The 70,676-nt window shown below is 52.6% G+C and overlaps 1 protein-coding gene and 1 pseudogene across 2 annotated transcripts; both read right to left on the reverse strand.

Moving 5' to 3' along the window:
* Positions 1–42,038: 42,038 nt before the first annotated feature.
* LOC309967003 (ras-related C3 botulinum toxin substrate 1-like) lies at positions 42,039–44,919 on the reverse strand (annotated as a pseudogene). Its single transcript has 2 exons — positions 44,305–44,919; positions 42,039–42,181 (listed from the first exon to the last, which is right to left on the reverse strand). The product of its transcript is annotated as a ras-related C3 botulinum toxin substrate 1-like (transcript).
* A 7,403-nt stretch (positions 44,920–52,322) lies between these two features.
* On the reverse strand, positions 52,323–57,962 carry PRR20G (proline rich 20G; the record flags this gene model as incomplete). Its single annotated transcript, XM_082847442.1, has 4 exons — positions 52,323–52,921; positions 54,449–54,507; positions 54,924–55,018; positions 57,897–57,962. The coding sequence occupies 4 exons, from the start codon at positions 57,960–57,962 to the stop codon at positions 52,323–52,325; spliced, it is 819 nt and encodes a 272-aa protein (XP_082703568.1).
* Between the last annotated feature and the right edge of the window lie 12,714 nt (positions 57,963–70,676).

A 70,676-nucleotide genomic window follows, 5' to 3' on the forward strand; every position in this document is an offset into this window, starting at 1 on the left:
TGGGAGGGTGGGCAGCTGGTCCCCATCCGGCACCTTGGCCGGGTCCGCCTCGCCCTGGTCCTTGCTGGCATCCATGACACACCAATGCACAGTGCATTTTATGAGATATGTGATAGTGAGTGTGTGGTGTGCATTTGAATAAATGATGCTGTTCTGTCAATTGTATTTCTGTTTCATTCATTCGTATTATTTTAAGGCCCAGCCTCACTTGTATATGTATACAGTTCCTTCACGTCTTCAGATTCGTTAGCAAAAAGGTCTTCATGCTGTTCTTTCCTACTACTTTTATTATCTTCGGTATCCCACTTCTCTTTCCTAATACTGCATGTGTTAAAAGAAGAAGAAATCTTACCATGGGTCTCTTGGTTTTACTGAACGCGCTGTTCACTCATTGATTCTCTCGTGTCTTCTGAAGACTCTCCTTGTCCATTTATTGTGAGCTTATCGTGCTTTTGTAACATCTTACAGATGGCCCTCAGTCAGTTCATTTTTAGCATTTATTCTTTTCTAATATAATTTTTAATGCTATAAAATTTCCTCTGAATATACCATTTGAGATGCATTCCATAGTAATAGTAAGACAACACATGCTGTTTTTATTTTTGTGTCTTTTTAAGCAGTTCTTATTAAGGAGGAAATCAAGTTAATTTCCAGTGTCTTTTTTTTTTTGCGGTACACGGGCCTCTCACTGTTGTGGCCTCTCCCGTTGCGGAGCACAGGCTCCGGACGCGCAGGCCCAGCGGCCATGGCTCACGGGCCCAGCCGCTGTGCGGCACGTGGGATCCTCCCGGACCGGGGCACGAACCCGTGCCCCCCGCATCGGCAGGCGGACCCCCAACCACTGCGCCACCAGGGAAGCCCTCCAGTGTCTTCTTATTGTTGCAGACAAACCGGAATCTTCTTTGTGCTTTTAAGAGTCTCTGTAGATCTCTCTATAATCATCCAGTTACTGTTCTGTTCACTATTGGGGTTATAATAGAGTACTAATTGAAATGAAAATATTTATATAATATAGCTTGAATGTTAAAACAGACGTTATTCACTTAGAATATTCAAGTACCAATCGTATGCGCACTACCCTGAGAACTACAGTTTCTCAAGCAGCGCTTTGCACAAGCTCTCTGAAGCAGAAGTATTTTCTTATACTGATTCTGAGAGAAGTCATTAAAAATACATTTTGAAGGGAGTAAAAAGAAAATGCTCGGTTTCTTGGTATAGTTTTGGAATTTGAAATAATCGATCGGTTAGAAGGTTGAGTTAACCTTGAGGAGCCCACGTCCGTGCCCGGCATCTGAAGGTGATGGGTTCCAGCCCTCGACCTGGAAGCGGTTTCGTCCTACAGAGTGGAGACCAGCCCCGTCCGTTCCTTGCATCTTCCCTCCAGGCCCCGTGCTCTGGGTGATACTTCTTCAAAGAGGGTGCACGTGCCTCTCAGCTGAGGCTTCTCTTGGGTAGTGAAGATGCCTTCCTCTTTTTGCACTGATTGCAAGAGTCTGGACAAATCTGAGACTGCTGGGGACAGGTGCCCACGTGACTGGCCCCTAGAGGTCACGGAGGGTGGGCACGGCCTCCGGTGGCTGGGCTGCTAGGCCAGGCCTCCCACAGTGTCCCAGGGAGCAGCCCAGACCAGGTTGGGGAGCCCCGCCGTGTCGCCAGCTTCCACCCCAGGCACGAGAGTGCACAAGAACGGCAAATGTCACCTCCCAGCTGGGACAGGACCCTTGGTAGGCCTGCTTGGCAGGGAGGCTGAGGGCCATCCTGCTCCCTGTTTGCATTTGAAGAATTTCAACGGTAGGAGTAACAGGAAGAATGGATACCCATATACCCTCCAACTAGGTGGATCGTTACTATATTGCAGTTTTTGTTTCATGTCTCTCCCTAGTCAGCAGATATTCTTACAAGTGATGTAACCTGTATCTCTGTTAATCTGTCCACCTATCAGTCTATCATCTCCCTCTCAATCTGTTACACGATTTCAAAGTAAATTGCAGATGCCTGACACTTGCTCGTGTATCCCCATAAAATAAGGCATTTTCCTGCGTTACTGCTGTCATTATCATTCCTGACAGTATCGAGTGTTCAGAACCCATGCAAACATTCCCAGCTGCCCTAACAGTATATTTTATACCTGGCTTTTTTTTGGGGGGTGGGGGTGGGTAGGATAGATCGTATGGTGAATTTAAAAAAAAACAAACTTTATTTATTTATTTAGGCTGCGCCTGGTCTTAGTTGCAGCATGTGGGATCTTCCTTTTAGTTGCGTCATGCGTGCGGGATCTCATTCCGTGACCAGGGACAAAACCAGGCCCCCTGCATTGGGAGCGCAGAGTCTTAGCCCCTGGACTGCCAGGGAGGTCCCAATCATACGGTGGTTTGCCTGTCCTATTTGGGGAAGTGAGAGTTCCCGACCTATCACCACTATTTCCTTGGGTTGGGGCTGTGTTCTGGGAGTGTGTGTGTTTATAAAAAGTTCCTTACGTATTCTATAGGAAAGTCTTTTGTCAGATACAAGTATTGATTAAATAGTCTTTGTGGCTTTTTAAACGGTATCTGTTGATGAGCAGAAGTTCTTAACGCTATAGAAGTCTGATTTGTCAATATATTTTTCTTTATGATTAGTGCTCTGGAAACCTGTTTAATAATTCTTTGTCTGGTTCAGAGTCACGAACACATTCTCCTAAGTTTTCTCTTGGAGTTTTATTGAGTTACCTTTCACGTTTCCAACTCAAATTAATTTTGGAAACATGCTGAGTCAGCCTTTGGCACAGCACAGAGTGCGAGTTAGTACGTTTTTGTGTACTTAAAAATTCTTCAGTTGTTTGGTGTAGCACACTGCATATGTCAATTAGGGCAAGTTAGATAATCATTTTGTTCACATCTATTTTTTTATGTCTCTTGTTCTATTACTGAGAGAATTAAAATCTCTAATTACAATTTTGCATTTTTCTCTTTAGTTCTGTCAGTCTTTGCTTTATATTTTAAAGATAAGTTATTAAGTGTATACAAATTTAGGATTGTTATACTGTCTGGACTATTTGTCCCCTTTATTCTTTTTTTAAAATTTATCTGTTTATTTATTTTTGGCTGCATTGTGTCTTCGTTGCTGCACGTGGACTTTCTCTAGTTGCAGCGAGCGGGGGCTACTCTTCGTTGCGGTGTGCGGGCTTCTCGTTGCGGTGGCTTCTCTTGTTGCAGAGCATGGGCTCTAGGCCTGCGGGCTCAGTAGTTGTGGCACATGGGCTCAGTAGTTGTGGCTCGCGGGCTCTAGAGCGCAGGTGCAGTAGTTGTGGCGCACAGGCTTAGTTGCTCCGCGGCATCTTCCCGGACCAGGGCTCGAACCCGTGTCCCCTGCATTGGCAGGTGGATTCTTAACCACTGTGCCACCAGGGAAGTCCCAACCCTCATCTTCTTTATCCATTCATCTGTCGATGGACATTTAGGTTGTTTCTAAGTCCTGGCGACACAGAGGGGGAAGGGGAGAGTGGGACAAATTGGTAGATTAGGTTTGACATAAATACACTACCATGTGTGAAATAGATAGCTAGTGGGAACCTGCTGTATAGCACAGGGAGCTCAGCTCGGTGCTCTGTGACGACCTAGATGAGTGGGATGGGGGGGGAGGAGGGAGGTCCACGAGGGAGGGGATGTGGGTATGCATATGGCTGATTCACTTTGCTGTGTGGCGGAAACTCACACAACATTGTAAAGCCATTATAGTCCAATAAAGAAATTAAAAATACATACCCTCCGTTGATTATAGCCCACTAGATGCAAGGTTTTGTATCAGTTTCCAAACCATGAAGTTTAACTTCATTCTTCCCCTTCCGCCTTACGGGCTGTTGTCGTGATGTACTCTGTGTCTGTGTTGTAAACTTCTTAAGACATTGTTAATGTTTTAGTCTTCAATAGTCATTGCTTCTACATTTGTCCATACTCTCCCCTTTCCAGCGTTCTTTCCTTCCTGAATTGCCACGCCTGCAACTGGAATCCTTTTCTCTTCTTTCTGTGCTGCTTTTCCTTCAGGTTCTTGTGAGTTATTCTCTCAGCTTATGTTTTCCTGAAAAGTGTCTTTTTTGGTCTTTCATTTTTAAGGGGTATTTTGCTAACTTCTTGTTAGGTTGGCAGGTTTTTTTTCTGTTTGTTTTGTTTGTTCGTTGTGTTTTTAGAAAGTAAAGCGTCATTCCATTTCGCTTTTTAGTGGGCATCTAGGTCAGAAGGAAGACTACACACGTCGGACAGCTTTGAGAGCGGGGAGGATGTTCACAGGTTGGGCACCCACGCCGACGTCCTCACTGCTGTCCATTTTTATCTCATTGGAACCTGATTCCCCTGCTGGAGAATGTGGGCTGTATTAAACCAGTTCTTCAAAATGTATGGATGTTGTAAACCCAGTGAGTTTTGTTGATTTCCTCTCATGCGTACATGGTGATTGCAGAGTTCCACGTGTGTCCGTCGGATCACACCTGCTGAGTGTGTGGTTCAGCTCTTTCGCATCCGTAGCTAATTTTCAGTTCGCCTGGACTGTCGTTTCCTTAGAGGGGTGTGTTGGCTGTAGCGGCTTCATCAAGTTCAGCGCTCTTCCCTGTACTCCTCTTTTTCTGGGAGTTTTAAAACTTACGAATGCGTTGAAATTTTATCAGCTGCTTTTTCTGCATCTACTAAGTATCATTTTGTATTAAAATAATCGTTAGGATAGTCACTTTTTATCTTCTGTAGCCTGACAGCGAGGTGAATTATTTCCTGTTGAATCATCCTTGCGATGCCGGGGTGAACTACATCTGGTCGTAGTTTTTATCTTGAAAGACATTCTGCAGTTGGTTTGTTCACGTGCTATTTAAGATATTTTACATACGGGGGGAAGAACCTATATGTGTTTTCTTGCGTTGACTTTACCAGTACTGAATTTAAGGTAATAACAGCTTGAAAATATTGAATTTCAAAATTTTCCTCTTCAAAAAAATATTCTGGAGTGTACTTATGAGAAAGTTTGGAAAATTCATCTGTAAAGTTGTCTGTGCCCGGGACTTTTTAGTAGGAAGGGTACCGTCATTTTGCGTCTCACATTTACTTGCATAATTTGCAGTTCATAAATTTCTGTTGTATTTTTGCATGTTGCTTACATACACCTCTCGTCTTTCTTAAGCAGTGTTCCCAAGGTTTTGTCTCTTTTTTTAAACCAATAGTGTTTTGGTTTTTTTAACTTTTTTATTATTTCATTTCCTGTGTTTGATGATTTTTTTTTAATATTTATTTATGTGTTTGGCTGCACGGGGTCTCAGTTGCGGCACACGGGATCTTCGTTGCCACGTGCGGGGTCTTCAGTTGCGGCGTGCAGGATCTAGTCCCCTGAGGGACTGAACCCGGGCCCCCTGCATTGGGAGCGTGGAGTCATAAGCCCCGGACCACCAGGGAAGTCCCTATGTTCGTGGGTTTTGTCTTTGTATTCTTTTTCTTTCGTTTTCTTTCCATGGATTTTTTCTGTTGCTGTTTCTCTGACTTGCGTTGACTCGGTCTCTCTCCTCTCTCTCTCTGTCCCCTTTATGATAAACCTAAAGTGACTCACTATATGGCAGGTGCTCTGTTTGCTCTCACCTCTTCTACAGGGTTGGGGGCTCCTCTTAGCTGGCTGGGGGTCAGCTTCCGCAGCTCAGCCCCTCCCATGGGGCGATGTCTAGATAGACATTTAGACACGCAGTTCTAAACTCTGGTTGGTCCAGTGCCAACCTTGCAGCTTTCCCACGTTCCTGTACTTTGTATCTTATTTTAAATTAGCTTTTGTTACTTCACCTGTTGTATTTTCGATGGAAGTGTCACGTATGAAGTATAATCACTAGAGTACTTGGGAATTCAGTGTCTCTCGCCATACATAGAAAATAAACTAGGTGTAATGAGATAGAACGCTGTGATAAAACGGGCCCGATGTCGTTGTCTCTGAAGGCCTCCCCTGCCTGGCTTTGTGAATGAGAGACATTGCAGCATGGGAGTTGGGGCCGACGGCCCGGGCCCCTGGCCGTCTCTGCGGTGTCACAAGGACACTGGTGTGCCAGACCCCTCCAGCTGCAGAGCCTGAGCCGGCGGAGGCTGCGTCTAGGATGTCGGACGTAGCAAACCCGCTTCTGCCCGCCCCAGGCTCCCCACGTGCAGTTTCTGTTCCGTCGGGTGCACAGAGCAGAGCTGGACACGAAGCTGTGCTGCGTCCCTGGCTGAGGGACCCGGCCTGTCGGACGGCCGGGAGCCGCCCCCACGCCCCTTTCTGGCGGGCTTCTGACGCGGGTTCCCCGCACTCCTCTTCCATCTCCTGCCAGGGCCCACACCGTGAGACGCAGCGTGGGGACAACTCTGGGGGGTCCCGTGTCTTTCCCCCTCTGCGCTGCACCAGCGAACTGCGCCTCCCGGCTCTCCCACCTTCCCGCTCCCTGGCAGGTTCAGCGATGGGCGGCGCTGGGGAGATCAGAGGGCGGGAAAGCGGGGAGAAGCCGGCCCGTTCCCGCTCTGCCTGTCCCCCACCCCCCCGCCCCGGGCCCCGGCTCCCCTGTACGGCCCTGCCGAATCACGGGGCCCGCGGCGTCCTCTCCTCCTCCTGACCCAGCCCTGAGACCACTCCTCCTGCCGGTGCCCCCCGTCCCCTCAGCTTCTCAGCTCCTCCCTCACCCGAGTGACCAGCGCTCTGAGATCGGTCCCTCGGACTGTAGGTCACAGGACGTGCAGGGCTCGTCTCCTGCGGGATGGGCTGAGGGTGGCAGGACGGCATCCCTGAGGACAGGCACAGAGGCGACTTGGGAGGACGGGGGCGGGAACTCCAGAGCCCCCTGCTCTCCCCTTGGCCACCGCAATGCCGGTCGCCGTGCATTGCGATGTGGGGTGTCGGGGGAAAAGGTTCTGCAAGGAAGGGGCATCGGGGCACTGGGTCCAGCTGCACAGGCAGCCTCTGGAGTGTGCCCTGCTCACAGGCTGGCTCACCACTCGTCTCCAGCCCGGAGAGCACGCGGCGTCTAGGGCAGGGTGTCGGAAGGAGACCAAGCCTGGGTTTGGGCTTTGATGGGGCAGTATGGGGGAGCATGTAAGCAGGTGGGGTTCACTCTGCATGGTTATTGCCAAAAAGCAGAGACAACTCCACAGTGGGTTTCTGGGTCATCTTATCTGTACAGACGAGCCGGGATGGGTGGAGAAGCGGCAGAAACTCATTTTAGCCGAGAGAAGGGCGCTGGCGTGAGCCGTCTGGGCTGAGACACACTGTGACGGGGCCTCTGTCGTGGTCTCCGAGGCCCTGGGACGGTTTAAGCCCCGCAGAGAAGAGCTGGGAGCCAGGCCAGCCTCCGGATGGAGGGGCTGCTCCTTTTTCTTCCTCGTGAGGCACCGTGTAAGCACTTCTGAGCGTGGCCTTCCCCGGTCAAGCCCCAGAAGGCCCCGCACGGCCAGCGGGACGCAGGCTCACAGGCAGACGCCAGCAGGGAGGCCAGGGCTGGAGCCGTCAGGCGCAGATGATACACACGTACCCGTCGCTGTAACCTCAGGGCAGCCCTGCAGCCTGGCTGGTACTGGGACGCCCAAGTCCCGAGGGACAGACTGAGGCACAAAGAGGCGAAGGCTGCGCTCCCCGGGCCTCCGTGCTCTCGACCGTGGTGCCCCACCAGCCCCGGGCTCGGCCCTGCCCCTCCCCGCCCCGGGCTTCCCTCTTCCTGGAAGGACCCCACAGTCTTCCTGGGCTCTGTGCTCCGCACGGAGCGCCCGCCACCCGCCACGCCTTCCCCAGCTCACCTTCCCAGCGGTAACGTGCCGCAGATATTCATGACAACCTGCCGACGTTAACGAGCGCCCGCTTGGGGCAGAGGGATGCCGACGGGCGAGGGTGGGCCACGCGAGGAGGGAACCGGCCGTCTGTCTTGCGGAGGCCACGGATGCAGGCAGGGAAGGAGTGAAGGCTGTGAGCGGGACCTGGAGCCCAAAGGTGGCCGCTCTGAGCTGGACAGCCAGGCGGAGAACCCAGTCTCGCTGCCTGGCACCCGGTGGGGCTGGAGCGCCAGAGCAGCAGGCAGAGCGACCCCGACGCAGGGGCCGTCGTGGCTGCCATCGGCATCTGGCCCTGTGTCCCCGGGAGCTTTGTGTGACGCCAGGGGCACGTGGCCTCACCCGCATCTTGTAAGAAAAGCCCCGCTGCAGAGTGGCTGCCACGCCGCCACGTCTGCTCGGCTCCCCGTGAACCCAGGGCCGTGGCCAGTCGGCCTCGTGATGGGTAGGGTGAGTTTCCAGCAGTGGGAGGGGGCTCGTTCACCTGCATGACGGGCTGAAAGCGGGGTCTCCCCGGGAAATCACTGGAGGTCTGCCGAGTGGCCGGAATATCGGGGAGATGTTTCTCCCCTTTGACCCCTAAGCCGCCTCTGTCCGGCCCTCGGCTGGGAGGTGCTGGCAGGTCAGCATCTGCCTTTATGGGAGGGGAGGCTGGGGCGGCAGGGCTGCATCTCAGCGACAGACGCGTGGGAGCTGCCTTGCTTGAGAATATTGTCGTGCTGCGCTCCGGGCGCAGGGAGGGCTCTGTGCAGACCGGAGCCCTGCTCTCAGGACCCCGGTGACGCGGCGGGACCTTCGGCCGGCCGCTGCTGGTCCCCACAAAGCACCGAGCGCTGGCGGGACCTGGCTGAGGGGGGCGCAGGGCGGGGGTCCCTCGCGCTGGCTCCCTGAGGGCGCCCGGCCTTCCGTCCAGAGCAGGGGACAGGCTGAGAGCTGACGGGGAAGCAGCCAGCGGAGCTCGGCCTGCCCGTCAGCCCGCCCCCAGCCGGGAGGGCCTCTCGGAGCTGGGACAGGCGCGAGGTGGCTGCTGGCCGAGCGCATCCAGGCCCCTGAGCCCCAGAGGCTGGGCGGCGGGCGGCGGGGCTGTGGCTGCATGAGGGGCCGGGCAGACTGGGGGCCAGACTGCCCTGCCCCCGGGGTCGACCCTGGTCCCTGAGAAGCTTCCCGTTCCTGAACCGCTTCGGGCCGTGGGGCTGGCGGTGGGGATTTTGAGAACTTGGACGTGACCCTCACCTGAGGGGCCCAGTCTGGATACGCCTCCCAGGTGGGCCGCTCGCCAGCCCCTCCCCACCGCCCCCGCCGAACGCTCAGGCCCGCAGGCCTCCTGGCAGACACGACTTTGGACCAGGCTCTGGTGGGGCGCGCGGTGCCCCCAGCTGGCTGCTCACGTGTGTGTCCAGTTCTCACCTGGCGTCCCGTCCTCACCTGCAGGAAGCAGGGAGGTCACCTGCTCGGGGGAGGCCAGGCGGGGGGGCTGCTGGTCTGACTCCAGGCCCTTCATCACTGCTGTGTGGCTCAGCCCCAGCACCACCTCCCCTGCCCGTGGTCCCTCAGTGGTCACGGACAGGCGTCGCAGGAGGCTTAACCGGGTTGCCGTGGGCTCGGGGCCCGGACACCGCGACGCGCGTCTGTGCCGAGCTCTTCGTGGGGTTGCCGCAGCCTGGCTGGCGCAGGTGACAGGACTCCACGGGGTGGACGGCGCAAGGCCTTCTGCTGAGGGGTCGATGCTTCCGGCGGCCTGACTGTGCCCTGGGCTTCCTGGGTCGTGGCCGGGACAGGCTCCGGGGGAACGTGAGGATCGCAGCTAACTTTGATGGGCACCCACGGCGGAGCTTTTTGTGGGTCATAAAGTCAGGTGAGAAACCGAGGCCCAGGAGCGTCAGGACCTGCTCGTGCACACGGCCAGGGAGCGCCAGAGCCAGGCTTGAAAGCACGGTCGCCATCCCAGCCCGGGGCTCTGGGTCTGAGAGGGGACGTTTTCGTGGTCCAGGCAGGACTACGTCTTTGGCAGAAGAGCTTTCACCCTGGATTTAACGAGACTGTTTCCAGTGTATTTACTTCTACAGCTACCTTCTGTCTAGGAAAAGTGATGCTGGGTCTCCATTCCCCCAAATGCCCTAAGTCACACCTTTAAAGAGCACGTTAAGCAAACAACGTGACTGTCACTACAGGGGACACGTGACCGTGGAAGGAGACCCCCAGCCCCACGATCGTGAGGTCTGTGAGCTCGTGGTCCGTGAGGAGAAGGCAGGGAGGCCGAGGGCAGGGGAGGTCGGGGAGGATGGCCTGAGCGCCGGGCCCGTGCCCTGCGCCCCCAGCCAGGCATCCAGTAACTTGTATTTCAGGTTTCGGTTTCGTGGCAGCGGCTGGGCCGAGGCTGGAGCTGGTCTGGAGGGCGCTGCCTTCCCCCAGGCACCCACGAGGCCAGGTGGATCCTGCACGAGCCGTGGAGCTGACCCCCGAGGCCAGACAGACGCAAACATGCCTCCCCTGTGTCGATGCGACCTGATGCGAGTCCCGCCATCCACCCGAGGGCGCGGCTCGGCACGGCGCACAGGCCGGCTGCTCTCCCGCTGGTTCCTCTCAGTGATCTTATTCCTGCTGTGGAGGCCGCAGGGCTGGGGGAAGCTGCAACGCCCTGGCCACTCAGCATCACCTCAGGACTCCAGGGGCCCCTCTGCTGGGAGCAGCAGTGACACCACAGAGCCGCGCCTCCAAAGAGGCCAGAGCCCCTCAGGGCCGGACACTCGTGGTTCCAGGTGTGGAGTGACTTCCACCCTGAGGGACAGGACGGCACTCGGCATAGTGACGCCCCCAGGTCCAGGTTGGGGGAGGCCACATGGGAAGGGCACAGCTAGTACCTGGGCCGCCACGAAGACGGCTGCCGTCCCTGGGGGCAGAGAGCCGCCGTCCAGGGGTGGAGCCCGAAAAGCGGGGCAGGTAACCAGCGCAGACGGAGCAGCCCCGTCAGGAATGTGAAGGAGCCGTGAGGAAGATCCCCGCGGGGATGGGAGGGTGGGTGTCAGGAGCAGGAACTGGCAATGGAAGGAAAATGCCAGGGAGACGGAAGGAACGAAAGCATGAAGACCTTGCAGGAGGGACCTGGGAGCCGGGGCCAGGTGAGCAGTGGGGTCAGAGGGCACGGGACGGAGGCAGGATGCTGCAGGACACATCTCGGGATCCCAGGAGAACAGAGCTGATGAGGCGGAGGAGTATTTGAAGACACCGTGACCCAACTCCTCCAGAATTAAACTTTAAAGATTGAAAAACACCAGAAAGAACAGAAGGAAAACCCCTGCCCTCCAGACGCACGATGAAATTGATTATCCTTGATAGAAAGAAACCTCTGAACCGCTCAGGAAATCGGCATCTCTGAAATAAAGGGTTAGCTTTACGCTCCTGGAAATGAAATCACAGACTTCTAAATAACCCTTTGGATTAAGGCAAATCACGAAATCCTTAGAATTAACGATAATACTCCACATACAAGGTTTACAGGATACGGCAAAAGGGTGTCCAGAGGGTGAGACATTGATCAGATGCGAGGAGTATTGGGAGGAAAACGGGCTCAGCGTTCCAGTCTGGAAACGGGGGCAACCGAAGAAGGTGAGCCCGGAGAAGCGAGGAAGAGGACGCCACGGTCAAAGCAGAAACGGATGCTGTCGACGCGTGTTTCCTTCTTCATCTCAGCAGTATGAGAAGCCGCCTCTTGGAAGAGACCGTTCGGACAGCTTCTGATGCGGAGGATCAAGGAGACGGCGTATTTCTAATCAAACTGTGAACAGGAAGGAAGCCGCTGCGCTGTCGAGTCCACGCCGTCCCGAGGCGCTCACCGAATAGAAGTCCCCGCGGGAGGGGCCGCCGAGGGGGTCCCACCGCCAGCTGCTCCACCCTGAGGATCTCAGCACACCGCCCGCCACCCCCCGACACCCCTCGGCACCGTCCCAAGGCTCCTGTCTCAGGATGACAGGAGGCCGGAGCCCCCGCCAGGCCAGGGCTCCCCCGCAAGTGCTCTGACCCCTGGGCTGTGCGGGTCACGCGTGTCCTCAGCAAGTCCCTACGCCCTCGGCCCCTTCTCTGAATCCTGCTGTCACCCTCTTGCTGTGGAACGAGCTGGCCAAACCTTATCAGGCCCGACGCTGCTTTTCCGTGCCAGTTATTTAATAGCACTGTCGGCATTATTTTGAAAAAAATTCATAGGTCGTGAGGCTTTCAGGCCAGACGAAGGTGGGATCCACTCACTTCTCCCTGTTCACCCCACTAAGCGCAGCTGGGTGCTCTGGGTGCCACACGCAGACAGACAGGACGAGAAACCTGGGGAGAAGGCACGTGGGCCAGGGCCTGGGGCTGAGGACCGCACAGTGGGGAGCTCCCCTGCTGGACCCCAGACCCGCTGCGAGAAGCCAGCCCCCCAGAGACGCCGAGGGAGCGGACACACAGACAAGCAGGCTCTAAGAAAAGCCGCCCGGCTTCAGGCAAAGGCCCGGGAAAGGGGCCACCTGGGAAGACAGGAAGCCTGACAGCAGGAAGGGCCCTGGCCCAGCACCACGGGAAACACCACGACCCCCTTCCCTCAGCAAAGGCAGGGAGACCCCCGACTTCCACTCCTGTTGCACTACAAGGGGGCAGCCCTCCCCTTCCCCTCACTCATCCCCACGTCCACTGCAGGTGCGAGGAAGGCCGAGAGGGGCGCCCGGACGTCCATCCCTGCCTGGCGGGAACAAGGCCCCCAGCCTCACGGTGTCTGGAAGCTACGTGCGAAGTCTGACCTGCACCGCCCTGGCCTCTCTGTACTGTGTTTGCAGCTTCCTGGGAATCTGTGATTTCAGAACTTCTTAAAATCACAAATTATAACTTAAATACACACTTTTAGGAGCTCGATGCACTTGTATACCAAGGAGAAGTGATATTTCACTGTGTCGATGCTTGGGTGTGACGTCCCAGAAGACGTGACGTCATGAGATGTCACACACTATGAAGAAGTTAGGACGTGAGAGATAAGACCAGAGCCATTTCCATTAGAAACACAGGAAATGGAAGGATGAGGTCGCACCCGCTAGTATTCAGTGCACTTAAAATGTGCGAACGCACTTTCTATGTAGAATGAGTTCCCGTCTAGGCTTCAGTAACGATCAACCGATTTCTACCCCCACAAGCCCCGGGCGGGTGCGTGAGGCCGGGAGAGTCAGGGCGGCTTCCTGTAGGGAGGGGCCGCAGGGTGCTGGTCACTCAGCTTTGCAGCCCCGCCCGTTGGAAGCCAGCTGCACTCTCCCAACCCCGTGTCCATCAGAAAAGCCCCAGGACGTCCCTGGTCTCTGAGATGTCCTCCAGGAACGCGCATCAACTCTGTGAAGCGTCCCCTCCGGAAAGGACCCCCGGCCCCGGGGACACCGCTGTCCGAGGTCCTCTCCAGCGATGGCCGTCTCCCTTCCCGGGTCTCCTGGTCCCCCCGCCCCTCTCCGCTACTTCCTTGGACGGTTCCGTCAGACTAGCCCCAGTTACTCCCTCTGGCCCTGTCCTCTCCCCCCGTTTCTCACCATCTTGCAGCTGGGCCGGCTGTGTCTTCACCACCTCTCCTGCCCTGTTCCTTGTAGCCTCCACGCCCACCTGGACGGATCTCCCAGCAGCTGCTTCTGTCCCTTTACCTTGTCACTGCCAATCGCCGTGTTCTCTGACCCCAGCGCCCCCGCGCCCCCCTCCCATGGCCGATCCCAGGCCTGGTCACCTCGGAACTGCACCCGTTCCTACATGAAGCTGCAGCCCATCCTCTGCAGCCTGTACCTGCTACCTTCCCTGCCCACTGGCTCAGCCGGGGGTGGTGGCCGCACTGTGACCTGCAGAGCGGTTTGGAGCCGAGAACTAAACGGACACCAGCTTGGTGGGCGGATCTTAAACGGAGTGACAACTCTAAGAGCAAGGAGTAGCGTCACTAGAGTACGTCGTTATGGAATCTAAAAGCACAGGCTACACCCGTCGTACGAGGTTGCAGGTATACGAGGTGCTGGCCCGCGATACGGGCTGGAGAGGCGGCAGGGTGCAGGCAGCAGGGCTGAAGGGCAGAGGGAAGAAGGCACCTGAGGACAGATGACAAGTCGAGGGGCCTTACGTGGGCTGGTGGGAGCGTGCTGTGCACGGAACAATAGTGAACAACGTGACGTCTGAGACCCTTTAAAAAATTAAAAACCGAACCTAAGCGTCCAGCAGACCACAGCTCATGGGTACCACGCCGTGTCTCCCCTGGTTGGGGAGGGTGATCGGGGATTGATCAGAGCTGGAAGAGGCGGTGGCGGGCCCTGGGGGGTGCCCGGTGGGGGGCGGGGGCAGTGGGGTTTGGGCTGAGGGTCATGTGGGGGGAAGGGGGGCAGAGGGCAGAGTTCTGGGCTGCAGAACAGTTTGGGGGCCCAAACGCCGAATCTGGACGCCTGTTCTGACGGAAGGACTTGGCATGTCTACGTGTGGGAAGCGTCTCTGGATGGCCCCTGCACTGCAGCCCGGGGGCTGAGCTGCCCGGAGTCTGCCACCCGACCTGGGCACAGGGGCTGGGGGCGTCCCCACTCAGAGCTGGAGGGACGGAGGAGTATGGGGCTGGGGGTCCCCCGGGGTAAGGAAATACTCCAGAGGCCAGGGGGGCCGAGCGCTGGCTTCCCGCGGGGGGTCCAAGCTGGAGACGCCCCAGGCCCAGATTGAAGGCACTGAGGCAGCTGGAGCGGGGGCCCATCCAGAGACGTCAGACGAAGGGCGCCCAGGTGTACCTCCAGGGGTGGGGTACCCCACCCAGGAGGGGCCGGCACAGGGGGTCCCCATGTCGGGCCAGCAGGCGGGGTCCGTTAGAGGTCCGTTCCCTGCACAGGCATGGAAGCCACAGACAGACCCCGCGTCTGCCCCGGGGGCAGCTGGAGGCATGTGGATTTCCTTCAGGGGCTGGTCAGGGGTCTTGAGTGTCTGCTCTGACGGCTCCTTCCTGGGAGGCGGCTGCCCCCGTCGTGGCTGTGGCCAGCTCGCCGTCCTGGCTCCCGCCTGTGGAGAGGACAGAGGCTGGAGGCGGAGGGAGGGGGTTCGGGAAGGGGGTGAGCGGCAAACCTGGGGTCGGGGGCAGCAGCACAGCTGCAGTTCAGGGTCAGGGGGCTGGGGGTGTGCGGTGTTCCTTTGAGGCAAAGTCTCGGGTCAACTTGAGCTGCTCTCTCCTGTCCTTGCGAGCCCCCAGCCCGCTCCCCAGTGTGGAGAACAGAAGCTGGGAGGACTAACACGTGGGCTCCATAGGGACCCAGAGGCGTAAGGAAGAAAAAAATGAAGCAAATCCCAAAAGGAGTGGGGTCCTCCCAGCCAGAGTCAGAAACATAACTGGGACAGGCAGAAGGAGGGGCTCTCCTTGGGGTGTGAGACGCACGCCCTCCAGGCAGGGTGGCCCGCTTCCCTAGGAGGTCAGCGAGGGCTGAGCAGTGCACCAAGGTCAGGGCCGTGTTTCAGAAATGCACCTCGACGGAGAGGTAGAGATCGGACCGGACGGGCTCAGAGGAGGGAGCGTCAGGGGCCGTAGCGGCAAAACCAGGGGGAGAAGGCGGTGGGCTCCAGGTGTGATTAGGAGGCCAGCCTAGAGCCCCAGAGCGCAGGTGCTGGAGGAAGAGCTCAGAGCACAGCCCAGGCAGACGCGGACCTGCAGGTGCACCTTGGGCACCGGGTGGGTGGGAAGTTCTCGGGAAGCCAGCCACGTCGGAGCCCGTCTCCTGCAGCACTTCCTGGGCAGGTGGATGGCATTAAAGGCCTCAACTCTTCCCTCTCCCCGTGGCCACGTCCCAGGTCACATGAGCCACTCCAGCCGGGCTCAGGGCACGTCGGCAGGTGTAAGGCCAGCAGGTCTCAGGGGGGCTCGTCCAGTCTGGCTGGTGCCTCTGCGTCTGCCTTGAGAGCCTGGCCACGTGTGAGAAACCACGCAGAGCTGGGGCACAGCAGACGCGCACCAGCCCAGGAGACGCGGACGCAGGCCCCCCAAACCTTGGGGGGTGTAGCCGGGGGCCTGGGCGCTGACTGCTGAGGAGCACCGGCCTCGGTGGCCTGCAGCTGCCTCCCAGACCCCAGCTGGGACCGGAACCGAGAGCTGAGCCCGGTCCGGGTCAGCAGGGCAGGGAGCGAAGCCGTTTGAGAGCTTCACCGGAGGGTTAAGCGTGAGGGCTGAGCCGTGTCTGCTGTGCGCTACTGAGGATCTTGTGTTGTTACTACAGCATCGTTTTGCAATAGATGTCTGGTACACTCCCCCACACACCTACCGTCCTAAGAGTAGACAGATTTTAAAGGCGAAGCGAGAAAAAGTCGGGGGGCAAAAAGGGACTGGGCCCTCCTTCCTGTCCCTTCCTTTCAGGACACATTCTGAGGGGAGACGGGAGCTGTGCTCGTCCCTGCCCCCTTGCTGGGTGGGACAGCAACTGCGTGGAGGCAGCTGTGGGGGGCCCTGGCAGGGGCCCTGGTGGAGCGAGCAGTCAGCTGCCCTTTGCGGTGGCCGAGGAGCAGGTGTGCTGTGACGGGGCACACACGCCTGGAGGCACGAGGTCAGGGTGCAGAGGCTTTCGCGGGATGCAGGTGGGAACGCAGATGTTTAAATGGATGCGTGCACGGACGCCAGAAGCAACAGAGGCTGGTGACAGGAGGGCACAGGGCAGGGGCCCCCATAGGTCGTGCACCAGGTGGACCCACAGAACACTTTGCACGTGTGACCCGCCTGGAGCAGGACACGGCTTCTGTGCCCAGAGCTGGGGGGAAACCTCTGCTGCAGGAGGATGGGGGAGCACTGAATGAGCTCGAATCACCTAAGAACATTTTCCCCAACAAGCAAATGGCGGCAGGTAGAGATTACGTTCAGTTGGGGGAGGGGAATAAAAGTTGTTAGTATTGAAATAATGAGACAATAGACAGGTCCACTGAGAAATGGCAGAAGGACCTTTAAAAAAGCCACAGAGGGCTTCCCTGGTGGCGCAGTGGTTGAGAGTCCGCCTGCCGATGCAGGGGACACGGGTTCGTGCCTCGGTCCGGGAAGATCCCACATGCCGCGGAGCGGCTGGGCCCGTGAGCCGTGGCCGCTGAGCCTGCGCGTTCGGGGCCTGTGCTCCACAACGGGAGAGGCCACAACAGTGAGAGGCCCGCGTACCGCAAAAAAAAAAAAAGCCACAGAAAGTGCGGGTGGGAGACTAGAGGCCAGTAAATGCCTGAGAAGATGCTCAAACTTGTAAATAAAGATTGAGCATAGGAGTTTGCCGGTGCAAACTCCCCTCCCCGCACGCCCTGAGATAACGACCAAGGCAGCGGACAGGAAGAGCAGCCAGGCGAGCAGAAACAGGGCAGGATGTCGGGAGGCGGTGGCCACACACTCGCTGACCTGCAGAGGGAGGGAGGGGACTGACCCCTGAGCCCCTCCTCACGCTCAGCAGAGCATCACCTCCTCCCTCCCCACCCCCGGCAGAGGGGACTAGACTTTCCTTCTCTGTCTGGAAACGGAGGCATGGGTGGGAGTGGGCAGACCTCTGCCTTCTGCTGAGACCCCAGGTCCCACCCTCGAGGCGCCCAGCATGCCGCCCTGGTCCCTTCAGGGGTGTGGACGTGCCTCCTCTTGGGAGTTCAGCTGAGAGGCTGCAGCTTTGGAGATTCCCCAGGGCGAGGCCCAGCCATGTCCCCAGGCTCTTTAGCTCCCACTCTTAGTGAGAAGCCCGCAGCCAAGCTCGCCAGGCCTTGGGGAAAGCCTGTGGCTACATGATAGAGACTGAACCGCCACTGAGCAAACAGAGACGCTGTTATGTCAGGTGCCGCAAAGACAGAGAGTGAAGTAAAACTGAGAAAACGAAGCCTGGAGGACAGAGACAGTGTATACAGGGAGAAAGTCAGAGGACTGTTACCATCCTCAGAGAGAGAAGATTGTATCCTTGAAACATAAACAACATGCTTTTTTTTTTTTAATAAAAAACGCACTTAGAGCAAAGAGCTGGCAAATTAAATGGCTAAAATGAGAAACATATGGGTTGGAAGGTAAAGTTGAAGAAATCCCCCCAGAGAATAGAAAAATGGGAGAGAAAATAAGAGAACAAAAGGATTGCTAGACATCTTCTATCTGAATAATAAGAATTCTGGAAATACACTAGAAATTGGAGGAGAGTTAATCAAAGACATGATTTAGGAAAATTTCCCAGAACCTGAAGTATATGTCTGGAGTGAACGGGGCCCAACAAGGGGCCGGCAGATCATTGAAAACAGGCCTGCACAAAGTATTGTGAAATTTTAGAACTAAGGGCAGAGGAAATCCTACATTCCCCAGATAAAGCAGAGACAAAGGCTTCAGAACTGTAACAGCTTCAGACTTCATCCCCATGTTGAACCCTGGAAGGAATGGGGCAACGCCTTCAAAATTTTAAAGGAAAGTGATTTTCCGGCTTAGAATTCTAAGCCCAGGCAAGTTATAAATTAAGGGTGAGGACAGAGTAAATGTGCTTTAAGACATGCGAGATGTCAAAGTTTTCCTCTTATGTATCTTTCCTCAGAAAACTACTGGAGGATGCGCTCCATTGAGATGAGGGCATCGGTGGAGAAAGAGGAGGCCAGGAATACAGGTACACGGTTCATCGTGCTCACTTTATCGCACTTCGAAGGGATTGCATTGTTTGCAAATTGAAGGTTTGTGGCAACCCTGCGTCGAGCTAGTCTATTGGTGACACTTTTCCAACAGCAGTCGCTCACTTTGTGTCTCTGTGTCACATTTTGGAATTTCTCCTGGTGTTTCAAGCTTTTGCATGGTGATTACATTTGTTACGGTGATCGGTAATCAGTGAACTTTGATGAACGCGCTGAAGGCTTAAATGATGGTTAGCAGGTTCAGTAGTTAAGTATTTTTAAGGTATGTACATTGCTTATTTAGGTGTAATGCTATTGCACACTTAACCGACTACAGTAGAGTGTAAATATAAGCTTTAGGAGCACCAGGAAACCAAAACATTCACGTGGCTGTTTACTGTGGTATTTGCTTTGCTGCGGAGTCTGGAGCTGATCCCACAGTGTCTCCGAGGCCAGGCTGGCCTGGACCCGGCAGGCTGGACAGATCCTGAGTTGTCTGAACACGTGGAGGGGATGTAGGGGGAGGCAGGGCTGTGAACTGAACCCCATCTCACACCTGGTGCTGAAAACCAAGGGTGGTGTCTGGAGACGCGGAAGTGGGCACCAAAATCATTAGCTACAGGGGTCGCAGGAGGTGCCCTGGGAGAGGGGGGTGGCGGGGCAGGGGAAACGACCCGTCTTGCAATCAGCTCTCTGACACTGTTTATTCCTAAGTTGTGTGTAAGAGCTGAGGCTCTCAGTTTGCACCATCACATGGGCCCGGGTTTAAAAGACTGACAGCGCTCGTGTCTCCAGAGGACAGTCCGGCAGCTGTGGGTGGAAGGGGGCCCTTAAAGGCACCCCTGGGGTTCGGGTGGGACGGACTTGGGGGCTGGCATCTGCAGGCGGGGCTGGGACACGCATCTCAGGCTCCCAACCTCCCTCCTGATGGGAAACCACGGACTCCTCCTGCGGGGGAGGGGTTCCTAGCCTGCGGGAGGGGTGGGCAGGCTGACAGCCGGGGAGGGGTGAAGAGTTTTGCTCATTTAGGGAATGAGGGAGATAAAGAGTCACTAGGAGGCGAGGGAGGAGAGGGTGTTGGAACCGGAAGGAGGGACCAGAGGACCCAGATGCTGAGGAAGCGGGTAGAAGACCTGGGTTAACTTTGACCAGGAGACGGGACACCCCTTCTGAGTAAAGCAGAAAAGGACCCACCCCAAGCAGACAAAAGCCGCTTCCTCTCCCACACACACCGGACTCTCTGGAAGGTTCTTCTTCGGTGCTGAAACGCTGTGCTCGCAGGAGGAGCCCATGGTCCTGGGAGTCCCCAGGTCAGCACTGCTTTCTGGCCGTGATGCCCCAGCTCACGCAGGCTCCAGGAAGGAGCGGCGGCCACACTGGCCTGCCTCGCGCTGTTTCCTCGCGGCCCGTGTGCTGGCCCTGCCCGTGGTGCTTTTCTGTGAGGACGGAGAGCCGGCGTCTGCAGGTGAGGAGGGCGGGGCTAGGCCTCCAGGTGTGACTCTGAAGGAGAGTGTAGGACCTGCCGTCCTCCCCTCCCCGTGACTGCATAGTAGGTGAGAAGCTGGTTGGATTGATCCAGTTATCGGTTTATCCCAGAAACAAAGGCTCGGAGGAGCTGTGTTGAGTGCTGGCGAGGAGAGGGGCCGGGTGTGCAGCTGGCCTGGTGATCAGAGGAGGGAAAGATGACGGAGGGGCTTGGAGCTGGTCTGGAGGGGGGAGCTGTTGCCGAAACTCGGCCTCTGTGCCCCGGTGCCGAATGGAAACACAGAGACAGAGTTTTGGGTGAAGGAGCAAAGAAATAGCTTCATTGCTTTGCCAGGCAAAGGGGGCCACAGCGGGCTAATGCCCTCAAGACTGTGTGTCCCCCCTGGAGGGGGCAGTGAGGAGTTGTATAGTGTTCAAGGAGCGGGGCGTGGTCAGCTCGTGGACATCCTTCTGATTGGCTGGTGGTGAGGTAACCGGAAGTCGGCCTCATCAAGCTTCTGGTTCCAGCCGGTCTGGGGTCTACATGCTTGTGGGCAGCAGTTAGTTAACTTCTCCCACCTGGTGGGGACTTGGGTATCTGCAAAACAGCCCAAGGGACACGGCTCAGAGTAGGGTCTGTAGCCCTTGAGGAGGAGCTAAAGGTCCTTCACTTTGTTTAATGGCTAAAGTATTATTTTGTCTTGCTTGGCTGTCTTCCTTTCTTTCTGCATTTTCTCACTTCTCTGATTAAATTTCTTCTTTGACTAAAGTTTTTCTAGAGACAGGAGGCAGGTGGAGAACATGGGTGGGGTCTATTCTGAGAAGGCCTCGTAGGGTCCTGCCGGGTTACAGAGAGAGTCAGCGCCGCTGGGAGAAGGGTCGGGGAGCGGGGGCCTTGTGGGCAGAGAAAGCCCAGCTCCAGGGCCCCCAGAGGAGGAGACCCCTCCAGGCGCCCACAGGGCCAGAGGCAGAGCCGGAAGCCAGGGGGCTGGGGAGGCCGGGCAGCCAGCTGTCCCCACCTTCCAGGGACCGGTGGGCCGGAGTGAGGGAGCTGTGGTGGAGTTCGCGTTGGAAGGGGCAGGCGGGCACGGGTCTGAGTGTCAGAGCAGCGCGCCCTGCTGCAGCCCCAGGGACCGGGCGGACGTGGGCACGGCAGCCGGGAGGCTGTGCGGCATCCCCTGGATGAAGCAGGGGACGGGGTGTGGAGGAGAAAAGCTCGGGGTTGGGACACGGCCTGGCGAGAAGGCAGCCGTGCGGGGGCCGCTGACATACCCACGGACATTATTCCCATCCCCATAGCTTCCCCTGTTTTTGTGAACTTGATCTGTAGTTTTCCAAGAAGCGAGTGTTAAAAATCTAACTTTATGATTGAGGATTTGCCAATTTCTCCTGTATTCTTGTGGCTTTTTAACACATTTGAAATTATTTATATAACGCTTACCATGTGCCAGACACTGTCCTAAATACTTTCCAAATATGAACTCATCTAATCAATTCCAACAATAGAAGATTAGCTCAGAACATTATACAGTAGGCCTTGGCGAAAACTGTAACGAAATTTATTGATTAACAAGGAAAATTGTCCATGATACATTATGAAATAAAAAAGGCAAGTTACAGTGCAGTTTATACACGTTGAACACTTTTTTGGTGAGTAAAAGAAAAGTATCTATGCATAAGAGAACGGTCTGGAAGTGTGATACCAAACGGTGACAGATTATCTGTGGGAGATAGAATTATGGGTAATCATAATTTTCTCGTTTCTGCGTGTATGCATTTTCTGTTTTGATAATGGGGATCTATTCGTTTAGTAATTTTAAAATGAAATAAATCATTTGATAAAGGTCCTGTTATTCACAATATGAACTTGAGAAACTGTAGGTAAACGGATTGAAAATTCTCGTTAATTGAGTGTAAGGCGCCCCATCTAAAGATCAAAGAACTGGACGCACAGCTGTGTGACTTCTGAACAAAGAGTCACAAAATATTTTTGGAGAACTCTTAATAGATTGCTCGTCATCTTTTCCAAATTTTTATTGCGATAAAAAAATGAACATAAATTTTATGACTTTTAACATAAAATTTATCATCTGAATCATTTTAAGCGTCCAGTTAAATGACATTAAGTCCATTCGTAATGTGCCGCCATCACCACTGTCATCTCTAGAGCGTTTTCATCTGGCAAAACTGAAGCTCTGTCTCCATTAAACACTCACTCCCCACCCTCCCTCCCCAGCCCCTGGCACCCACAGTCCTCCTTCCTGTCTGTGGACTTGACTCCTCTAGGGGCCTCGTATACGTGGGATCATACAGTACTTGTCCCTTTGAGCCTGGCTGGTTTCATCGAGCACAGTGTCCTCAAGGCTCTTTGTGTTGTAGCTGGTGTCAGAACGTCCTGCGTTTTTAAGGCTGAATCATATTCCATGGCATGTGTGGACTGCACTTTGTTTATCCATCCACCTGTCGATGGGCATGGGGTGCTTCCGTGTTTTATCTGTTGTGAACAGTGCTGCTGTGAGCATGGGGTACAAATATCTCTTTGCGACCCTGCTTCCAGTTCTTTGGGGTAAATACCCAGCAGTGGAATTGCTGGATCGTGTGGTTCTAAGTTCTGAGGAGCCGCCATACCGTTTTCCACAGTGGCTGCACCGTTTTACGCTCCCACCGCCAGTGCACGAGGGCTCCGATTCCTCTACCTCCTCACCAACACGTATCATTTTCTGTGTTTTGCTGTTTTGTAGCAGCCGTCGCGGTGGGTGTGAAGTCCTAGTTCTTTGTGGTTTTCATTTGCGTTCTCTCTCATGGTGAGTGATGTTGAGTATCTTTTCATTTGCTTCTTGGCCATCCGTATGTCTTCTTTGGAAGAAGACATACAGTCCCTTGCCCATTTAAAAATAGTTTTCATTGTGGTAGGGTTTTAGGGGTTCTCTGTACATCCCGGGCGCCAACCCCTTATTAGATACACGTTTTGCAGATATTTTCTCCCATTCCTTAGGTTGCCTGTCCACCCTTTTGATTGTGTCCTTTGATTCACAGAAGTTTTTAATTTTCATTCAGTCCAATTTATCTCTTTTTACTTCTGTCACCCATGCTTTGGTGTCATTCCAAGAAATCATTGCCAAATCCAGTGTTATGAAGCTTTTCTCTGTGTTTTCTTCTAAGATTTGTAGTTTTGGGTCTTGCATTTAGGTCTTTGACGCATTTTGAGTTCACTCTTGTTTGTGGCATAAGGTAAGGGTCCAGCTTCCTTCTTTGATCCATTTTGAGTTCACTCTTGTTCGTGGCATAAGGTAAGGGTCCAGCTTCCTTCTTTTGCACGTGGATGTGGGTTTTCCCAGCGCCATTTCTGAGGGAGTAAAGAGACGAATCCAGGATGTGAGACAGTCTCAAGAACCACCGCTTGGTTTCTGCAGCGCGTCAGCACTGTGACGAGGAGCTCGCAGAGATCTTCCCAGACAAGAGGCAGAACTACCACCTGTAACCACCCATAGGAGCTGGTTCAGGTCCAAACAACGGCTTATGATAAGGCGCTTCTGAGACAGTACGGGAAGTTTCATTCTGGGTTAGATTCTCCCAAGGACCGATTGCAACTCTTGTCAGGTGAGGTGACAGCAGCGTTGTGACCACGTAGACACAAAGCAGGAGGCTCTTAATCCAGGCGGGAGACGGATGAGCGGGGACAGTGCATTCGGAGAGAAGCGGGTAGTTCTGAGATGTGCTTTGGAAGGATGTGCTTTGGAAGGCCTTCTGATGGGTCAGGGGTAGAGGGTGAGCAGTGCGGGTGCCCACAAGCAGTGGACAGCTCAGCAGCTCCCAGGATCTCAGAGGTGCTTGGAACATGTGTGAAGCCAGCATCGAGGTGGTCCCCTTGCACCTGTTCTGCTCCAGCGTTCCTGACGTCAGGGAAGGCCCCACTCTCCCCGACTCATGCAAGCCAGAAGTTGGGGACACTGTTCTCCCTGGGGACACCTGGTGGGCCGGGCTGGGTCAGAGCTGCCCTGGAGGAAGACGGCCCCTCAGGGCTCTGCAGAGTGGACCCTGTTTTCAGGCCAAGCATGATGAACATCTCAAATATTTCAAATTGGAGGAAAAATCCTCTGCTGCTTCTCATATGATGCAGTAACAAGTGAATCACTGCATTCCCAGGAAGCAGACACCATAGCCCATCCTGTGGTTCAGGACCCTGGAAAGCAGAGAAGGTGTAAAAGCCAGTTTGGCTTCAGTGGCGGAAAGCGGGCCAGAGGTCGCCTGGGGCTGGGTGGGGAGGGGTCTCCTGCAGGGGCCCGAGGACGCTTCTCGAGGTGATGGAAATATTTCGCATGTCCGTTAGGTGCTGTGTGACTACCTGTGCGTCAGCACTCAGACTTCACACTTAACACAGATGGACTTCATCGCACATAAATTACATCTCAAAGCTAATTTTTTAAAAGCCAGTTGGGTAGGGATGGGGGAGGGCCTCCCAGGGCGGCCGTAAGGAGGAGAGAAAGGAGCAGTTTAGCAACTGAGGGCCTGGCATGTACCGGCCAGGAGGTGCAGAGAAACCTTCTTTGCAGGTTTTGGAGACTTCACTTTCTTCGTGAGGGCCTTGGCCCCAGGTACACGCGACATACTGCCGACAGCAAGTCAGCCGTGGGCCCTGGATTTGGGGCTCTGTGCTCCGCTCAGGAGAGACCCCCAAACGGCCCACAGCAGGAGAGGGCAGCACACGTGCCGACGGGGAAGCAGGGGGCCCGAGGCCCTGGTCTGGCCCAGAGGTTAGAGAAGGTGTCTGGGCAGCGGTGGACGCAGGTGGGGGCCTTGGGGGTGGCGAGCCCTTTGTGACAGCCAGCGTCTGGGGACTGAGGGCAGCTCCTCAGGCTGTGGGCTGGGGGGTGGGGGCGAGGGGCCGCTGCGAGCTGGCTGAGCCGTGAAAGTTTCAGTCGATCCTGACGGCAACAGGGAGCGATGAAACCTGCTTAATCTAGGAGCGGCAGTCAGATCTGGCTTTTAGGAAGAGGGCTCTGAAGGGTGGACAAGGTCAAGTGGCCCCGGAAGCACCCCTTACGAGGAGGCGGGAATCTGGCAGGGATGTGTGTGCAGTGGACGGGGGTGGCGGGCGGGTTCAGAGCTCTTTGGGGGAGGAGAGGAGCGAGGACGGAGCCCTGCGGACGCTCAGGTGCGTCAGCAAGGGCCTGTGGACCCCCTGTGGCTCGGGGCTTCCATCACGAAGCGCCTCAGATGTAGACTCTGGGTATCCAGCCAGCCTCGCGTGCAGCCGTTAGAGGCGGAATGTGTGTGCACCGCTAATGCGCTACGTTTCAATATGTAAGTGCCTCTAACTGTGCTGTCCCAGTCTTGACGCGTGGTCCCCTTGGGGGCACACGTGAAACTTCCAAGCGGAGGTGGCTGGGCTCTCTCGGCCTGGGGGTGGGGAGTGGAGTGGAGAGCCTCAGAGCAAGCTCGGTGATGTCACGTTTCCGACCAGCTCTCCGGGGACACGGGTGCTGCTGGCCCGGGGACCTCGTGTGAAGAGCGAGACTGAAGAGGGACGTGTGGGTCTGGAGCTCCACAGGGCTCCCGGCTGAGTTAGATGAAGGTGTCATGATATTCAGATGCTCTTGGGAGCAGGTGCGATGCACGGGTCACAAAGCAGAATTCCCAGGGGTCCAGGTGAGTAAAGGAAGGTGTGAAGTGGGCAGAGGGTGGAGGAGCCGCAGACTTGGGAAGGTCTCTGCGAGGCCCAGACCCGAGGGCCTGCGATCAGAACTGGGGAGGACTCTACGTATCAGTGAAAAGGACAGAAAACCTAAGACAGAAACACGAAAGAGGTTTGCAGACACTTCACAAGAGGATACAAATGCCAATAAGCCTGTGAAAAGGCGATTGTGGAAATGCAAAGTGACGTCACAGTGAAATCACCACATGGCCACCAGCGTGGCTAAAATTAGAGTCTGACAATGCCAAGAGCAGACAAGGGCCCAGGGCAACCGAGTGCTGACGCGTGACTAGGAGTGCAGCCAGGTGCAGTCACCTGGCGGAGTGCTTGGTGATGATAGTGAAGTAGAAGCCGTGACGTCCCACGGTCTGGCAACTCCGCCCCCAGTGACACGCCTTCTGGTTCTTTGCTTTCAAGCCCCTGGGACCCTGGGACTGTGGTAAATAGGAAAGCAGGGAATCGAATCCTGTCAGTTTCCTGGGGGGAAATAACTTTTGCAAGAGTGGGATATTATTTTTCAGTCATCAGATTGTCAAACACTAAACCTACGGGTGATCCGCCGTGTCAGGTGGGAGTGGCCATCCTATGTTAGCACCGTCGAGAATCCCGACGTACCGTCTGGAGGGCGTCGGGCCCTGGGGGCGGGATCTGGCGAGGGGGTGGCACACGTCAGCTCTTACACTTGTCCGACTCGGGCTTGCCCGCAGGAGGGGAAGCAGCCCACTTATGCAGGTGCCTCCGGGCCCTCTTGCCCTGTCCTCACAGCCGGTTTTAGGGTATCCGTGGGTTTTCACTCTCCCACGTACATCTGAGAAGGAGCCACTAAGTCCAGGGAAAATCTGTACAGAATGTGGGGTCGCACTGAACTCCTGAGGGCATGTTTCCTGCCCCCCAGGCGCCTGTCCAAGCCGTTGTCCCTTCCTGGAATCTGGTCATCCGCTGCCTAAGCTGCATCTCTGGTTAGGGTCGTTTCTAGGTGCGTCAGAGGATTGGTTGCTCTTGTGAAGGCAAGTTTTTACATGTTTTGCCTTTTTTTTCTTTTGGTCTGCGTTGGGTCTTCGTTGCTGCACGCTGGCTTTCTCTAGTTGCGGTGAGCGGGGGTACTCTTCGTTGTGGTGTGCGGGCTTCTCATTGCAGTGGCTTCTCTTGTTGTGGAGCTGTAGGCACACGGGCTCAGTAGTTGTGGCACATGGGCTCAGTAGTTGTGGTTCGTGGGCTCTAGAGTGCAGGCTCAGTAGTTGTGGCGCACTGGCTTAGTTGCCTCGCAGCATGTGGGATCTTCCTGGATCAGGGCTCGAACCCGTGTCCCCTGCATTGGCAGGCGGATTCTTAACCACTGTGCCACCAGGGAAGCGCCTGTTTTCCATTTCTGATTGGTAATTACTGGCCTATAGAAATGTTATTGATTTTTATATGTTGATCTACTTACCACTGTGTTCAGGCACCAGCCTAAGATCCTTACATGCATGAAATTAGTTAATAGTGTTAACAAGCCCATGGGGTACATGCTAATCGCATCTCTATTTTATAGCTGTGAAAAGGAGGCCACAGAAAGGTGTTTCTTTGTAGACTCTCTTAGATTTTTTAATAGATGACTTTGCCTATAAATAATGACAGTTATTTCTCTCTCTTCCCGAAATGTATGCTTATTCTGTTTTTCCTGTTTATTTGCATTGGCTATAATGAGAATTCTCCTATTTTTCCTAGTAAGATGTTTGCTACAGATTTTTGATAAAATTTCTGTTCAATTGGAGAAGATGGCATCTACACCTGGTTCACTAAGAATGTTTACTATGAATGAGTTTTGAATTTCATCAAATGTTTTTTTTTAGCATCTATTGAGACGAACGTGTAACTTGTCTCCTTTAGTCTGTTAATGGAGTGAATAACACTGATGACTTTCCTAATGTTAAATTATCCTTAAATTCCTGGACTAAACCCTACTTGGCGTTTTATTTTAATGCACTGCTGGCTTTGACTTGCTAGTATTTTATTTGAGATGAGTTCCGTCTGTTTATATATGAGATTGGCTGTAACTTTCTTAGGGTGTCTTTAACCGGGTTTTAAGTCAGGTTTGTGCTTATTTTAGAGAAGCTCAGTCATAGTAATAAGTAAGACCTTTCGACGGTGTCTGTGAGAAGAAAGCACAGAGGTAGGTGGCCGCTGCTGTGCCTCTGCGTCCCCTTGGCCATCCACCCTTGGGTGCAGCTGGCCACCACAGCTCCAGGCACCCGGGCCCTGGCCAGGACAGGGGAGGAAGCGCCGGATGACTGTCCGCGTTGACTGAGAAAATAAACACTTCCCCTAGGGCTCCCAGAAAATTTCTGCTTGTGTTTCCTGGGCCAGAAGGTCCTACGGGAACCTCCAACTGCAAGGAAGAAGGGCAAGTGAGTAGTTCATCTTCCCAGCCTGTCTCGGTAGTTAGATGGGGATGGAGGGGGCTTGGGACCGCGTCCAGCTCGTCGGCCAGCAGACTCGGGGAGCTGCCCTGATGCTTCAGTAGAATCCAGCCCCAAAACCAGCCCCTCCTAGTGATGTTTCACACATAGGTCTCCGGTTCCACTTTCAGTTTATATTAAGCTTATCGAGTACTTCAGATTATCTGCTTTTTTGGGGCTGATTTTTATTATTTACATTTTCCTAGGAAGTTGTCCGTTTCATTAATCATCTAAAATGTAGGGATAGCAACTGTACAAGACATGCTCTTACGTTTTTTGAAAATCTCCTCTTTACCTGAAGTTAAATTCCATTTCGTCCTGAAATGAATTTGCATCTCCTGCCCCATATTCCCTCTTGCTTACAAAGATTGGCCAATTTTGTGAGTCTCTTGAAAACTTTGGTTTTATTGATAAATACTAATGAAATTTAAAAATACAAAAGTAATTCCTCTTTTATCAATTTTTTTCTCCCCTGTTTGGCTCTTTGCTGTTGCTGTTCATTTTCTAGAGTTTGGGGTTCATGACTTAGTGCATCTATTTTCTCTTTTATTACGAAATATCTCAAAACACTGAAAAGTGAAGAGAACAAGATAGCGAGTATCCATGTATTTACCACTATAATTTGGCAAATTTAACGAACTGTAATATTATGCCACAGTTTTATTGGAGATTTTTAAAGGCTATTACACTTAATCTCTCTTTTTCCTCTTGAACCTGTTTCCTCCGTGTCTCCTTCACTGTTCTAACCGCCCTTCAGTTTCTCCTTTCTTTTCTTACTGTGGTAAAATGCACATAACATAAAATTTACCACCTTAACCATTTTTAAGTGTACAGTTCGGTGGTAGCAAGCGCATTCACGTCGTTGTGTGACCATCGCCGCCACCCATCCCCATAACTCTTTCTACCTTGTGAAACTGAAACCCTGTCCCCGTCAACACTCACTTCCCATCTTCCCCCAGCCCCCGGCCCCGCCGTCTACTTTCTTTCCCTACGGATTTGACTCCTGTAGGGACCTCATGTAAATGGAATCATACAGTATTTGTCTTTCTCTGTTGGACTTATTTCACTAAGCGTGATACCCCCCAGGTCCATGGATGGACCACACTTTGTTTATCCGTCATCCATCCGTGGACACGGGTTGCTTCCATGTTTTATCTATTGTAAATAATGCGTCTGTGGACTTCCCAGGTGGTGCAGTGGTTAAGAATCCACCTGCCAGTGCAGGGGACACGGGTTCGACCCCTGGTCTGGGAAGATCCCACATGCCATGGAGCAACTAAGCCCGTGCACCACAACTACTGAGCCTGCACTCTAGAGCCCGTGAGCCACAACTACTGAGCCCACGTGCCACAACTACTGAAGCCCATGTGCCACAACCACTGAAGCCTGTGCACCTAGAGCCCGTGCTCCGCAACAAAGAGAAGCCCCCGCTCGCTGCAACTAGAGAAAGCCCACATACAGCAACAAAGACCCAACGCAGCCCAAAATAAATTAATTAATAATTTTTTTAAAAATGATGCTGCTATGAATGTGGGTTGTACACATATCTCAAGACGTTGCTTTCAGTTCTTTGGGTTATATACCCAGAAGTGGCATTTCTGAGTCATAGGGTATTTCTGTTTCATTTTCGAGGAAACCCCATACTGTTTTCCACAGTGGCTGCGTCATTTCGCATTCCCACCAGCAGTGCACTGGGGTACCAGTTTCTTCACGTCCTCGCCAACACCTGTTATTTTCTGTTGTTACGATAGTATCCGTGCGAATGGGTGTGAGGTGATACCTCATTGTGGTCTTGATGTGCATTTCCCTAACGTTAGCATCTTTTCGTGTGCTTTTTAACCATCTGTGTATTTCTTTGGAGAAACGGCTATTCAAGTCCTTCGCCTAGTTGTGAATCAGGCTTTTTCGTTGTTGAGTTTTAGGAGTTCTCTATACATCCTGGATGTTACCCTCTAATCAGAAAGTGATTTGCAAATGTTTTCTCTCGTTCTGTGAGTCACTCAGCTTTATACTTTTACCAGATGCGTATGTGTCTTGCAAACAGCGTATAGAACTGTTTTGCAACGTTGAAACTTTATGTTATCAGGCTGCAGGTCTTGTTTTCTCGCCCGCTGTTCTTCACGGTATGGGGATGGTGATACAGCATCCGTTGTCTCTGCCGCGTGAAAGTGCACAGCTTGTGACATGCGTATGCGCTTTCCTGTTGGTGAGCATTTAGCTGGCTTCCGTTTTCTAACTGTTATTTTTTGCCATTACAAAGGGCGACCATCCTTGTCTGTCTGTTCTTCTACACATGCGCGAGGGCTTCTCTGGGCTGATACCCAGCAGTGGGATGTCTGGGTCATGGGACGTGTGCACATCCTTGACCCTGCGAGGCAACACCAGCTGTTCTCAGTGCCTCTGTGCCAGCTTACGCTCCCCCCACGGTGCATGGGAGTCCCCGTTACTCCACACTGCCACCAACAATGATTTATTGTCACACTTCATATTTGCCACTAAGGTGATGGCTGTGGCAGGGCATCTTATAATTGTTTTAATGTGCATTTCCTGAGTTTTCATGAGCTGTATTGTGTTTTTTTGTTTGGTTGGTTGGTTTTTTGTTTTTTGTGGTACGCGGGCCTCTCACTGTTATGGCCTCTCCCATTGCGGAGTACAGGCTCCGGACGTGCAGGCTCAGCGGCCATGGCTCACGGGCCCAGCCGCTCCGCGACATGTGGGATCTTCCAGGACCGAGGCACGAACCTGCGTCCCCCGCATCAGCAGGCGGACTCTCAACCACTGCGCCACCAGGGAAGCCCTGTATTATGTTTTCATGTTTATTTATTTAGGTTTATTCTCCTCTGAGTTGCCTGTTCATATTCGTTGCCCATGTTCTATTCAGAGTTTTGTCCTTTTCCCACTGATTTGTGGGAGTTCTTTTTAAAGCCAGATATGAATCCTCCAGTAGTTATGTGCTTTGCACAAATCTTCTCCCTTCTATTTGCTTTGATGATGGTGTCTTTTATCATCTAAAACCTTCATTTATTTCAGTAAAATTCATCAATCTTATCCTTCATGCCTTGTTCAAGCAGCTCTTCCCTTCCCCAAACAATTAAAGATATTTCCTTATTTCTTCCCTAATGTTAAGGGTGCTTCTTTTCAGATTTAGGCATTTCGTCATTTGGAATTTATCCTTGCACATGGCATGACATAGCGAATTCACTGAAAATTCCCGTGTGAATCACCAATTTCCCAGCTCCATTTATGTCCTAGTCTGTTGTTTCACTAGCAATTTATTATGGCTTCTCTGTGGGGTATGAGTTTTCCCTTCGAGGTTCAGGGCCCTTTTTGCACTGCCTATTCTATTTCATTGTGTTTTGAAAAACTACTACTCTGATGACAAACTGTCTTTAATTACTCTAGTTTCCTAATAGGTCTACATGTTTGCCAGAGAAAAAGGTCTGGTTCGCTTTTGTGGACGTCCAGGTGAACTTTAGGGTTTGTTATATCCTCTCCGGCATTTTTTTGTTTTTGTGGTTGGAGGCCCATCTGTGATACTTCCTTTCTTTTTGCTGCTGGTGTTTAGAAAAGCTTTGGATTTTTGCCTATTGATTTTGCAACTGGTCACCTTAGTAAAAATATTTTAAGGCTTTTTAATCTCTTCTCTTGGGTTGTTAATAATTAGTGTGAGCTAAGGACGGCTGGGAACCTTCCCTTTAGTCTCGCAGGAACTCCAAGGCAGGGCCCACCACGCTCCCATTTTACAGATGAGGACACAGAGGCAGAACACAGCTGAAGGACTTCCCAAGGTCACCAGTTAGCAGAACAGTGGCGATGGAAATCAGTTCTAGGCTTAATAATCAGACCACACTGTCTCTTCAAAGTTGGGGATTTAACGTTTTACTCAACATTTACGTCTTTCTTTTTAGATTATTGAACCATGTTTTCTCTCAGTAAATGACTTTATCTCTTACTCTGCAGAGAAAACACAAGCCTTTATAAGTCCTTGAAGGGTTTTTCCCTAATACTGGCTCTGGTTTTCTGACACCAGCTGGGTGTCCAACAACCAGTTCTGACGCTAAAGACCAGAGTTGCTGTCAGGCCCCAGGGTTAAGGGTCGGTCACATAAGATGAGCCCCCCCGACACCACTCTTCAAAGGCAGCTGCAGGTGGGGAACCCAGGCTGCCCACACTTCTGCCCGGCTGACTACATGTTGGGGGTTCCCCCGACCCACCGCCTGAGGACTTCAGGAACGCAGTTGACTTACTAGATGACCAGTTTATCATAAAGGATACAACTGGAGAACAGCCGAACGGAAGAGGTGCGCAGGGCAGTGCACACGGCGAGGGGCTCAGGGCTCCCACGCCCCTCTGGGTGCAGCTGCCCTTCACCCTGCAGGCCTTGGGACCTGCCTGCCTCCAGAATCGCAGGAGGCCATTCCTTGTCATCATTTCCTATCCCTCTGTCTGTCTATCTGTCCACATCCTATTGGTTGTGCTTCTCCGGAGAGCCCTGACTAATACAGAACCATCCCTTTCAACCTTCTCTGAACTTTATTTTCATCCTTCCCACTCTGCTGTTTTGGACCTGGACCTTGCCCCACACTATGGCAGAGAGAACAGAAGATGGTAGAGAAAGGATGTCAAACCATGATACCCCTTAATCCCAATATCCCCCCAGTTATAACAGGATCGGCCTAAAACAGCTGAGTGATTCAACCGGTAAGTTTGGCTCTTTGGTATATAGAGATCTATACTCCAAATAACCGGAGGATGCACATTCTTTTTGAACACACGTGAAAGACCGGCCATTTGTCAGGCCACGAAGGAGGTCTCAGCTTGTTCCCCTGGAGTCACATCACAGAGATTTTGTCTGATAACACAATATGATAAAATCACAATAATTCACAATTATTCACAATTAATCACAACATCACAACTACGAAACGAAGCCGCCAAACAATCCCACGTGGCCAGAAACTGAATTACACGTTACTGACGACCCCGTGGTTTAAAACAGAAACCTGAAAATTATTAAATCTTCGTAAATCAACAATATGGAATTGTGGTCAAGCAGAATTCACTAGGAAAATTTTTTAACATCTTTATTGCAGTATGAATGCTTTACAATGGTGTGTTAGTTTCTGCTTTATAACAAAGTGAATCAGTTATACATATGTTCCCATATCTCTTCCCTCTTGCCTCTCCCTCCCTCCCACCCTCCCTATCCCACCCCTCTAGGTGGTCACAAAGCACCGAGCTGATCTCCCTGTGCTGTGCGGCTGCTTCCCACTAGCTATCTGTTTTACATTTGGTAGTGAATATATGTCCATGCCACTGTCTCACTTTGTCACAGCTTACCCTTCCCCCTCCCCATATCCTCAAGTCCATGCTCTAGTAGGTCTGTGTCTTTATTCCCGTCTTACCCCTAGGTTCTTCATGACCTCTTTTTTTTTTTTCTTAGGTTCCATATATATGTGTTAGCATACGGTATTTGTCTTTCTCTTTCTGACTCACTTCACTCTGTATGACAGACTCTAGGTCCATCCACCTCATTACAAATAGCTCATTTTCGTCTCTTTTTATGGCTGAGTAATATTCCATTGTATACATGTGCCACATCTTCTTTATCCATTCATCCGATGATGGACACTTAGGTTGTTTCCATCTCCTGGCTATTGTAAATAGAGCTGCAATGAACATTTTGGTACATGACTCTTTTTGAATTATGGTTTTCTCAGGGTATATGCCCAGTAGTGGGATTGCTGGCTCGTATGTTAGTTCTATTTGTAGTTTTTTAAGGAACCTTCATACTGTTCTCCATAGTGGCTGTACCAATTCACATTCCCACCAGCAGTGCAAGAGTGTTCCCTTTTCTCCACACCCTCTCCAGCATTTATTGTTTCTAGATTTTTTGATGATGGCCATTCTGACTGGTGTGAGACGATATCTCACTGTAGTTTTGATTTGCATTTCTCTAATGATTAATGATGTTGAGCATCCTTTCATGTGTTGGTTGGCAATCTGTATATCTTCTTTGGAGAAATGTCTGTTTAGGTCTTCTGCCCATTTTTGGATTGGGTTGTTTGTTTTTTTGTTATTGAGCTGCATGAGCTGCTTGTAAGTCTTGGAGATTAATCCTTTCTCAGTTGCTTCATTTGCAAATATTTTCTCCCATTCTGAGAGTTGTCTTTTGGTCTTGTTTATGGTTTCCTTTGCTGTGCTTTGAAGTTTCATTAGGTCCCATTTGTTTATTTTTGTTTTTATTTCCGTTTCGCTAGGAGGTGGGTCAAAAAGGATCTCGCTGTGATTTATGTTATAGAGTGTTCTGCCTATGTTTTCCTCTAAGAGTTTGATAGTGTCTGGCCTTACATTTAGGTCTTTAATCCATTTTGAGTTTATTTTTGTGTATGGTGTTAGGGAGTGTTCTAATCTCATACTTTTACATGTACCTGTGCAGTTTTCCCAGCACCACTTATTGAAGAGGCTGTCTTTTCTCCACTGTACATTCCTGCCTCCTTTATCAAAGATAAGGTGATCATATGTGCGTGGGTTTATCTCTGGGCTTTCTATCCTGTTCCATTGATCTATATTTTTGTTTTTGTGCCAGTACCATACTGTCTTGATTACTGTAGCTTTGTAGTATAGTCTGAAGTCAGGGAGCCTGATTCCTCCAGCTCCATTTTTCATTCCCAAGATTGCTTTGGCTATTCGGGGTCTTTTGTGTTTCCATACAAATTGTGAATTTTTTTGTTCTAGTTCTGTGAAAAATGCCAGTGGTAGTTTGATGGGGATTGCATTGAATCTGTAGATTGCTTTGGGTAGTAGAGTCATTTTCACAATGTTGATTCTTCCAATCCAAGAACATGGTATATCTCTCCATCTGTTTGTATCATCTTTAATTTCTTTCATCAGTGTCTTATAATTTTCTGCATACAGGTCTTTTGTCTCCTTAGGTAGGTTTATTCCTAGGTATTTTATTCTTTTTGTTGCAATGGTAAATGGGAGTGTTTTCTTAATTTCACTTTCAGATTTTTCATCTTTAGTGTATAGGAATGCCAGAGATTTCTGTGCATTAATTTTGTATCCTGCTACTTTACCAAATACTAGGAAAATTTGGGTTTTAAATAAAATGACTAGGAATAAAAAATGTAGAAAAAATACACTAGACATTCAAAGAAAGACGCTAGATAGAGATCAACAAAGCAAACCCAAAGCAAGAAGGAAGGAAGTAATAAAGATCAGAATTCACGGAAATAGAGATCAGCAGAACTGTCTATACCGAAAGTAGAGAGAGGGGAAGAGAGAGAGAAAAAATATAAAAATATATACTCACAGAATGAAGAAGGGAAATTAACTTTGGATACAACAGACTTTTTACAACAATAAAAAGGTATAATAAATAATTATTTGCTGATAGATTGGAAAGCCTAGTGATGTAGGTAAGTTTCTAGGAATATAGAAAATGAAAACAATGGTGCAAAAAGAAATAGAAAATTTGAATAAGCCAATGATTATTACATAAATTGAAATCTAATATTTCCCTTCCCAATGAGCCCCCAGCCCAGACTGTTTTATGGGGGATTTCTACCAAACTCTTAAGTGGTGGTTAATTCCTATCTTGTCCAAGTCATTTTAGAATGTCCAAAAAGAGTAAAAACTGCTCAGCTCATTTTAGGAGGCTGGGGTAATCTTGATTCCTAAATTGAATTTTAAAAAACGAAAAGAAACTCGTATTACTTACAAATGTAAATGCAAATGCCTTAATAGAGTATAAATGTATTAAAAATATATGTTATAACCAGGTAGGGTTTATCTCAGGAATGCAAGGATGTTTTCACATTAGAAAATATATTAATGTTTTCATGATTTAGTAAAGGAGAAAATTCATGATTATTTCAATTGATGCTGAGAAATCATTGATGAAATTCAACATCTATTTATAATGAAAACATTAATTACAACAAGAACAATAGTAAGACTTCTTGATGAAGTAGGAATAGAAGGGAGCTTCCTTAGCTTAATAAAGGTAATATACCAAAACATTCTACTTAGTGCAGGAACTTTAGACACATTCTCTTAAATGTTCTAGTAAAGGCAGAGATGCCTTCATTAATTACTGGTGTTCAACGTGGAACCGGAGTGCTGGACCAACACCAGGAGGAAAGAAGCAGACCCCGGAGGGGTGAGGATTTTAAAGAGAAGAGATGAAACTGTTATTGTGTCTTATGTAAATATACACATGTCACTTCATTATACATGTATGTCATTTATATAGATGATGTTTTAGACATATGTCATATAAAAGGAGCATCACAGGCTTCCCTGGTGGCGCAGTGGTTGAGAGTCCGCCTGCCGATGCAGGGGACACGGGTTCGTGCCTCGGTCCGGGAAGATCCCACATGCCGCGGAGCGGCTGGGCCCGTGAGCCATGGCCGCTGAGCCTGCACGTCTGGAGCCTGTGCTCCGCAGCAGGAGAGGCCACAACGGTGAGAGGCCCACGTACCACACACACACACAAAAAAAAGCATCACAATATAAATCTTAAAATCTAATAATTGGGCAAGGTTGGTGGATACAAGATCAACTTATGAAAATCAATAGCATTTCTCCACACCAGTTAGAAAATGTAACAGACATAATGAATTAGATATTATTCATAACAACGACAAAAAGTATAACGTCTAGGGATTGCCTTAACAGAGAGCACGTAAAACTCCGTGGGGAAGAAACTCCAAAGGCTAACAAACACGGAAGGAGAAAGTCCTGTGTATTAGAAAAATGCAAAATACACTGCAGGGGTTCACCTGTGCTCACCAGGTTGGTAAAAATTAAAAACTGGGTGATGCCCGTGTCGGTGGTCCCTCTTGGCTGGGACGGTGGACCCGTTGCTGACCAAGGGGGTTTCTGCAAGCCCACCCTGAAGACCCCATGTCCCCGGACAAGCTCCCGTGCTGGAAACAGCCCGCAGGCCCGTCTGGAATGAGCAGCTAAGAAAATGGTCAGGTGAACACCATGGAATAGCTTATTTGCCCGTGAGATGCCTCAGGGAAGGACCCTGAAACAGCAGGGGATGAAGGAAGTTAGAGCCAGATGAGCCCTGCATGGTTCGGTGTGGACCGCAGGCAGGACATCACCGGAGCCTGTGAGAAATTCACAGTCTCAGCCCTCACCCAGACGTGCTGAGTCACAGTCTGTCTTTTAACAAGACCCCCAGGATTAAGGGAAGATGCGGGGGTCCCGTGTCTGACCAGATGTCACCGCTTACTGGTGTCAGAGCGCTCTGGGGTCAGTGCAGGGCAGACAGATACCCGAGTGGCTGGGCTGGGAGGACCCATGTGGGGACTCACGTAAGTCAAGGTCAAAACGGACCCCTATTTGCTGTGAGATTCCGGGAAACTGGTCGACTACCCAGAACCCGGCCCAGAGGCATGCCTCCCGCTGCAGCTTAAGGATTGCTGGTGGATTAAAAGCCGCTCTTCTTGCCTGGCCCCCAGACGTCTGCATCTGTTCCCTGGGTTTATGGGGCTGTGGGTGCGGAGGAAACAAAAGGCAAAGGCCCCCCGCCCACCCCCCCCACCGTGCCGGGATGGGGTGGGGCGGGGAGGGGCCGAGGGGAGATGCCGTTTTTCTTCCTTCATCAGCGCCTTTCTCCTGCGCTGCTGTGAGTGGGCACATTCCTAATTGTCGCGGTTCCCTCTGTGATTTTCCCTCCGTGTGAGACGCGGGTGTCCTCACTTGGACACCTGGTGCCCACACGGATTCCCCACTTCAGAGACTCCCTGTCTCTGACCCCCCGCCCAGGGCAGCCTTCGCAGGTGTCTGGGGGCATCCTTTTTAGCGTGGGTCTCACTGTTACTTGGGTTTTTTTGGAAACCATTTCGTTCAGATCCCCAAACAGACAGCATTGAGTTTGCAAGTGGAAAGGTGTGAAATGCATGATCATTTGGGAGGATTCCTTTTATGGTAAGGAGGCTTCCCAGGCCCTGTCCCGGGCTCTGCACCCTTTCCCTGGGCAGGTGAATTCTCCCGTCAAAGCTCACGAATGTACCCGTGACTTCACACCCCTCTCACCGCCCGCACAACCCCGCCCCCTCCCCGGGTCAAAGGTGAAGCCCCCTCCCTCCCTGCTCCCCGCGCAGACCAGTCCCTACCCCTGTTGGAAGATTACCCCTGACCAGCCCCGGACTTTCCTGTCCCCCTTCCTGCCCTCTCCTTAGCTCGGGGAGTGTTCCTGAGACACAGCATCGCTCACCCTTCCCAGCCTCCCTCTGCTCCCGGGAATCCATCTGGGCGGCTCCAGCCTCCCCCGCCCCCGCCCCCGCCCCCTCGAGCTGCCCAGCCCGGCCCAAGCCCAGTCCAAGCCAGCCTCGCAGTAACGAGAGTGGTGGGAACGAGTGCCGGCAATCACCACTCGGGCCGGCTGGGCCAGGCCTGATTTTGTTTTCATCTCAAAAAAATAAATCTTCCACTCGGGATTTTAGTTACGAAAGTAAGGTACACAGAAGCGTAGGAAGTAAAAACGGACACTCCGTGTCCTCCACTGCCCGTCCCCAGAGGCGACCTCGCCAGCCTGGGCGTGAAGCCTTCCGTCAGCTCTCTCACGGTGGGATTTGAAGGCCCCCTCGCCACCCTGGGCCCTCCCCGGCCTGTCCCCCGCATGCTCGCCCAGCGCCCTCCCCCTCACAGCCAAGCCCCTGGCAGTGCTCAGGGCCCCGGTGGTCCCCACGGGCAGGCGTGGAGCTCGAGGGGCCCCGGGGGCTGGTTTGCAGCCCACCCACCCGTTCTGTTCCCCTAATCTCCATGGACCCACTTCCACCACAGAGACGCCTCCCACTGGAGCTGCAATCGCCCCTTTCAGTTAATAGCTCATCTTGGCTGTGGAAGCAGAGCAGCAGGGCCGAAGGGAATAGACGCCTCGAGTGTGAGAGCAATTTCCATGTCCCTCTCCCTGATGGAGGAGGGTCCCTCAGCCGCGCGGGCGAAGGCATCCTTCTTCACAGCCTCCGACCCCACCTGTTCGAGTCTTTAATGTGCCAATCGGACAGATGAAGGATATATCCCACCCTAACATGTTTTAAAGTTCCTGTAATTACTCTCGAAGGATTCTCATGTCTTTATTGGCCTTTGAGAAGCTTTCCCTGTGACTCAGCTGTCCGTAGCTTTTCTGTTTCTGGTGTTTTGCTTGTTTTAGGGTTTGGGGGTTTTGTGCAGAGAGATGTTTTAAAGTTTCTTCGTCATCACATCAATTTGCCTTTAGTGCTTCCTGCCTGTAGTGACTTGGCCAGGAAAGCCTTTTCTTTTCAGATTGTTCGTGGATCACCCATTCCGCGAAATGACCCAGCCACTGGGCTGTGGGTCTGTAGCGCGCTCACTTTTCCCGGAGGCTCAGATGTGGAAGGGCAATTCTGTCTCTTGGTCCGGAGCTGGATTCCACCCTCAGCCCTGGGCCACGGGCGCGGCGAGCCTGGGGGGCGGGGCGCGTCGGGGTTTGCCCCGCCCTCCACCTGCGGGCACCCTTCCTTCCCATCCGGGTCCTTCTTCTGCCCTGGCCCTTGTCCCTCTGCTGCGGCGCCCCGCCCTCCAGCGGCCCCCCAGCCGCGTGGCCAGGCCCAGAAGTGGTCCTGGACTCACGCGCCCCCGCAAGTTCAGACCCCGACCCTTCTTCTAGCCTAGCGGGGTCTTCAGTCTGTCGACTCTCCACCGTCCCCTGCCCCGCCCGTCCGGGCGCTTCCCTGAGCGGCTGGCGTCGCCCTGTGGTCCCCGCTGTCCTTGGGCTCGAAAGCGTCCAGCAGGGCCTCCTGGAGGGCCCGCCTCCGCTGAGCCCGCTCCAAGCCGCCGTACAGAGGCGACCTCCTGGGCTGGCTCTGGCAGATGGAGGCGACCCCTGACGCCCCCACAGACCTGCGCACGCGCTCCACCGACTGCCGCGCTTGTGGGGTGGAGTGTGTTGGTCACGGGAGAGGATGCTGAGGCCGAGGGTCTGCAAGTTGATGTGCACAGCCGGGGCTTCCAGAAGCTTGTACCCGTCGGCGTCCAGCGAGCCTGTGTACTTACCGACCGCGACTGGGGGCTCGTCGGTGAGAATGCTAGACCAGCCGTCTTTCCATTTGACGTAAAGGGTGAGCGAGGTGGGACCTGTCATCCGCCTGGCGGTTGTGGTTCTGTTATTCAGGGCCTGCAGGTTGAGGACCCTGATATGTGTTCAGTCGACTGTCCCTTTTCTTGACCGCTGCCGCCCTCCTAACCTTCACAATACTCTGCTGGCCTGAAGTCCACTTTGATTGATGTAAACGTGACTGTGGTGGCTCAGATTCTAGGCGTGGGACCCGGACCCCTGAGCTCCTAAGCCTCCAGGGTCTCTGTTGTGTGGCACGAGGCCACGGGGGTGGCCCCGGGCCCCCCAGGTGCGCAGTCTTGATGAGCGGGCGTCAGTGTGAGGAAGGGTCCTTGCCTGCCCCCCCTCCCTGACTGCACGTTCCGTCTCACAGAGCCGGGATTTCTCCACGTGTGTGACTCCTCACAGGTCTGCAGGCTGGTGCCCATGTTGTTGGGTTCTGGGGGGCGCCCCCCCTTGGGCTGCAGACGCCCTCGGACTACCTCTTCCTGGTGCACGCAGTGGGGCGGGGGGAGCCGGGCTCTCCCTACCTCTTCTTTTTTATTTTTTATAAATTTATTATTTTATTTTTGGCTGCTTTGGGTCTTTGTTGCTGCGCGTGGGCTTCCTCTAGTTGAGGCGAGCGGGGGCTACTCTTCGTTGCGGTGCGCGGGCTTCTCGTTGTGGTGGCTTCTCGTTGCAGGGCACGGGCTCTACGCACATGGGCTCAGTAGTTGTGGCACGTGGGCTCTAAAGCGCGGGCTCAGTAGCTGTGGCGCACGGGCTTAGTTCCTCCGCGGCATGTGGGATCTTCCTGGACCAGGGCTCGAACCTGTGTTCCCTGCACTGGCAGGCGGATTCTCAACCACTGCGCCAGCAGGGAAGCCCCTCTCCCTACTACCTTTTCTTACGAGGATCAGGCCCCACCCTGATGGCCTGGTGTAACCTTGATTGTCTCCGTCTCCAAATACAGCCACGCTGGGAGTCAGGGCTTCCCGTGAATCTGGGTGCACGGATGTTCAGCCCATAGCAGTGCGTGCGCACGCTCCTCTGTGTTTCAGACAGGAAGGCCTGTCTGCAGCCTCTCATCACACCTGGATCACATCTGGCAGGTGGCCAGGGCCTCCCAGGGGCCAGGGAAGTTTTCCTAGTTCTGGTGATGGGGGTGAGTTTCAGGGCCTGTGGTGCTCGCCAGGTGCAGCCCGTGTGCAGACAGTAAGGGGCCGCCTGGCCCAGAGCCAGCCCGGCAGGGCAGGCAGGAGGGGGTCACCTGCTGGGTGCTGCTGGCCTTGGGAGCTCTGGCTGCCCACCTGCCTAGGCTTCCACCTGGGTGGTCCTGTCCGGCCCTGAGGCCTGTGACCACCTGCTTCTGGCCATGAGCCTGTCCTGCACCCCGCCCAGGTGCAGTCACCCCAAAGCCCTCAGCTGCGCAGGCCCGTCAGGCACCAGGTGGCCCTGCCTCTCCAGCCAGCACTCCTGGCCCTGAGCCCTGGCACCCCACATGGTGGTGAGCCTGGCCCCGCTCCGACAGCCAGGCTCCCAGACACGGCTGTGCCGCGTGTCTGCAGGTGCCTTGCCTCTCTGAGACGCGATCTCTCCGCCAGGAAAGTGGGGAGTGACCGCCTCGGCCCCGGGACTGTGCCCCGGGTCTGAGTCGTTCCCGCAGAGGGCTGGGGGCGGGAGTGCCAGCTCGTCCCTCGTGACTGGGCGGGCTTGACCTCCGGCCTCACCTCTCCTTGGGGTGAAGGGTCCCCAGGGGCCAGCAGCCTTCTGATTCTTGCTGAGGGAGTTGGATGGCCTCTGCCAGCGGAAGGTACACGGTTACACGCTGACTTTGACGCTGGCCTCTGGCAGCTGTGCTCTGACCCTTGACCCCAGCTCACGTGGACCCTTTAACCGACGGGTGGGCAGGCCCTGATGGCCACCGCTGGCCCGGAGAGGACCACACCCTGGTCTCTGCCCCAGAGCCTCGAAGTGACCCTAGTCGCTCACAGCCGGGAGCCGCGAGGGCACGGGGGGGCGGCGGGCAGGGCGGCACCCAGCGCCGACTTGCTAGTTGGCGGGCAGCCTCCATCTCTGGAGCGCAGCTCGCTCAGGCATAGCAGCCGGGGTCTCGTGAACGCTAAAGAATCTTCCAAGGAGACAGGGGCTGAGGGAGCTGCCGTGGGGTCAGTTGAGATAACGCATCTAAAATGCTCAGCTCGGTGCCACGCACATCACAAGCAAGGCGTTCGCTAGACGCTGTTACTAACGTTGCTGTTAACAGCCCGCCTGCCCGCCCATCGAGTGGGTGGGGGACCAGACAGGCTGTGGGCGCAGGAAGACACTGCCCGCGGGGCAGCGGGACGTTGCAGCAGGAGGGTGGGCTCGCGTAGGGACTGGAAGTTGGCGTTCACCTCCGCAGCGCTGGCGCCAGGCCCTCCTGGATGGAGACGCAGTCACAGTGCTGGTCCCCAACGCTGGCTTCCACCAGTCGTCACCCTGGCCCCCTGCGCGGACAGGGACGCCGGGAATGGCCGGGCTCAGGACTGGCCCAGCGCACGTGGCCAGCCCGGACCAGGTTTGTGCCCAGGTATGCGGGACCTTGAATGCCATGGCCCCTGCCTCACAGTGCTGGCAGTTAGGGAAGTGGGTGGGAGGGGGACACGGAACAAGCTCCCCCATGCTGGCGGCACGGCCTGGGTAGGAGTCAGTGAGGGGCTGCAAGTGGACCCCAGCCCCCTCTCTGGGCCCCTCCGTGGGCAGGGAGGCTGATGCCATTGCTGCCTTTCCACGCTTGAGATCCCACCGGTCCCAGGGGGCACGCCTACCCCCATCCCTACTCCTCCGAGTTAGCGCCGCACCCGGGCAGCCTCAGTTTGGGCTCCTGAGAAGAGAGAACTTCGCTCAGCGTGTTGTGGGGAGCGGTACCGAGCCACACAGTAAACCCCGCACCTGCTGCCTCTCGTTGCACCCGTGTCTTCCGTCGGTCTTTCCAGAAGCGGCAGAGCTTCCACCCGTGACACGTGAGATGATGTTAGACGTGCGCAAGTCAGGGGTTAAGGAACAGACTAGAGCTGTCGGGTCCCAGAGAGCCTGTCAGGGCCAGAGTGCCCAAGGAGGGGACAGTGGGAGGCGGACGGAGGAGCCAGTGGCGCTAGCGAGTCAGTCTCTTTACAGTCACCTGGGGAACAGCAGCGGGAGGCCGTCAGAGGCTTCTAAGTAGGGTCGGGAATTGATGCTCTATACGCTTTGGAAAGAATACTTCTCGCAAAAGATGGAGCGGATTGGGGGAGGGCACAGCCGGGATGAGCGGGGGAAGTTGGGGGGCTGTGGCTGCGATCGGGAAGGAGGCGGCGGCACCTGAATTAGGGAGCACCTGGTGGATGAGCAGAGGAAGGGAGAGAAGAGGACGGAGCCAAGGGTTTTCTTAAAAGAGTTTTTTGCTGTGGACCATTTTTAAAGTCTTTATTGAATTTGTTACCACGTTGCTTTTGTTCTATGTTTTAGTTTTTTGGCTGCGAGGCATGTGGGATCTTAGCTCCCCAACCAGGGAGCAAACCTGCACCCCCTGCATTGGAAGGTGAAGTCTTTTTTTTTCTTTAATTTTTTTAGTGGGGTATAGCTGTTTTACAATGTTGCGTTAGTTTCTACTGTAGTGAAGTGAGGCAGAGTTCCCTATTTTATACAGCAGGTTCTTATCAGTTATCTATTTTATACATATTAGTGTATATATGTCAATCCCAATCTCCCAATTGACCACTGGACCGAGCTAAGATTTTTTCTGGAGGTAGAATGTGTTGGGTGTTGGTGACTGGGGGGGGGGGTAGACTTGAGTGTACCCCAAGGCTCCGGGGTGTACAGGGGAGGCCCTCGTGAGCAGAGGATGCTGCGTGGGAAGCAGCTTCATCTTTGAACTCAGTGAGCAGAGAGCTGTGTGACGTCCCCGGGGCATCCTGATGGGTGGGTTGGATGCTGGGACCATTTATATAGCAACAGAAACAACAAAACAACGAGATAAGTCTAACCAAAGTTGTAAAGACCTGTATGCAGAAATTTGTAAAATTTTCCTGCAGGATATAAAAGAAAACCTAATAATTTTTTTTTTTTTTTAGGGCTAAACGTTAATAGAATGTGAAAGTTTGAACTCTTACACTTTAAACAAACAAAACCTAGAAATTACTGATTGGTTCAAAACGGTTTTATGGAAAATCTAATCTGTTAACAAAAACTTGGCACTGAGTGCGAAGGCTCCACCGTGTGAGCAAAGCGTACAAAGGGTCCTGGGGCCCGGACATTCACAACAGCAGGCGTTTTCTCTTCTTCTTCTTGACCCGGGGTGGGGGTGGGGCGGCAGGGGGATGGGGGGCAGCGGCGAGCAGAGAACCACCCGGATAGCTTCATCAAACACTGTCTTGAGGCCTCGCTGTGTGAGCACCAAGCGCTCAAGGCATTTGACAGCACCGATCTCCTTGGCCATGGCCAAGCCCTGCGGGTAGGTGATGGGTGTCAGCTTCTTCTCCTTCAGTTTCTCAGTCATGTCTTTATCATCCCTCAGATCAGGTTTCGTCCCCACCAGGATGACAGAGTGTTGGGACAGAGGTGTCGCACTTCAGGGCACCACTTTGCATGAAGATTTTCAAATGATGCAGGGCTCACAAGAGAAAAGCAAATTAAGAATACATCTGTTTGTGGATAGGATAGGGGACGTAATCGGTCATAATCTTCTTGTCCAGCTGTATCCCACAAGCCCAGATTCACTGGTTTTCCATCCACCATAACACTGGCAGAGTAGTTGTCAAAGACGGCGGGGATATACTCTCCAGGAAGGGCATTGGTCGTATAACTGATCAGGAGGCCGTGTTTATAAACTGGAAAATGTAATATCATAATATAATCTCCCCCAATTTATCTAATGATTTAATACAACTCCAATCAAAGCTCAACAAGACCCTTTAAGAACTTGTCCATTTGCTTCTAAAATTGGAATTCATTAGAATTGTCTTCTAAAGAAGGAAGGTAGTCTTGCTCTGCCAGGTACCAAGACATTATAAAACTTTAGTAAGGGATGCTGTGTGGTATTAGTTCAGGGGTAAAAAAAAAAATGACCAGTGGAACAAATAGAATGTTCCTAAACATATCTGTGCACATATGGACCTTCCGTTAATGACTCAGGTCACGTGGCAAACCAGCAGGGAAAGAAGTGAGTTTTCAGTGTGTACCAGGAATAATTGGTTATCCATATGGAAAAAATTAAATTATACACAAAAAATTAAATTATCCTCTCCAGATGGATTAAGAACTTGTGTCAAAGCAAATATCTAAAGCAAAATTTTAAAATCTTTAGAAGAAAATACAGGTGAGGATTTCTGATTTCAAGGCAGGGGAGGACTTCTTAAAGTACAAAAAGCGCCAACATGAAAGAAAAAGACTGATATATTTAAATTCATTATTAAGATTAAGAGCTTCTGTAAGTCAAAAGACAATTTAAATCAGGTAAAAAAAAGTCACAGTATGAGACTATACTTGCAAAACATGACTGACAAAAAATTGCTGTCAAGATTAAATAGAGAACACCTCAAATCAGTAAGAAGAAAGAAAAAAACCCAATGGGCAAAAGATAAAACAGCTGTTGCACAAAAGAGAAGGCACCTGCAGAGGTGCTGAGTGACACTAGTGATTCAGACACGCACACAGGCTACAGCAAACGACAAGATTGTTTTATCCGCCAAAAGCAAGAAGTCTGACGATACTCAGTACCAGCTTTCACGGGCTGAAGGGCATGTGACGTAGAACGATCACTGTAGTGTAATCTTACAAAGGAGCATTTACGTGCCCTCTGACTCAGCAATTCCGCTCCTAAATGTGTACCCAAGACAGAAACCTGGGCACGTCTACCAGAGGAAATGCACAGAAATGTTCATACTGGAAAGGAAACTGGAGACAACCCCAAAGCCCACCTCCAGGAGACCGGGTGAATAAAGTGAAGCACACTCACATATTGGACGTTACACAGGGCTGAAAATTAACGATCTGCCATTGAGCGTAAAAGCCGTGTTGGAAGTGGGTCAGTCCTCGACATCCCAGCCGTTGCCGCGTGGGTCAGGGTGACCTGCCCAGCAGAGCCTTTCCTGAATTCCTGACCTACTACATTGTGAGCGAAATAAAACAAAACGGAGGCTCTAAGACTCTGAGTTTTGGGGTGTTTCGTTACACAACACTAGAAAACCAGAACTGCATTTTTTACTCTTTCCATAACCTGCGCAAAAGCATCTGCTTACTTTTTCCCCTACGTTTGAATGCCATTCCTTCCAACAAAGTGGTTTAACACCCCACCCCCCAGAATAGAGCCAGAGCTCTGAAAAGCTGGGGTCACACAGTTTACGCATAAACAACAAGCAGGAAAGATTAAGTGGGGGACACAGGAAGCCTGAGCAGCACGTAGGGTTCTGGGTAAGACGGAACCACCCCACCCGCTTTGAAATAATAGCAGGTAGTGTCTGTCGGGTGCGCACCGTGTTCTGGGCACAGTGCTGAGCACCTAGAGTCTATGAACTCAGCTGAGAGTCCCACGATGTGACGGCCAGGAAGACTGAGAGCCGTGAGGTTAAGGAACTCATCTGTGGTGCAGCCAGGGTTGGAACCCAAGCAGCCTGGCCCAGAGGCGGTGCCTTTAGCCTCTCTTCCGTGCTGGCATAGACAGCAAGCCAGGAAGCAAGGTGTCCGGGTGTGAGAGCAAAGCGGGAAGTGAGAGAGAGTGGGGGCATCGGGCTCGTGGACCGGCAGCTCTGGCCAGTTTGGGCCCACAGATTGGGAGCTTGGGTCTTGTGCACACGCCTGGCCTACAGGAGGGGAAGAACTGAAGCTGAGGTGACTCCTACACCCCTGTGGGGAAATGGATGCACTGCACACACCTACTCAGGGAAGGAAGCCTGGCCCTACTGTGATTGGGAGAGGGGGCTGTAATCCTCAAGGAAAAACCAGAGTCCTGGGCTTTCCCTTCCTGAGGACCCAGCATCTGGCTTTAAACTCTGCCTCCTGGTGTGGGGACCAGAAGCTGAGAAACTGTCACGGAGTCTGTTCCTGGGGTGGTGGCACACCCACCCCACCCCCAAAACCTGGCATACGCGAAAAGAAAGCCACCATGGAATGTCACTTTAGCAGTCCAAGCACCATGAAGTTCCACAGTAAATAGAAGCCTTGCTTGGGATCAGCTAAATATGCACACAGACAGGTCCACAGACACCAAAAGAGACGATTTCACCGCGAGTGAGATTTTGCTGCAAAAAAAAAAGAAAAGAAAAGAAGGAAGGAAGGAAACCAGGAAGATTTGTTCCCTGAAAACTTTAGTTAACTGAAAAATCTGAGAGAAATGATAAAACAATGTTCAAAATGATGAAATAAAATAAGTCTTCTAAAAATCAGAAATAAAGAGCAAATAACCCATCACAGCAGATGTAGAAAAGAACAAAATGGAATATTAGGAATCCATTAAATCAAGATGAAAGAGCTGACTGAGTAGAGTAGAAAAACTAGGAAAGCAGAAGACAGATGTAAGGAAAACCAGCGGGACACAGCACAGAATGCAGCACAGTTAGGAGACACACGGGTCAGAATCACGTGACCCAGCATACACCAACCAGGGGTTCCAGAGGAGAAGAGAGAAAATGAAAGGGATAAGAGCTTAGAATCTTCCAGTTTTTATCAAATGTGTTCTCAGATAGAAGATTCTCAATGAATCTAGAGAAAGGTTTTAAAAACATGTAGGTATGGACATCTCCTAGGGAAACTTCAGAACATCAAAGACAGAAAGGGCCCGAGAGGAACAGAATTTTACCTCCCGAGCACAGTGTTTGGGCTATGAGAAGTTTCAAAACAGCAACAAGAGCAGCCTAAAACAACAGGAAAATATCTGCAAGGCAGTGAGAGAAAACATATGGTTGTCAAACTAGAATTTTATATCCAGCTAAACTATTATTCAAGAGTGTGCACGCTCTAAAGATGTTTCAGACAGAGCTTACCATGAACTGCTCTTTACTGAAAATCTCTAAGGAAGGTACTTCAGGAAGAAGGAAACTGAACACTAGACAAAGGAGGCATGGTTGAAGACAGCAAACGGATTGGTGACTCGTGGAAATAGAGTGAAATAAGTATCGATGATAAACACTAATTGTGTTAATAATGATTATTTTGGTGATGACAAAATGGAACTGAAATATAAGACAATAATACCATGTAGAATGGAACTGGTAGTGATCAGGGTAGACATATCCAAAGGTCCTTACAGGGTAGAGAAAGATAGAGATCGAGTAACATTAGACTTTAAGTCACGCGTGTGTGTTAAAAAATTAATCGTATTCAGTTGAACCATATGAAATTGCGGATGTTTGACCAACATGACGGCAACGTCCTACGGTTCAACCCAGCACACTGTGTAACTTCCAAGGGAGAATGGAGAAAACTTATCATACCGATGGAGAGCAGGAGAGAGAGTGAGGGTCCCTACCCCGCCTGAAGGCAGAGGGCCGTCCAGAGTTCTCCTGTGCAGACTTGAATCATCGGGGTGAAGAACGGGTGACCAGTGAGGCGAGGTCCACAGCCCCCAGCCAGGGCGCCTTGTAGCATCTGCTGCCAGTCTTCCTGCAAGTGTACTTCCGGGTCCTGACACACGTCCTAATTGTCAGATGACCAAGGTGCATGCCGGGCTCTTTGATGCCTTCTTCGGTGGCGTGAAGGTGTAAACAGGCCTGTCCTCAGTGAGAGGACAGACACCTAGATCGTACTGTCTTGGTGTAGATTTATTATTGAAACGATGTCTGCTTCCTATATATAAGATAGAGACCAGTGGTCTTCAGGTTTGAGGACACACATCCCATTAATAAAGGCTGAATACGTATCTCCGAATCGATTAGTCACCACTCTAATGTGTACGTTATTAAACTACAGAAACTAAAGGTGCCTAAAAATGAAAGAAAAAGCCTCCTGACGCCTGGACATTGGCACGTCTTCAGGAATGTAGGTGAAAGCTCCCGAAGAGGGAGGAATGGGGAAACTCTGAGCTCTTCCTGGAAACCCTGAATTGGCAAGTTTACCCTGGACAATGTCTAAACAGTGAAGTGACTGAGGAAACACTTCCATGCTGCTGTAAGGTGGGCCGTGCATGGCAGACATGGGCCTCTGGCCCTGGGGAGGGAGCAGGGCCTGGGGGCTGGGCACAGGGAAAGCTGGGCTGTGAGCTGAGGCTGGACCCAGTGCGCCCAAGAAACGCCCACGGACAAGAAGGTATCACTGTTTCCAATATCCGAGAAGTTCCTACAGCTTGATAAGAAAAGGATTTAAAACCCAATAGAAAACTGTGGAAAAGATATATATCGGCTATTAACAGAGAAAGAAATAGAAGTGGTAATAAATGCATGAAAAGATAGTAAACCTTATTAGTAGTCAAGACAAATCAAATCAGAACAGTAATGACAGATTTTTATTCAAGAGATTGGCAAAAATTATGGCGTCCCAACATTTATCGCTGGGAAGGCTGGGCGGGAACCGGCGCCTTCGTATCCCTCTGATGGGAATTGCTACGGATACAGCCTAACTGAATGCAATTTCTTAATACCTCTTAAGATAAAACATGGCCCTACTGTTTGACATGGGAATCTCACTTGGAGGATTTATTTCATAAAATTAAAAGAGCCAGTACTGAAGAGTCCACGCACGAGTGTTTTGCAAAGCATTCTGGTGGTGGAAACAGCCCGTCCGCAGAGGGTTGTTCCCTGAGAAGCCTGAAGGGTGCGCCTAGCAGAGGGTCGGCCAGCTCCCAGGGAGGTGACGGCACAAACGCGCGGTTGAGCGCAGGGCTGACGGCAGCGGCAGCTCCCGCCGCAGACGAGCTTGGGTGTCTGCGTGGCACCTGCTTCACACGGAGAATGGGTTCCAGCACTGCCCCCGGCACACCTGCCGCACCTGCCTGGACCCGGAATCACCCCGGGCGACCCCAGGAGGATCGCATGCCCCGTTTTTGTAAAATAAAACCCCAAAGATGCCTTTAAGTACACGTGTGTTCGTGCAGGCCTGTAGGCTGTAGGGAAAGCACACAGTGGCAGGGACTGCGGGAAGCAGACGCTTGTTCTTTGTCCTTGTGTGTGTTTCTTTTTCTGGTTACAGTAAGCTCATCCGACGTTGGTAAGATGAAAACTGTGAAATTTTAATAAAAGATGTACTCCAATAAAAGCCAGAGAGGAGGGTTTATTTAAGGGGATGGTTGGATACACAAGAAAAAAACCTTTCATGGGAAAAATTCTCTTCATTTACCTTGGACGTTTTCTCTTACAAATGAATCAAAATCAGGCGGTCAAAGCCTGCTTAATAAAGTACACAATCCAATTCGTAATAAACCTCTTATCAAACTCAGAAGATGGGAGTGATCTAGGCTTGATCGGACATGTCTGTGAGAAAAGTACAGGAAACACCTGCTCGGTGGTCAATGTGTAAAATACCCCTTTGAAGCCAGGAGCACAGAGGCCGCCACCCACTTACTTGCTCCTTACTTAGTGTGTTTTGTTTTGTTTTTTTTTTTGCGCTTCGCGGGCCTCTCACTGCCGTGGCCTCTCCCGTTGCGGAGCGCAGGCTCCGGACGCGCAGGCTCCGGACGCGCAGGCTCAGCGGCCATGGCTCACGGGCCCAGCCGCTCCGCGGCACGTGGGGTCTTCCCGGACCGGGGCACGAACCCGCGTCCCCTGCATCGGCAGGCGGACTCCCAACCACTGCGCCACCAGGGAAGCCCCCTTACGTAGCGTTTTGACCGTGTCCGGCTTTCTCCCTGTTTCTGTGACCCCGTCTGCCTCTTGTTTGATTCATCAGATTTTCTTGGATCCACGTGTTCCTCAATCTGTTTGGAATTATTCATTCTACTCCATCTCCTTTAGAAGTTACCAGTGGGGCCACCTGCTTACAAATGCTCAGGGTTCCTCTGCTCCCTCAGGTTGAGCATCTATAGAATTCCAGGACTAGACCAGAATTTCAGTAATTTGTAGCTCCTTTGAACTCCTACATCCCCCAAATTTCGATGTCAGTGCTTCTGGAATTTTTTTTTTTTTTTTTTTTTATTTGGTGGCTGCATTGGGTCTTCGTTGCTGTGCGCGGGCTTTCTCTAGCTGTGGCGAGTGGGGGCTACTCTTCGTTGCGGTGCACAGGCTTCTCATTGCGGTGGCTCTTCTTGCTGCGGGGCACGGGCTCTAGGCTCGCAGGCTTCAGTAGTTGTGGAGCACAGACTCAGTAGTTGTGGCGCACGAGCTTCGTTGCTCCGCGGCATGTGGGATCTTCCCGGGCCAGGGAACGAACCCATGTCCCCTGCATTGGCAGGAGGATTCTTACCCACTACGCCACCAGGGAGGTCCCCTTCTGGAATTTCAATTCCAGATTATTCATCTTTTTTCGAGGATCATACTTATTCAGACCTAATAATACAGTTTACCATTTCCTTGCTTTCTGGTCCTTCTTGCATCCCGCTTCTTCCTCTTTTCTTCCCACTTCTTTTTTTTTTTCCTGGCTGGAAAGCATCATCTGTGCTTTCAGGGCAGGCAGCAGAACAACTCGCCTGGAGCCGGCTTTCACAGGAAGGGGCTTTGATATCAGCCTGTGAGCTCTCGAGCTCAGAGGAAGCTCCCGCTCCGGGCCGGTCTGATTAGGATTCAGGCCCCTTTCCTGTGCCTCGACGGCACCCAGCCCCTCCTGTCCGCGCGCCACCTGGTCCAGGTCGTGGAATTCGAGACTCAGGGTCGTATGCTCTCCAGGATCCGAGGGGTCTCCTCATGGCTTTCTCGGAATCACCGATGCTTTTGAGGGAGTGTTGATGTCAGGCCAGTTCTGCTTTCCCTGTAGGTCTCACCTCACAGGCAGCTCTTGGAATTTCCTCTTTAACCAAGCCTCATCCACATGTGTCCCTCTCACACCCACTCAGGATCCGTGTTTTTCTTCAGAGGGGAACCACTGGCGGGTTTCACAGGCTGCTGGGGGACCGCCGTCAGTATCCTGACCCTGCAGCCGCTCGCTGGGAAGCTCCGATCACAGCGTCTCCATCTCGCGAGCACCCTGGGGCTCTCTCTGCCCAGACACCTCATGCGCTGCTCTGTCCCTTGGCACCGCCTGTCCTGTGGGAAGCAGACCTGGGCCTGCCGGGATCCTGGGGGAGCCTGCAGGTTCAGTCTGGGCAATACAGGTAGCGGGGGAGACAGTGGGGACAGGAAGGGGACTCCAGTTGGGGGAAGGTCTCCTGGAGTATTTAGCAAATGCCCAGGTCAGAGAGAGGGGGGCTGGCTGTGGTGGGCATAGGGCGCTGCGACCGAATACAGGTAGGTGCCGGAGGGCGTCTGCATGACTATCAGAGCAGAGCCCGAGGGTATGAACCCCACGTAGGAACAGGCGGAAGGCTGGACCTCCCTGAGACCCCAGAACCCGTAGGCATTGGGCGGCCCCTGGGGTCTCATCCTGAGTGTGTCACTGCCGGGGCCGGGGTTCCGCAGCACGTGTCCGTGTGCCGCGGCCGCCATGGCTGCTCTGGTGAAAGGGGTCTCCCTGGCTTCTGGCTCCGCGGGCTGTTCGGGCACCTCTCCGCTGTCCAGCTCCACATGCAGATCTGGCCCCAGCAGGCGTCCCGGCCCCTCCTGCAGGCGGGGGTCCCTGCCCCGGCCTCTTTCAGCCCCCTGGCTAGCTCCCCTGCGGTGGCCTCGGCCTCTCTGTGCAAGGCGAGCCGAGCCCACGAAAGCGGGGGCCTCACGTCTCATGGGGTTCACATAAGCAAAGGGTCTCGAGGGCTGGCCTGGCTGCGGGGGTCCGGCTGCCCCCCCAGGGTCTCCGCCTTCTGCACCAGGGCAGCCTGTCTCCTGGGGATGAACACCTGAGGTGGAGAGAGATGCAGAGACTCAGCAGAGGGAGGCTTGGGGGCTGGGGGGGTGGGGGTGCCCCTGGACGGCCACAAGCCTCCTCCAGGCTGGGCACTCCCCACGGGCCCTGGCATTCAGCCCTCACAGCTGCCTGGCCAGCCAGGTATTATAATCCCCATTGTACTGATGGGGACACAGAGTCTACGTTCACCAGAGAGGTTCAATTTGAATAAAAATGACAGTCCCTGTCCTAACTGCGCTAAACTTCAATAGGACAGACAGACAGAAGCAAACAAAACCAAGTAACGGCGCTGACAGCCGAGGGGCAGGGAGGGCAGAGAGGCTGGGAGCCCGGCTCCCTGACTTGAAGGACAGCTGGGCAGCTGAAGGACAGCACCGCACGCGGGGCAGCTCCCCAAGGCCTCCTTAAGCTAAGTCAGGCTTGAGTTTACCCTGCGGTCCAGGGAGAGCCATTGAAAGAAAGGCAGCAGGGGCATCCCAGCTGGACTTGGGGGTCAGGGAAGAGGTGTGCCTGGAGCAGGGGTGCTGGCAAGGAGGGGCTGCGGCCTCGGGGGAGGCGTGAAGGGGTCGGCGGCTGGTGGCGCCCGGGTGGCCCGTCTGTCTGCAGGCGCCCTCCTGCCCATCCCTCATGAGCTCCTCCCGCACCCCTTCCCCGGCGGGAGGGCATGAAGCCTTTCCCGAGGAAGAAGATGCAGGTTTGGAGGACAGAGGAGGAACCTGATGATGCTAAGGTGTTTGGGTCATCCAGGTGGGGGCCTGGGCTGGAGCTGGATTTGGGGTCACCACCAAATGGGTTAATTTTTTTCCTCAGTTCTCGGCTAGGAAAACCGGGAGGTGAGGGTTGAGAGCTGGGTGCTCCAATGAGAAAAAATAAGCCAAGGGAGAAAAGGACACCAGATGAAAGAAACAGGGCGTAGAATTCCAGAGGGGGATGGGATTCCCCAGCCGATGGCGGGGGGTGGGGGTGGGGGGCGGGTCGCAGGGTGACGGCTGGGGTGAGACTGCCAGTCGGCTGGAGCAGGTTGGAAGGGGGTCAAGTTGGTAGAGCGCTTGATTGGGTGTGAATTTTAACAATCGGGGAAGAGTTTTGAGAACACTGAATTTGCAAACAATAGCCCAACTACTAAGTCCTGGAAAATTCAGAAGAGGGGAATTAACCCTGGGGCACAGGATGTCTGCGCTCAGAGTAACGGGTCTCTGGAAGGCGGGCGGGAGGTGGGGCCCGGGGCTCCAGTGTGGAAAGTGAGGGTGGGCATGTTGCTGAGAACTCGTGACCGACAGCTACACACGCCTCTGCCGGGAGGGAAGACCCTGCGCAAAAGGGGAAAGTCGGCAGGAGCGGAGACGTTAGAGAACAGCCAGTAGCGCTAAGAAACAGAGGAAGACGGTCGCGTCTGGAGGGGAAACTGAGGCGAGGGCCGCTGTTGTCCACAAAACGCCTTCTGTGTCATACACGTAAACAGCCAACGTAGAGTCAGAACTGGGGAGCACCGGAAAGGGGGTGAGGGTGTCTCACGTACCTTGATTAGGGGCCGTTGAGCGAAAGCGCTTGGAGGGTCTCTGCTCCTGCATGAGGAACCTGCCCGAGAGAGGGAACCGGGTCAGTCCGGGGGCTCCAGCCACCCCTCCGCACCCCCGCACACTGCGCAGGCGGGAGCTCGCCGGGTCGGGCTGGCGGCAGGGGGACGCGGTGTCTGGAGGGAGGGGTCTGGGGTGACCTGTTAAACTGTCTTCAAAGAGGCACCAGTAGCGCTTGGCCTGCAGGAGGGCTCACTAATTCAGCCCAAGTGTCCGGACGAGGTGGGAGAGACGAGATTACCTTGGGCCGATTGGAGCTTTCCCTCCCCAGAGGGAAGAGGGAAGGAAGGTGGGGAGCAGAGGCGTGGAGGGCGAGGCCGTCTGGGGAGCCGGCCCTGGCCCTCCCAGGGCACCGGAGGCTCTGCGCCCAGCTGGTCATACAAGGTGTGCCCATCCCCCAGGGCGCCCGGCACGTACCTAGTCTCCCTGCCGTGCCTCTGCGGCCGGCTCTGGGGGTCTGGAGACGCGGCGCGGCTGCCAGGAGACCCTTCCGGGAAGAGGGGCCCGAGGCGCTGGAGTCCAGGGGCGTTCGCAGTCACGACCGTCGGCCTGAGGGCGGCCTTCAGAAATATCTCCCGCGGAGCAGGCCTGTCCTGTCGGCGGCCCTACAGGAAACTCACTGGTCTCGAACCACCCAGGCCCCTCTTATAAGTGTGTCGGGATCGCCCGTGGTGATTGGATAGAAGGAGGGCGGGCCAGGCAGCTTAACCCGAGAAGAGCTGATTGCGTTCCAGTTTTCTGCCGCCCAGAGACCCTGCCTTGAAGACACGGGTTCTAGATGCGGTGCTCTAGGTTGATCTAATCATTACAGGAAAAGGCAGCGATGTGATTGTGTTAAGTGACTGACAGGAGGTTTGATTAGGTTTGGTGGGTGGGGCAGGCGGTCAAAGAAAGCACCCAGGGTGGGTGTTGGGGCTGGAATTGGAAGGATTAATGGACTCAAGCCAGGCCGAGGGGGGAGGGGAAGAGCACACACCTAGGCTCGAGGTAGGGCGAGCCCCACCTCCACGCTGATCCAGGCGGGGTTAGACAGAAGGCGTGACGGGGCCCACCCAGGTTCCAGGCGCAGTGGAGATGCCGTAATGGGACTAGACCACCCTGGCCGTGAAAGGGGAACAAACTGAGTGTGTCAGGGGGCCAGGAGGCTGCGCTGACCTCTGGGATGGAGATGGTGTCTTATGAGGTGGAAGGAAGACAGTCCACAGGTAGAGAGACGTTTACAGGGGAAAAAAGAACCAGAGTCGGGTGGTCCGGACACACCTTAGAGGGAAGGAGTGGGTTTATTTGGACGGAAGTCGTACCAGGATTCTGCTCTGAGTGGGAAGATTGCAAGCTTGGTTCCTACACGTTGGGTTGAGAGAGATTGAGCCACCAGGTGTCAGGAAGTCGGGTGGCAGTTCTGGGGTTGGGAGCTCAGAGAAAAGGTTGAGGCTGGAGACCTGTGCATGAGGCGCCCTCCACAGGCGTTAAAACGGCGGGTGTGAACACGGGAGTCCAGGAAGAGAGCCTTGCGGACACGGGATGGGAACCGTAGTGTTGCCTTAAAACGTCTTCCAAAATTACTGTATAAATAATGCAATCCCACTGAATCCCAATGTTATGTTTGCTTCTTTTCTCTTTTTTTAAAAAAAATCAGCTTTTTTGAAGTACAGTTTGGACTCGATAAAATGCACCCTTTTTACACACACAGTCCAGTGAATTTTGATAAACGTATCACCCTTGGGTAACCATCGCCACAGTTGAGATATGGAACGTTTTCCTCACCTCAGGAAGTCCCCTCGGGCCCCTTTGCAGGCAGCCTCTCCCCCGGCCCCAGGCTGCCCAGGTCAGCTTTCCATCCCTGGTGATCACTGGCCTGCCCTAGAGCTTCAGCTGAGCAGGTGCTGCCTCGGCACTTTCGCCCGGTGGCCTTTGCTCTGAGTGATGCTGCTGGCACTCAGCTCTGCTGCAGGATGAACCGGGGACCCTGCCTCTGGATTGCCGCCTCTTATTCCGTCGCACGAACGTCCACTCCCTAGTTGGTGGACATTTGGGTTGCTTCCAGTTTGGGGATACTACGAAAAAGCTGCCGTGGACATTCACCTACAAGTCTTTGTGTGGACATGTGGTTTCATTTTACCTGAGTAAATACCTAGACGTGGCATTTCTGGGTGAACGGTCACGTGTTGGTTTAACTTTGTGAAAACCATTGTTTTCCAAAGTGGTGGTTGTACCGTTTTATATTCCCTCCGGCGGCGTGTGAGGGGTCTAGTGGTTCCACGTCTTTGCCAGCCCTTGGCGTTGTCATCTTGTTGATTTCAGCTGTTCTAGGGTCTGTGGAGTGGTGTTTTGTACTTCTTCATATGAATACCCAGTTTGTTCCAATACCATTGGTGACATCAGTGCTAGTTTTTTTTCTTTCATGCAACTGTATGAAAAGCTTTAAACTTTATATGGAGAATTAATCATTATATAATTAACTAACGATGAAGGAAGACAATAGTGCGTTGACCCTTTGCCACCCATCAGAACAGTGCGGTGTTGGCAAAGGAACAGGCAAATCAGTGGCTGGAAAGATGAGAAAGCCACCAGCACTGACAGCAGCAACTGACATTGTCGAGGGCTCCGCACGTGCCTGGTTCCCAGGACAGCCGTGTTCACATGGAAGTCCTCCCAACAAGGCCGCTTACTGTTCAGGCGCTGTTGTCATTCCCATCTGACAGATGAAGAAACGGAGACACAGGACAGTTAGGTGGCCTGCTGTGGGCAGACTGGGATTTGAGCCAGACCCTCCTGTCCGAGAGGCCAGGGTCTGAACCTCTTCCTTGCTTGCTGACAGCTCTAAGGGAAGTTCACGGCCAACTGAGATCCCGTTTCTGTTCAGCTGGAACATGTGTGTATTAGTTTCTGATTGCTGCTGTAAAACTTTACTACAAACCTAGTGACTTAGATTAACACACATTTACTATCTTTGCACCGTTGTGAAATTGTACCTTACGTGCTCACTCACCGTCTGCAGATCTGCCCGTTGTAGGTGCGGTGCCTGTGTGTCTTCGCCCGTCGGGCTCCAGGTGGTGGAATTACTGACACTTCTCAGCATCTTTGGAATTTGACGTAGTGTTGCTTCACTCCAGCTTTTTAAAAAATGTTCTGCACCTCGTTGGTTGTACTTAACTCTGTAACTTCCGCTGCGATGCTTTACTGCGTTGCGAACACCCCGATGGTGTGACCGGGGCTCTGTAAACCACTAAATGATGACTTAGAGGCTGGGAAGAAAGTACTGCGTGTCAGAAGTTCCAAGCGTCCCACCGAGCTAAAGTCAAGGTGCTGATGGAGCTGCAGTTCTGTTCCGGAGGCTCCAGGAGGGAATCGTCTCCTCAGCTTTTCCAGCTCCTACAGGCGCCTGAGTACTTGGCTCTCAGCCGCTCCCCCGTCTTCAAAGTCGGCAGTGAGACAAAAATCCTCCCGGGTCCCCATTTCTGATTAACTGGGGGAGGGTGAGATGAAGAGGCACTGGAGGCGTGTGTCTTTCATAGGTTGCGATAAACACATTTTCTTCTTCAATTTTCAAAAAATACTTTCATGAGAAAGTTTTTCTTCCTCTATTAATTTGTATATATCATTTTAAGAAAAACTGTGCATTATAAAAAAATTCAAATATATCTACAGAAAAGTAAATGGACGAGTGTGATGACTCCCTGCGTAGCCCTCACCCAGCTCAGTAGTTACTGACTCACGACCAGTCTTATTTCATCTCCACCCACTACTCCCCCAATGCTGGTTTTTTTTGTTGTTTGTTTGTTTTTTGCGGTACGCGGGCCTCTCACTGTTGTGGCCTCTCCCGTCGTGGAGCACAGGCTCCGGACGCGCAGGCTCAGCGGCCACGGCTCACGGGCCCAGCCGCTCCGCGGCATGTGGGATCTTCCCGGACCGGGGCACGAACCCACGTCCCCTACATCGGCAGGCGGACTCTCAACCGCTGCGCCACCAGGGAAGCCCTGCTGGGTTATTTTGAAGCAAGTCCCAGGCACCTTGCCGTTTAAACCATAAATATTTCATTATGTATCTCTAAAAGGTAAGGGCTCTTTCTATAAACATAACCACGATGAGAATGTTTAAATGAAATAAAAGAAATGAGGAGGGTCCAACTAAGAGCAGGGGATTGAATATACAAGAGAGAGATGAGGTCATCAGAATCTGAGATCAGGGTGAGTGTGTGTATTGGTCACTGGACCGGTCATCGGCGGTTTTTACTTTCTCTGCACAGCAGCAGGGAAAAGCATTGCTGGAACTGGGGCAACTGGTAGGAACTGGCACAAGCGGCCACGACGGAAACCCCTCCTCAAAGCCAGGGCCTTATCCAGCCCAGATTTACTTCCCAGGTGAAGGTCAGCGTCAGGTGGCTGCCTGCCCACCTGAAACAGGTGTCTCCACGTCACTTCCACTCCCGTCTCGTGGGCCAGCTCCAGTCACGTGGCTCAAACCATGTGCCGGTGGTACGGAGAGGACCGGCTGCTGGGCGTGGACCGTCTTCCAACCACGTGCCGGTGGTACGGAGAGGACCGGCTGCTGGGCGTGGACCGTCTTCCAAACACGTGCCGGTGGTACGGAGAGGACCGGCTGCTGGGCGTGGACCGTCTTCCAACCACGTGCCGGTGGTACGGAGAGGACCGGCTGCTGGGCGTGGACCGTCCTCCCAGCCCACGGGACGCGCCGGTGGTGCGGAGAGGCCCGGCTGCTGGGCGTGGACCGTCCTCCCAGCCCACGGGACGCGCCGGTGGTGCGGAGAGGCCCGGCTGCTGGGCGTGCGCCGTCCTCCCAGCCCACGGGGCGCGCCGGTGGTGCGGAGAGGCCCGGCTGCTGGGCGTGCGCCGTCCTCCCAGCCCACGGGGCGCGCCGGTGGTGCGGAGAGGCCCGGCTGCTGGGCGTGCGCCGTCCTCCCAGCCCACGGGGCGCGTGCACTGGACGTTTATTCCGGAACTTTAGCCACTTCATTCACACGCACATTTTTAAAACAGCAAATGCATCGATTGTGTAACGAGGGATGGAGGGTGGGGTCGGCCGTGCAGACCCTGAAGCGGGTGCCTGGCCTGCAGTCCCAGCTCCACACGCCCTGTGTGGCCTTGAGTGATCTGGGGAACATCGTCTAACTGCTCTGAGACTCACGTCATCCACGTGCACAGCAGAGATTAGTGATGGCATCCTTGGTACAGAGATTTTTTTCTGAGGACAGTTTGAAATAATGGATAATATTGTTTGTAGGCAAACAAGTATTAACTATGATTCTTATTAGCATATTCAGACGATATATTATCTATCTAAGGAACCCAAGAATAAGAAAATAAGAGAACTCCTTAGTTACAAATTTAAACACAAGAAGGCAAATTATTTCCTATATGCCGTTAATAACCAACAACACGGCAGAATGAGCCACTGTGGGTGTTTCCTCCACCCCACGCACACAGAATAGATCTGCTGGAAATGTGCAGGCGCAGAGCTTGAGAGACGAAAAGGGAATTGCTGTGTGTCGCTGATAAAGTAGTAGATGTCATCAGTGCTGGCTGAGAAGTAAACCCCAGAGGATGCAGGGAGGGGTTTGGTGCTCCTCCGCAATGGAGACTTGCCCTGGTGCCCTCGCATTTGAGAGCCAGAAGCCAGACTTCAGCTGAAACCTGGGATCCTGGAGAAACTGCCCTTCAGCGACGGGGGAACGAAAATGAATCCGCCCGGCAGCTGGAGAAGCAGCAGAGCAGCTTAGGTGTCCGAGGCTCTAGCCTGAAGATTCCAGCCTGCTCATCCTGGTACAAGGTCCCAGTTTATACGGAGCACACGTTGCGGAAATCCTAGAGACGAGTCTTAAAAAAACCTTATCATGAACTCCGTGAGGCCAGCTAGCCAAAGGAGACAAAAGTGCTCTCTAGCAGTATTTCCACAAGGCAGAGCGTGAGAATCCCCAAAAGGAAAAAAAATCCTTGGTGAAGATGAACTCATACGTGAAAACTACAGACCAGGAGGCCAGTCTCACCCCGTCTGCACTCGTGCTCACTTCCTCCACACTCGATTCTTTTGAAGCAAACCCTAGGCAGCATGCCATTTCAGTCATAAATATTGCAATATAGATCTCTGAAAGATAAGGACTCCTATCTCAGGGATAACGGAGTGAGTCTCTGAGCGGTGGAGTAGGAGAAGAAATCGGAAGGACTAGCTTAGCAAGAAATTGAAATAACAAATCAATGTGAAGTATAAAGGAAGTGTGCTTAAAGTTATTAATGAGATCAAATAAGGACTAGAAAACGTAAGCCGAAACAGGGAAACATGAAAGCAAGCAAAGCACATCGATCGTAAAGTGAAGCAAATGCAACTTCTACAAGTAAACACAATCACTGAAATGTGAAATTAAGTGATTTTGACATAGTTTTAAAGGTAAGGAATTCGAGCACACTGCAGATGGAGAGGGAGAGGGCGGGAAAATATGAAAGAGAGGTTAAGAGGTGTGGAGAAGGACCACAAAGGATGCAGCGTACACCGAATGGGAAGGACAAGAGGCAGCATCCGAAGAGCACCGCCGACAGCTCTCTGGAGCGGAGCAAAGCCTTGAACGCTCCAAGGGGAGAACCAGACATGGCACGCAGGAAACAAATGGATTTACAGCCAGACGTTACGTGAGTGACACGGCCAAAACCAAGAAGCCAAGACAGAAAGCATAAAGGCGACCAGACCCCAAAGAAGGGAGCGTTATCTAGAAACAGCAAGTGGACCGACAGAGGCTGCTTCTTGGCCGCAGCAGAGAAAAGAAGTCCAGGTAAGGAAAACACATGCAAAAGCCCAAGTAAGCCTTCAGCCCCCAAAAATACCTGAGCATCGGAGGACGGGGCACTTCGGAATCTGATAGGATTGAACTCATGGGCACGGTGATTGCAGCAGGTGTGTGATCCACACCAGCTAAGTCAGGACCTCTGGAAGCGGGACCCCGGAATCCTTTGTCACCTTCGGGTGATGCAGGGTGCTGCCGGGTGTGAAAACCAGTGGTCCGAGTTGATGCTGGCCCCCAGCCCTGGCTGTCCTTGACATCACCTGAAGAGTCCTGACCAGCACGGACGTCTGGGTCCACCCCCACCGAGAGTCGGGTGAAGCGCGGCCATGGAAACCCTCGCAACAGAGACACAAGCTGCAATTCCTGGTGGAAGGTTTCTTCCACAAAAGTGATGAGCCGCAGGACACCCAGGACCCAGGGTTGAGGTTATTCCATAAGCATCCAGGTTTAAATCTGTCACTTCCACAGCCCGTGGTACAAAAGCACGTGAGTTGTCGCCGTGACACTGGGTTCTGTTTAATGTTGCAGGCGTTAGGCAAGGGCTGTGAGTAGTAATTTGGGTGCCACCAACCAAGAAGATAACAAGGACCTGGAGCAAACAGGAAGAGCAGCTTTCAGCTGCTACATGTGGCAAACACAGTAATTATATGTGTTCCCTTAAAAACACTTCCATATACTTTCAGTACTCACGTAAAAAGAATACTTAAATGTTTTTCTCCCCAATTTTTCCCCTGTAAAATTGGCACGTGACACACTGTCTTCTGGCTCTAGAAAAGGCGTCAAATGAGCACGGGGCCACTACCCCCAAAATAGTGTTGGAGATGCCACCAAAGCCAGTGGGAGGTTGATGGATTTGTCAAACAAACGCCGAGAACGGAGAGGACTCCCAGAGCCACTGAGCGTGGCTCACCCTGAGTGGGGGGAGTGGGCGGGGAGAGCGGGCAGCAGCTCCCCTCGCCAGGAGAGAGGGGAGGAGGGGCGCTGTGGCCGTGACTCTAGTCTCCCACGTTGCTTTGGATAAACCAGAGCCTGCCGACCGACCCCCAGGCAGAGAGACAGCATTCAGACAAGGGGCTGATCTGGAACTGTACGGAGTCTGGCAATCGTTGAGGAAAAGGTGGCAAATTCCATACAGCACTGAGCCAAAAATATGGGAGGGGGGCTACCTGCTGAAGCGCGGGGCTAGAGCACAGCGCAAGAGGTGCTGACGCTCCTCCGTCCTCCCATCACGTCCAGCGTCGGAGAGAGTGTAGGTAAGGGAACAGGCGTGCACCGCCGGCTGGGATGTGAGCCGGGCCGGTTATTCTGGAGAGCAAGCTGGCTGTCCTTCGCGATTGAATGGAGCGTTCGGGGCCCTGTGACTCAGCAGCCTGCCCTCCTGAGGGTCAGTCCTGGTGAAGGTCGCGCTGAATGACAGGCATAAACAGGAAGGTTCCTTCACTCCAGCATTACTGATGGCCTGGGAGGGTTGAGGCAAGCCACAGGCTCACTGCTGGGGAAGAGGACAGATACAGGCGGCGGGTGTGTGCTGGGGACCGCCGGTCGAAAGCGTCGGGCGCAGAGTGTGGACAGATCCTCGAACACATGCTGTTGTGGAAAAGGGAAGAAGTACGGTTAGACCTGTTGGACGTTACCATTTATGTAAGTGGAAAACACATACGGAAAGCAATACTACCTATTTTTCAAAAGCACTTGCATTTCTAAACCCATAAAGCAAACATGTTAGATTGGGTGCTGCTCGGGGAGGGAAGGAGGGAGACATGATCAAGGCTGAAGGGAAGGCGAGTGGGTGGTGAGAGCGGCTGTGATCTGCGGAATGTGTCAGCTCGCCCTTCTGCCCCTGAGGTCAAGTTAGACATTAAATAAAACAGGGTGCTTTTTGTGCAGCCGTATGCCTGGTGCAAATAGGCAAACACGGCAAACTTTTCTTTTCCAGTCCATCAGAGGCCACCTTTGTGCAGGTTACATATTTATAAGCTCTCAGGTCTGTTTCTGGGTCAAATTCCATTTCATCAGTCTGTTTTTGCATCAGGACCACGTTCTTTTAAGATTGTGGCTTTGTGGGTTTTAATATCAGTTATAGAAATCCACCCCCTTCTTCTCCAAAATGTACGTGGCTATTCCTACCCTTTCATCCTTGTACCTTTGGGATCAGTTTTCCATTTTGGAAGAAACATCCTACTGAAGATTTTGAATTACGCTAAAATCAGTAAATCGGTTGAAGACGAGTTCATACGTATTTTTTTAATTGGAATATAATTGCTTTACAATGTTGTGTTAGTTTCTGCCGTACAGTGAAGTGAATCAGCTGTACGTATACCTATATCCCCTCCCTCTTGGACCTCCCTTCCACCACCACCCCGCCCATCGCAGCCATCTAGGTCGTCATAAACTTTTAACTTTAGAACAGTTTTAGATTTACAGAAAAATTACAGAGATAGTACCGAGGACGTCCCCACACCCCGCACAAGTTCCCCACGACTTACTGACACCTTCCCTTAGTTCCAGTTAATGGACATTTGTTACAGTGAATGAACCAACACTGATACCTTATTGTTAACTAAAGTCCATACTTGGTTTGGATCTCCCTAGTTTTTATATAATGACCTTTTTCTGTCGCAGGATCCCATGTTACGTCTCATTCATCGTGCCTCCCTGGAGTCCTCTCGGCTGGGACAATCTCTCAGATTCCCTTGTTTTTGATGCCCTGGATGGTTTTGAGGAGGAATGGTCAGGGATTTCATAGCGTGTCCCTCAACTGAGATGTGTCTGATGGTTTTCGCGTGACTAGGCGGGATTGTGTGTTTTGGCAAGAAGACCGCACAGGCTGAGTGCCATTTTTAGCGCATCCCATCCAGGGTGCATTCCAACATGACTTCGCCGGTGGTGTTGACCTCGATCGCCTGGCCGAGGTCATGTGTGTCCGCTTTCTCCAGTGCACAGTTATGCCTTTCCCGCTTTCTTCACTGCCCTCTTTGGAAGGAGTCGCTAAGCACAGCCCACTCGTAGGGGTGGGGAGCGTGCTCTCCCTGCTCGAGCGCTGAGTGTCTGCATCAATTATTTGGAATTCTTCTGTGTGGGAGGTTAGTCTCTTCTCCCTGTGTGTTTCTTTGGCCAGTCATTTCTTTATATCAGGATGGACCCATGGCTGTTTACTCCGTGCTTTGGGTTGGCTCCTGTGTCCTTCTACAGCGCTCCCATCATTGTGGTTTCGGTCTAGCCTCATCTTCTGTATTTCCTGCTCAGTCCTAGAAGCAGCCATTTCTCCAGCGAGCCCTGGTTCCTTTTATTGGAGATGGTGTTAGACCTCAAGATCTGGACTTTGGGTGTGCTTGTTGCTACTGGGGTGTCATTGCTTCAGCCGATATTGCTGACAGTGACCCTACTCAGCTGACAGAGCTAGGAAATAACGTGTGTGTATACACACCTGTGTATATACACCTGTCTGTCTATCTATCATCTGTCTGTTTCTATATCTAACCATATACATCTATATCGAGTTAAACATGAGTTTGTACTGATGTCTCAACTCTACCACATGGGTCACCCTGGTCTCCTCCCTCTGCTTCTCTGTAAGCTCCCACCACCCACATCCGTGTACTTGCTTGTGAGCGCTAGTGCACAGGACAGTGCCTCGGAATCGTCCCCCGGTACCCACGGGGAACAACCTTGTCGACTAGAGTCTCTGCTTCTGGGAAGCTTCTTTTGCCACCAGTCGCTCGGTTTCCACTCATTTCCAGAGTTACTCAGGCAGCACCTTTCCCTCCGTCCCCTTTGATGGGGTCGTCGCGTACATTTGTAGCACGGTTAATTGTTTTGTCATGTTCTGCCTTCCATGTTGGGGTCCCTCTACCTCCTAAATGACTTTGAAATTTAAATACATCAAGGGCATTCTTTATGCTGCAGGGTTCTGTGAGTTTTAACAACTCCGTATTTTCATGTACCCACCATTACACTATCATACAGAATCATTCCACCACCCTACAACAATCTGTTTCGCCAATTCAGTCCGCCCCCAGCCCCTGATATTTTCATTGTCTCTGCACATTCGCCTTTTCTAGAATGTCATACAATTGGAACCATGCGGTGTGTAGCTTTGTCAGATTGGCTTCTTTCGTTTAGCAATGAGTGTTTAAGGTTCTTCCGTGTCCCTCTGTGCGTCGATAGCTCATTTCTTTATTTTTTTTTCTTTTAATTAATAGACTTTATTTGCAGAGAGGTTTAAAGAAAACTTGAGCAGAAAGTACAGGGTTCCCAAATACCCCCCTCCCAGACCCCCACACGTCCCCCATTATTAACAGCATGCATTAGCATGGTAGACTTGTCATAATTGATGAGTGAATACTGATATAATTAACTAAAGTCCATAGTTCACATTTGGGATTACTCTGTGGTGCACATTCTGTGGATTTTAACAAATGTATAATGTCATGTACCCACTGTCACAGCGTCACAGAGAACAGCTTCACTGCCCTAAGAACCCTCTGTGCCCCACTTCTTCGTCCCTCCCTCCCCCCAGCCCCTGGCAGCCACTGCTCTTCCCACTGTCTCCATGGTTTTGCCATTTCCAGAATGTCATGTAGTTGGAGTCATACAGTATGTAACCTTTTCAGACTGGCTTCTTTCACTTAGCAATACGCATTTAAGTATTTAAGACAGTCACCCATGTTTTTTCATGATCTGACAGCTGATTTCTTTTTATTGCTGAATAACGTCCCATTCTATGGAGGTACCACAGTTCATGTATCCATCACCTACTGAAGGACATCTTGGTTGCTTCCACGATTCGTCAGTTATGAATAAAGCTGCTATAAGCATTCATGAGCAACTTTCTGTGTAGATACAAGTTTTTAAGTACTTTGGGCGGATACCCAGGAACGGGATTGCTGGATCATACAGTAACGGCTACGTTCAGCTTTGTCGTAAGTTGCGGAACTGCCGTCCGCAGTGGCTGCACCATTTTGCACTCAGCACCGAACGAGCGTTCCCGTTGATCCACGTGCTCTCCAGCATTGGGTGTCGTCAGTGTTCCAGATTTTTAGCTCTTCAAATAGGCGTGGAGCGGTGTCTCATCGTTTTAATTTAGAATTCCCTAATGACAAGTGATGGTGCGCATCTTTTCACATGCTTAAAAAAATGTTAGGTGTTCTTATGCAGAAATAAATTCCTCCTTTGGTTTTTTTTTTTTCCTGCAAAATATAGTAAATTTTAATAACATTCTTCAAATTTGGGGGAAATGTTATTTTCAAAAATTTTAATACCTTCTGTCCCTATTACGAGTGGGATCTCTTTTGATGGTACCATCTAGTAAGTTACTTACGGTATATAGAAAATCCGTTCACCTGAGTAGTTATCTTGTGTTTGAACTGAAGCCTCTTAATTAATTCCACTTATTTTTTTAAACTCTTGGGAAACATAAGTGTATATAAACATATTGTTGGCAGATAATTATAATTTTGTTTCTTCGTGTGTAAGAATCATACCTCTTATTTATGGTTCATATGTAATTGAAGGAGCTAGAAACTGCAGGAGAAAGTTCAAAAAAAATGATGGAGACCAGTAGCCACATTTTATTCTTAATTTCTGTTAGACTTTAGTGCCATGGCTTCTGATTTAAGATTGAGTTTCTAAGGCTGGATAAAAAAGAATCCTTCCGAATACCCAGTTTCTCCTAGGTAATTAAATAAATGACTCAATCAGGCATTGACACTGAAGTTGTAGACATTTTTGTACGGAAAAATGTTCACAGTATAGTGTCGAGTTAAATGCAAGCTCCAAAACACTACGTAGGGTCTCCCCCGATGTGTGAGAAGTGACGCGCCTGCCAGGCTGTCGTGGACACGACGCCACCAGCTGCACCCGGGGAGCAGCGTTGTCACTCCCCCGCCCACTGGCCACATCTGGTCACTTTCAGGAATGAGGGAAGTCTCATCTTCAAGTGTGAAAAAGTCCAGCCAGTCGAGATCAAAACCTCATCTCACATCCAGCGTAAATCTGTTCCCTTCCCCACCCCCGCTGGCATGGCACTTGGCCCCGGATGGGCCCTGCGACAGAGGAGGACACCGTCTGCTCTCATCCCCTTGCTCCGTCACCCCCTCCGTGGTTCTGGCTCCTTGTGAGCCTCTCCTGACCCTCGCAGGCAGCTCCTTTGTGGGACCTTCAGGGACACCCCACGGGGCCTCCCCAGTGCTTCGCCCCTGACACGGGCGAGGGCCTCCCCTCTTGGTCTCAGCCCGTCCCCAGTCCCTCTGGTGGCGACACGTCTGCCTGGCACGCAGCCTTTGGGTGGCGTCCGTCTGAGGAGGCTCATGACTGGATCTACTCTCAGTGTCCAGCGACAAGAGGGACATCAGACATGCCTGCCCCGACCAGCTGTACCTGCGGGCTGCTGTCACACTTCCCTGCCCTGCCCACCCTGGGGGCATTGCCAGCGCCCAAGAGCCGGCTCATGCTTCAGTCTAGCAGCTCGAGTTTCCACGGCCAGCGGGCATCAGCCACGGGGAACCCTGGTCCCCCTACTGCACACAACCCGTGTTCACGGAGACTCCTGGGTCCCGTCCCACCTGGCCTGAAGGAAGGATGCGCCACGTCGGCCGCGGGGAGCGCCGCGCCCTCGCGTCTAAGCAGATCACCTTTTGCTCTGTTGAACCACCAGCCCTGGTACACCTGGAGGTGAGGGATGTCGACGACGGGCCCAGTTTGGTGTTAAATCCTGCGCCGACACGACACGCACGGTCTTTGGAACGAGGGAGCACGTCTCCAAGACAGCAGAAGTGTCGTCGCAATCCCGGAACCCGGTCGGAAAGGCCCCACACAAAAGTGGTACCTCTAGGAAGCAGACGTTATCTCATTCTTTATGCTCGTCCCTTACCCGGCCGTCCCCACCCCTGGGATGCCACCCCTCCCTGCCAGCCGAGCTCTCTGCTTCCTCGGCTTGCAAGGGAACAGAAACGCCAGGACGCCCAGAGGCAGACCCAGCCAGGGGGCTGCACACCCCGTCCGCCCTCTTACGTCTCAAATTCTGTCACTGAGCAGGCTCGTGGGACTCGACAGGGCAGGTAGGAAGCAGCTTCCGCCTCTCGCGCCAGCCCTGCCCCTCGGTGCAGTTTCAGGCTGAGTCTCAAAGAGGAGGTCTGGTGCCGAAACTCCAGGCTCTTGTCTGGTGTAAAGCTTCTGCTCCTCCAGATCTCGTCTCCATCAGGCCCTCGGTCGGTGTCCCCTCTCTCTCCCCTCCCTGCCTGCCCCATCCCGAGGCCTCACCTGGCACGGGGACACGGCAGGGTCCTCACAGCTCTCCAGGCCCCCCACCGCTCCCTTCTGTGGCCTGGGCAGGACCCCTGGACCTCCCCGAACTATGGCCTGAATACATCGCAATCCAAGGACAGGAATTCGGGGCCAGCCTGGTGCCTCCCTCAGTGACCCACCTTCTCACGCACTCAGGACAGTCACCGGGACCCTCTCTTTGTTCCACGTTCCAAACAGGAAAAGGAGAAAACGGACGGGCCAGGGGAACCAGCCTCCCTTCGCTGTGCTTATGTCTTCTTGTGTCGCACGACCACTGCCCTGCAAGGGACACCGGGGAATGTCTTTAGAGCACACCACACCCAGATAAAGTGGGAGAGAGGGGAGCAGACGTCAGAGGGACCGTGCGTCTTGGCCACAGAGAGCCGTGCACCTAGCCTGAGCAGGTGCTCACGGCGGCAGCCCGGGCCTGGGCTGAGCACGCCGGGAGCCATGTTCACGTCCCGCTCTAATCCCACGCGGGTGCTTCCCGGACTCTGAGCCTGCGCCTCTGGAGGGGGGGTTCTCACGTGGCGGGTAGGAGACCAAGACCTCGTTAACTCCTCCAGGCTGAGGGCAAGGGGAGCCTTGTGTTGATGTTCTGTCCCTTTTTATCTTTTCTCTTGAGGCATAAATAAGAACCCAAGCTAACATCTAATCAAAATATTCTTCTTTCCTTAGTTGTTGATATCAATAAACACAATTTCCCATAACTTTTTTTTTTTTTTTTTTTTTGCGGCACGCGGGCCTCTCACTGTTGTGGCCCCTCCCGTTGCGGAGCACAGGCTCCGGACGCGCAGGCCCAGCGGCCACGGCTCACGGGCCCAGCCGCTCCGCGGCACGTGGGACCCTCCCGGACCGGGGCACGAACCCGCGTCCCCTGCATCGGCAGGCGGACTCTCAACCGCCGCGCCACCAGGGAAGCCCTCCCATAACTTTTTGTATACACTGAAAGGAAAAGCAAGCAAAACGAGAGACAGGCTGTTGCGATACAGCACAATTATGAGAGAAAGAAAGAAAGTCTGTGCACACGGCTCTCTGGTCTCTGCAGACGCCCTTTGCCACAGACAGCGTGCGGATCCGAGGGCCGTGGTACAGAGCACGGTCCTGCCTGCAGACTTGCTCCCGCAAGAAGGGACGCTCCTCAGAAGGAAGGACACCGTCTGCAAGGACTTTCTCCACTGCCCTCTTTTTCATCTTTTAAAAAATCAAGCATTATCTAGATTTCTAAGCCCGTATCTCTTGTTTCCTCCAAGTAAAAACATTCTCAAAATAAAGTTATTTCCTTGAGTATGTGAATTCAATAAAGGTTCTTTTAAAAGTTTTTCAATGCTTTCACAAACTTTCATATCTTTTTCTGTGTGTGGTAAGAACACTCAAGATGAGATCTGCCCTCTTAAATGTTTAAGCCCATAATACCATATTGTTAACCGCCGGCAGAATCCTGTACAGCGGATCTCGAGAACCGAGGACTTTCATGTTTTTCCCTTATATTCCCACAATGATAACGCGCTCCTTGTGTGTTACACGTTTTTAAAAGAAACTGGTTTATAAGGATTCCATTATGAAATGTGTGTGCTCTAAGCCGGGGTTGGAGGGCCGCCTCCTGAAGAATAAGACCCCATGTGCAGGGACTTCCCTGGTGGCGCAGTGGTTAAGAATCCACCTGCCAGCGCAGGAGACACAAGTTCAAGCCCTGGTCCGGGAACATCCCACCTGCCACGGAGTATCTAAGCCCGTGCGCCACAACTACTGAGCCTGCGCTCTAGAGCCCACGAGCCACAACTACTGAGCCCACATGCCACATCTACCGTGCTCCTAGAGCCCGTGCTCCGCAACAAGAGAAGCCACCGCAATGAGAAGCCCGCGCACCGCTACAGAGAGCGGCCCCCGCTCGCCGCAACTAGAGAAAGCCCGCGCGCAGCAACAAAGACTCAGGGGAGCCAAAAAAAAAGACCCCACGTGGAGCCGTGAGCAGCCCCACAGCCCCGCCTGGGACAGAAAGCAAACCAATGGAGTTGGCGACGGAGGAGATGAATGCAAACCGAACACGGAAAGAAATGGTTCCCGGAGCCAACCTCAGTGCGAGATTTCAC

The sequence above is a fragment of the Leucopleurus acutus genome, assembly GCF_964270905.1.
Source record: "Leucopleurus acutus genome assembly, chromosome: 10".
Classification (NCBI taxonomy): domain Eukaryota; kingdom Metazoa; phylum Chordata; class Mammalia; order Artiodactyla; family Delphinidae; genus Leucopleurus; species Leucopleurus acutus.